At 34.3% G+C, this 72,089-nt stretch overlaps 3 protein-coding genes and 3 non-coding genes across 6 annotated transcripts; 3 read left to right on the top strand and 3 right to left on the bottom strand.

Moving 5' to 3' along the window:
• The first annotated feature begins 18,914 nt into the window (after window positions 1–18,914).
• Window positions 18,915–27,427, top strand: LOC131634971 (uncharacterized). Its single transcript, XM_058905594.1, has 14 exons — window positions 18,915–19,182; window positions 19,575–19,648; window positions 20,700–20,777; window positions 22,921–22,999; window positions 23,215–23,273; window positions 23,927–24,025; window positions 25,727–25,816; window positions 25,895–25,969; window positions 26,051–26,083; window positions 26,197–26,277; window positions 26,409–26,462; window positions 26,652–26,717; window positions 26,809–26,880; window positions 26,978–27,427. Exons 1-14 carry the CDS (start codon window positions 19,140–19,142, stop codon window positions 27,176–27,178), a joined length of 1,104 nt encoding a protein of 367 aa, XP_058761577.1. The 5' UTR covers window positions 18,915–19,139; the 3' UTR covers window positions 27,179–27,427.
• Window positions 27,428–34,163: 6,736 nt separating this feature from the next.
• On the top strand, window positions 34,164–40,375 carry LOC131634977 (fanconi-associated nuclease 1 homolog). The gene is made up of 14 exons (XM_058905607.1): window positions 34,164–34,521; window positions 34,610–35,004; window positions 35,891–35,995; window positions 36,534–36,789; window positions 36,879–36,941; window positions 37,048–37,122; window positions 37,250–37,371; window positions 37,968–38,035; window positions 38,135–38,222; window positions 38,312–38,452; window positions 38,522–38,742; window positions 38,913–39,186; window positions 39,311–39,538; window positions 39,617–40,375. Exons 1-14 carry the CDS (start codon window positions 34,296–34,298, stop codon window positions 40,049–40,051), a joined length of 2,697 nt encoding a protein of 898 aa, XP_058761590.1. The 5' UTR covers window positions 34,164–34,295; the 3' UTR covers window positions 40,052–40,375.
• A 6,729-nt stretch (window positions 40,376–47,104) lies between these two features.
• Window positions 47,105–52,293, top strand: LOC131634973 (uncharacterized WD repeat-containing protein C2A9.03-like). Its single transcript, XM_058905597.1, has 9 exons — window positions 47,105–47,366; window positions 47,476–47,643; window positions 48,148–48,234; window positions 49,229–49,363; window positions 49,667–49,777; window positions 50,907–50,998; window positions 51,074–51,179; window positions 51,291–51,377; window positions 51,691–52,293. The coding sequence occupies exons 1-9, from the start codon at window positions 47,235–47,237 to the stop codon at window positions 52,102–52,104; spliced, it is 1,332 nt and encodes a 443-aa protein (XP_058761580.1). The 5' UTR covers window positions 47,105–47,234; the 3' UTR covers window positions 52,105–52,293.
• Window positions 52,294–52,721: 428 nt separating this feature from the next.
• On the bottom strand, window positions 52,722–52,802 carry TRNAL-AAG (transfer RNA leucine (anticodon AAG)). The gene has a single exon. It is a non-coding gene; the product is annotated as a tRNA-Leu (tRNA).
• Window positions 52,803–54,697: 1,895 nt separating this feature from the next.
• TRNAL-AAG (transfer RNA leucine (anticodon AAG)) lies at window positions 54,698–54,778 on the bottom strand. Its single transcript has one exon. It is a non-coding gene; the product is annotated as a tRNA-Leu (tRNA).
• A 2,767-nt stretch (window positions 54,779–57,545) lies between these two features.
• TRNAL-AAG (transfer RNA leucine (anticodon AAG)) lies at window positions 57,546–57,626 on the bottom strand. Its single transcript has one exon. It is a non-coding gene; the product is annotated as a tRNA-Leu (tRNA).
• Between the last annotated feature and the right edge of the window lie 14,463 nt (window positions 57,627–72,089).

The raw sequence follows: 72,089 nt of genomic DNA, 5'->3' as shown, positions 1-72,089 counted from the left end.
GAGGAATAGAACCAAAAAAAAAGAGGAATAGAAGTCTGAACGTGAAAGAGCAGAGAAACGAGGAAGTGCGAAGAGAGAAAGAGCGAAGAATCAACCTTCAGGTAAGGGGAGACTCTTCCATTTATCTTATATTATGGGATGATAGATAGTAGGATGGATTGAACATGTTGTTTATATCAATTGAGTTATGTTTTAGGTTGTAGAATGTTGGGTTTTGGGAAATTGGTTAACATTGTTTGTATTGATCATGTATGGTGGTAATTGAACGTTTGAAATGTGTTATAAATGTGCCAAATTGTGTATGTTGTTGCTGTTTGATGTTATAATACGTTATGGTGCGAATGGTATGGATTCAGATTGATGCAGTGCTGTAAAAATGGAGTTTTTGGGGTTTCAGGTACGGAGTAACCGGTTACCTGGGGGTGGTAACCGATTACTTAGGTTACGTCACTGAAAATGGCCTATTCGTTGTGAAGTAACCGGTTACTTGGTTGAGGTAACCAGTTACCACTGTTAAAAACTGTGTTCTTTGGTTATGCTGGGAGGCAGTAACCGGTTACTGGTTTTGAAGTAACCAGTTACCGCTATTATGAATAGACTTCTTGGTTACTCCGTCAGGTAGTAACCGGTTACTTGAATTGTGGAAACCAGTTACCACTGATGACTTTTAAAAAAATTAATTATTTTCTAAAATCCGTATCTTTCAAACCGTAAATCAAATTTTGGTGCCGTTTTGAGCATAGCGAAGCTAATTAAATGATTTATACAATAAAATGGTGTTTTGAGTCGTGACTCGAATTTATTTTAAAACTCTCAATTTTAATTGGTGGTGATAGTTTATGCGTACAGGTAGAATAGTGAATGTTTTATCTGTTATAATGTCGTGGTTGTAACTGGTGGTTGATATACATATATTGTTGATGTAAAATATGTGTTTGTTATGGTTGAGGATAGCATAAACTGTGTGTGGCTATTGATTGTTGTGTTGGTTGATGATTATGACATTCGGTTGATTAATGTTGATGATTAGCATGCTATATGTGATGCATGCATTTCATAATCATGTTGTGGGTTGTATCCCTTATGGTGGTGGGACAGCGGTAGTTAATTCCCATCGTGTGGAATTAGTGAGAGAAGTAGCCGAATATTTATGGTGGTGGATCGGTGAAATGGGTTATCCCATATTTGGTACCACATGCATATAGTTGTATTGCATTAGGCTACTTGTGCTATTATAACATGAATGGATGATTGTCCAATGTTATAATACGTATTGATTGTGTATTTGTTGTGACTAATTGTGTTGTTGTGAATCTGATCGTAACTGTAATTGGGCGAATAATATGTGATTGATATTTTATTATTTATATCTTATAACATTGGTTAAGTGTGAATGAGACTCACCCTTACTGTTGTTATTTTTCAGATTGAGGAATAGCTTTTGTGCTTGGTGAGGATTAGCTCGTCGAGTAATCCGTTTGAGTCAGCTGGGTCTGTGTCATGCTCTAGTCGTGTAACACTGGGGACGTTATTTAGAGTTACTTGATAAACTCTTACTTTTGGCTGTGTTTTATGGTTGTATTATGAGTCTCCGACTCCAGATGTTTAATTATTTAGATGTTAAGAATATTCCGCTGTGTTAACATGTTATCTGGATAATTTTGGTTTAGCGTTCCTTTTTATGGCATGACAAGAATATTTGTTTATTTTGTTGGAATTGTAATGCCCTTTTCATGTTTTACTCTGATTATTGTTAAATTTTCCGCGGGGTTTTAGAAGGGTGTTACAAGACTTACAAGACAAGATGGACATGATTTACTTTAGCCAAAGGACTTACGAGGTAGATTGAAAATGAATTTTTCTCAACCAAGGGACTGACAAGACATGACGAACCTATTTTACCTCAATCATAGGACTTATAAGGTGAATAGGAAAGAAAATTGTACCGACTAATTGTAACACCCCGAATATTACAAGCGTTATTTAATTATTTTGTTGTGAATTATATGCACATAATTAAAGGGTATGCAGTAAGGGTGGGTGCGAGGACTTGGTTTGAATGGATTAACTTTAAATTTTAAAGCTTAGAATAATATTACAATAACAATATAATGAATAATAGTATATTATTGTTATTACTAATATTATTAGTATTAATATTATTAGGATTATTTTTAATATTAATATTATTAGTATTATTGAGATAATTAACTAATAAATAGAGTTATGAGAATTAGGGAATATAAGGAGAGAGCATGGGAAGTTAGAAAACACTTATACGTGAAAAGAGAAGGAGGAAAGTTAGGGCAAACAAGGGGAAACAACCAATTTCACCATTGTCAAAGAGAATCACGCTTGGAATTGAGGTAAGGGGTTGAATGGATTCAAATAAGGGTGATTAAGACATGAAAGGGCAGTGAGGGTTCCTTCCCCTCTTAGGACTTTTGGTTATTTTTCATGGACTGATCTGAATCTTTATGTGTTTGTATGATTTATGATGAAATTCTTAATATGTGCTTTGTGGGTATGAATTTGTTGATGATAAATTCCAGAATATATGCAATCTGTGATGAAAACTCTCGTGTGCTTGAAAACTATGAACAGATCAATGAAATTTCCTTTATTCTTGAGAATAGAAGTGTTAATTGTTGTTGTTGGTAGATAGATTCATGCAGTATAATCACAAGTTGATGGAGATGAATTGGAAACTAGTCTGGAACTGGGTTAGGAAGTGTGGAAGCGAATCAATTCAGAGGGATTCGTACTGATTCAGGAAAATTGGGCTTTAACAGTTTCTTCTGGCCAAACGCGTATGGGGAAGGGCGATACGCGTATGGGGTTCCCATAGGATTAATAGTTGAAAAATAAGTCCTGGTGGTACGCGTATGATAGGGGTATGGTGGGAGGCCATATGCGTATGGGGAGTGATACGCGTATGGGCCTGGGATGAAAACCTTGAGGGAAAACACCCTTTTGGTGATACGCGTATGGGTGGCTGCAGGCAAAGGCAATACACGTATGGGGAAGGATCATACGCGTATCAGCCTGCTGTGTGTAGTTTTGCAGTTTTGCGATTCTTTTCTTGATATCACAATGCATTGCAATTTGTAGTGTTTTTAGATGGTGTAAATGAATTAATTAATTAATAGGTTAATTAGGATGGGATGAGGTGAGGATAATCAGGTGAATTCTCGTGATTAAACTGTGAATTATGATTCATGGATTGTGACTATGATATATTGCATTATGTGAATATGCTTGGTTTAATGCAATGATTTCCAAGGGTGGAACATAGTGAGTACGTGACTCACTTGTGATCAATGAGGATCGTACTGTGTATAATGTTGAGATGAATTATGCATATTTGGTATGTCATGCATCATTGTGTCATGTCATGTGGATATGAGCCTAGGTGGGAATCCATGATGGGTGCCTAGTCTCGTCCGAACTCTTAGGGTAGAGTTGAGAGGAGATAAGTCGTAGTTCAATAGAATGTGAATGGCTTATCCAGATTCCGATGGGAATCAGGTTCATAATAAATGAACCGTATTGGTTATGTTTGTACCGCGTGCATAGAGTCGTGATAATGTGATTACTTTGCATACATAGTTGAAAATGTGATTAGTACATTGTGGGAGTGCTTGATGATTATATAAAATGTGTGTATATGTGTCTATATGATTATGTATGTGATGTTTGGTGTGTGAATTACTACTCCTTAGCATGTGATATTCACTATTACTTATTTGAATGTAATTCTCACCCCTTTTTTGTTGCTGCGTCTGTACTTCTTGTGGGACTTCAGATGATCTGGTACCTGAGTAGTTCCTGGAGCTTGTGTTTCTTTTGGATCGAGTCGTAGGATTCGCTCTGGTACATAACACTGGGATGATGGGGATTTTATTTCACATTCATTTTTAAACAATAACTAATTTTTTACGTATCATGTTTCGAATCTAATGTTGGACCACTGAGAGTGGACTTTTATTTGTGATTTGAGGTCGTGGTGCCATGATTCAATTTTGTTTCGTATTCCGCTGTTTAAATTCAAAAAGATTATTTTATGAAAAAAATCAACTTGTATGGTTTGAGATTATGGGATGTGGCATCCTGCTTGCTTTATTTTTGTTTTATCACTCTGATTTTTCTAATTAAATAATAAAGGGAAGTGGGGTGTTACACCAATGGACTTACAAGACAGGATAAATGTAAGAACAAAATTGGTCCTGCATATGGCCTTGAGTTTTGATGATAAGTTTACATGTTATCTTAAATAGCAATTATGTACTCTAATGGTTTATGTCTAGTTTGTAGCTTTTGCTAAATAGGTTCTGACTCTGGTAAGAAGACATGTGACGTCATCAAATTATGAAGTCAACACTCTGGAAGAATATCTACTTGTGTTACAAAGGAAGTCAATATTCTGGATGCTACTTCTACAACGGTTCTAAGGAATGTTAGTACAACAACTTTTGATTATGACTTTAGCAAGGAAGCTTTGGAGGTCTTATAAAGCTTTGCTTCTCTGTCGCATGTTTTGAAGATGATGAAGACAATGTTCTGCTGAAAAAGTTCTAAAGATCTAAATACATTGCTTTTGTATCTTATGTTATGAAGATGCTGGAGACAAGGTTATGCTGAAGAGATTCTGAAGACTCAAAGACTTAGGCTCTAAAGACTTAAGTTTTAATGCTTCTATAAGATGCTTCAATCAACATACAATCAAAAGCCTATGAAGAATTGGAAGATAAAAAATGGCTTGCGTGTGATGGTGAGCATTAAAGTACTAACGTAAATAGTGTCTTCTACTTTTATAGGGTGGCGTAAGAACAATCCTATTTGCACTTGTTATCTATCATTCCCACCATGACCATTGGGGACCTTACAACTATATTTATATTTCCTATTCTACCCTCCAACAGATCTATCATTCTCTATAAAGGAAGCCATTGGTAGAACTTGAGTGCAACTAATCAGTTCTACAAAACTACACCAAAGAGTTGCAAGAACTTTGTTATCGGTATTCTTTGTATAGTTGTATTTCTAGCAAGGAGTTTTTGTTCATATCTTGCTTTCAACACTTTTGTGTTGTTGTACTTAAATATCATGTAATTTGCTTATTAGAAGCATATTTCTATACATAACTTTGTAATCAACGATGGTTGATAGATGCCTCGGGGGACTAAGTGATAGTCAAAATTCTCAAGAAGACAGTGGTTGCGGTCATTGTGGTTTCACGATAAGTATTGGCTGGACTTGTTGGGGTTGTCAACAAGGTTGATCAGAAGCTTATTGCGGTTGTTTGTAATTGGTTGGATTATAGTGGATTAAGTTCTTGTTGATAAGAAAAATCACATTTGAAAAGGAGTAACTTTGTTAATAGTGAACCAGAATAAAAATATTTGTGTTCATTTATTTTTATTCACTTGTTAGCTTTGTAATTTGAGTTGCAAAAAGATTATATTTGGTGCAATCCAATTCAAACCCCCATCTGTTGTTTCTCTTACCTTCAATCGATACGTTTTACCTTAACCTAAGGATTTACAAGGTAGAATGAAAACATTTCACCCTAGAGAAGGGACTTACGAGGTAGACCGAAAAAGATTCGTTTCAGCCAGGGGACTTACGAGACGAGATGGATAAGGTTTGCCTCAACCAAGGATTTACGAGGTAGAATAAAAAGGTTTTGCCTTCGCCAATGGACTTACAGGGTACATAGGAAAGAGATTTATCTCTACCAAGGGACATACAAGATAGGATAAGGAGAGTTTACCATAACAAAGGGATTTATAAGATAAATAGGAAATGATTTGTGACATTTTAAGTGGGGATTGGACTTCTATGGGAGGTATCCTGACCCTTAGTCTATGTCATGTATGCATCTTTGTCTTGTTATGCATTTTGTTTTACTATGAATTATTTGTTGTGAATAATGTAACGCCTTGTGCTCATGGATATGTTATGTGTGTCATGATGCATGAATGAAACTTTTGATAGTGGTTCGTCTTTGAATTCTTAAACTTATGTTATGTAGACTTCCCGACACTCATATCTTTGTTGCAGTTGAAGAAATGTAGCCCATGCGAGTCATCTTTTTGTCTTCTATTTAGGCTATATCTTTGCAATCTACGTCGACCAGTGTCTATGTGATTAGGTCGAAGTGACCTTTGAACTGACATGACGTTTTGTTCCCCTAGCACAGTATTTAGGAAAACTATAAATGTCCCCTTGACTACTTTCATATCAAGTCCTTCTTACTGTTTTCAACGCTTATTATTATTATTATTATTATTATTATTATTATTATTATTATTATTATGACCATACAACTTTGATGCAATGTTTATCAGAAATAATCGTTATTATACAAACAAGCAGTAAAAAGAAAAACACAATGGAGAAAAGCTTTTTGTGGAAAATAAAATTTTATTGACGATAGTGGGGCCTGTAAATATGCAATCCTTAATATATTAAAACACAATACTATGTACCATTTTAAGCGCCTAAATGCAATCAATTCCCGCCTAAACCTATTTACTTAATATTTGCAATTTTTTTTATTTCAATCACATTTATTTATTGAAAAGAACAAGAACACGTTTGTTGTTCTAGTATTTCCTTTTTTTCTCAACCACTTATTCTTTTTTTTTTTTGAAATGAAAAAAAAAAAGAGCAACAACAAGAACACATTTGTCATTTCATTATTAATTATAATTATAAATTATAATAATCCTTTTATATTCTTTTTTATATCAACTACTTACACTCCGGTTCTATATTCCTTTTTTTATCTCAATCACTTATACTCATTTTCTTTAACCCACGTTCACCTCCTAAAAAAATTGACATACCAACTCATTATTATTAAATTGATTAATTGATTAGTAAGTAAATTTTTCATCCCATTAAATTATAATAATTAAAAATTTTATTTCATCAATTTAATTAATTAATTTTATTATTATTTTTTACTATTCCCTTTTTTATATCAATCTTTTATATTATTTCTCTTTTTTATCTCAACCATTTATATTTCATTTATATTTTATAAATAGCTCAATATTTAAAATCACTTAATTATTTTTAACAACATATTTAAAAAAACTTTAATAGTAAAAAATATTATATATTTAATGTAAGTAACAATTTAAAATTTTGGTATTCTTAACTTAATTATTTTTAACAACATACTTAAAAAAAAGTTTGATATTAAAAAATGTTATATATTTAATGTAAGTAACAATTTAAAATTTTGATATTCTAAAAAATGTTGTATTAAAAATATGAAAATTCTAAGACGTTATTTTATCAAAAAACTATATAAATTAATTTATTATTTAATGGAACCATTTTATATTCCATTTTTTATCTCAACTACTTACTCTCTCATTCTATATTCCATTTTTTTATCTCAACCACTTATAATCTTATACTCCTTTTCGTTAACCCACATTCACCTAAAAAAAATGACATATCAATTCATTATTATTAAATTTATTAATTGATTAGTAAATAAATTTGTCATCCCATTAAATTATAATAACTAAAAATCTATTTCATCTATTTATTATATTATTATTTTTTATTATTCCCTTTTTTTTTTTTTTGGTTTATCACCACCGGTTTAGTCCGGTTCGGGGGTCAGTTCTGGCATCAAGTGGTTCCAGCCCCCTCCCGATCGCAGTTGCGGGGGATCGAACCGTGGTTCTCCCTACCAAGTTCAGCGCCAATCACCACTGAACCAACTAACGATTGGTTATTATTCCCTTTTTTATCTCAATCATTTATATTCTTTCTCTTTTTTATATATCAACCATTTATATTCTATTTATTATATTATTATTTTTTATTATTCCCTTTTTTATCTCAATCATTTATATTTTTTCTCTTTCAATCAAATGTGATTTAATTTATAATCTATATTCTTTCTCTCAAATTATATTTTATAAATAGGTCAATGTTTAAAATCCCGATTTAATTTATATTCTATATTATTTCTCTCAAATTATATTTTATAAATAGCTGAATATTTAAAATCACTTAATTATTTTTAACAACATATTTAAAAAAACTTTGATATTACAAAATATTATATATTTAATGTAAGTAACAATTTAAAAAAGAGAAGGTCTTTATGTAACGACACGCGTCTCATTATTACTCAATTGGGAAATTTTGTGCTTGAGACGGAGGTCATTTCTGAAAATAATTTTGGCCAAAAAGTTTTTATTCCGAGGCTGTCATTGACTCCTTCTGACATGCGAATTCCATTCAAATTTCAACGCAGACAGTTTCCTATATTTGTTTCTTTTGCAATGACAATAAATAAGAGTCAAGGTCAATCTCTTAAACATGTTGGGATCTACCTTCCACAATCTGTTTTTACCCATGGTTAGTTATATGTTGCAGTTTCTAGAGTTACTTCACGAGCTGGTTTAAAACTTCTTATCATTGACGATGATGGTAATGCCACTAATAAGACTTCAGACGTTGTTTATAAGGAGGTCTTCCAAAATATGAATAACGTACGTTACCTATTCTATGCTACATTATTATCAAATTTGATTTCTATTTTTATTTAACAAATTATTTTATAGTGTTAATTTTCCTTCGCAGGTTTAGTTCATTGGTTGATTAAGCTATCGAATAATTTTCCGATGGTTAGAAAATTTTTTACTTCAATACTTTTATATCTCAATATATAAATATATAAATAAATATATGATTTCATTAATTTGTGTGATGTTTACTTTTTTTTTTTTAAATAGGTGGATAGTGCCAATTACAAATTAGAAAGGTTTTGGTGCACATTACATACATATTATGTAAGTTTGTTTAAATTTCTATTTTAATTCACTTTCAACATATGCATAATGAATTAAGTTATATGTCATTATCTGTGTTATAAAAAGTTTTACATTCTCTTTTATATTTATTCTTTTTGCTTTCAAGTTTCAAAAATTAATTTACTCTATTTTTGTTGAATTGCAGTGAATGTCAGAGAAGTATAATTTATATTTCATGTTCTTATTGTATCAGTGGAATCTACTTTTTTGTTTTGTAGTATAAAAAAAAATATATTTTTATTATTTTCATACATTTATATTTTTACATAAAAATACAATATATATCCACACTTTGTCCCGTGCATCGCACGGGTAGAAGTACTAGTACTATAATAAGAAGCAATTCCTTGAAGACATGATTTGGAAAGGTTGGGTTGATAAAACCTAAAGGTTGATCAACAAATACCCTCCAGGGTGTAACCATTCAAGAACACACTATTTACATCCATTTGGAATAACTTAGAATTCATGATACAAGAATAAGCTACAAGCATTCTTATGGGCTCTAATTGAGCCACATGAGCATATGTTTCTTCCAAATCTATACCATCGTATCGATTACATCCTTTATCAACAAGTCATGATTTATTTCTCAAAACATTTTCACTTTAATCAAGCTTGTGGCGAAAGATCCGACGGGTCCGAATCGCTTGAATAGGTTATACCCCAAAATTTGCCCGCATCTTTTTTCAAGAAAACTCCAATCTGAAAATTAAGAGTCTCATATAATTATGGGTTATTTCAACAAATATCCTAACATATGAAACACTTAGTTTTTAGAATTTTTCTTATACAGTAATTTGGCCTGCAGTTGAATTTATTCTTACGCAAACGCCAAATACTGTTTATTACTTCACACATGCTATTTATTTATTTACAGATAAATAGTACTGACACAATTGGTACAGAGTTAAATCTTTTTGCAGGCGCAGAATCAGGAAACTCAGACTGTACTGGTAACAAATAGATTATTATTATCTTTTGTTTCCCATTAATTTTTGTACTATATTCCATTATTTTCAAAAATCTTTTCAAATCTCTTTTTCAAAAATCAAATCTCTCTTTTTTCCAACACTATCATACTCTTTCTTTCAAATCTTACTTCCACTCAAAATTTCCTTTTGTACGGAATCACATCATTCCCCAACGTCTCTATCCTTCTTTCCATTCTATAAATACCTCTCATTTTCTTCCATAAAATCTCACATCAAATTCCAACTCATCTCTCAAATTCCTACCTCATATCTATTTTCTCTTCTTCCCTGACAAGAATGGCAAAGTGGATAGAGACACTGTTTCTTACAGTCATCACCATTGCTACGGTGATCATGACTTTCTTCTGCCTGCATAGTCCTGAAGAGTGTGGACCTGCAATGGTTGCACTCCCAATCATCTACATGTTATTGTTCATAGCATGGGTCATTAATCGTCATTCTTAAAATTTGCCGTATTTCTTATTTCTTAAATGTACCGTTTATTCGTCGTACTGTTCAATATAGTATGTAATATTTGTACTGTCAGTATTAAATGTTGTATTACTTGTCATAATATTGCTTAATTACTAAGATAATATTTTGTGTGTTTTCTGCCAGTCAAATATTCCTATTTCTGTGCATTAAATGATTTTCAGGGTTATTATCGGTAATTTTGCCCGCATACCGTAAATATTAGTTATTTATTATGTCTGTGTTTTTAACAAGTCATGTAAATAACTTTCATTTTTCACATAAAACAAAAACAACAAAAAAGAAAATTAACTTTGACTGTTGATTTTTCACTCTAACTGCTACGTCAATACCTGAACAGTCAGTCGACAGCCAAACTGCTGGCAGTACAATTCTCAGTGTTTGGTACCATCAATCAAATCAATCTTTCACAATTCAAAATTCCAAGATTTTTGTTCTAGAAGTCTTCTGAATATCACGCGATTAGCAGAGACTCAACACTGCACAAAAATCAGGTACGCTTAACTGTCTCCTACACAAACAGTCCCTGACTAGGGTTTTCTTGTTTTTACAGGAGAAACAAGTTTTTGAGAGCTCAAATGGATTTCATGCACATCCATATATCTCAAAGTACCATCATACAAATTTTCAAACTTCAATTCACTCAGACGCACCGTCAGCAGCTCAAACAGTCAACAGACGACCCGTTTGACCAAAAAAGTCAACTGACAGTCAAAAATGAAATTTTTTGTCAAAGTCCATATTTTGTCAAAGGATTCATCATTTGATCATTGGATGATCATAATTCATCAAGGAAAGATCAAAAATCAACAAAACCCTAAGATTCAAAATTAGGGTTTTTACCTGAAAAGTCAACTCAACTTTGACTGGTCATAACTCTCTCATCCTTCATCCAAAAAATTCAAACCAAAGCTTGTTTTGAAGGAAATTCAATTATCTTTCAAATGCCATTGATCCCATGGTCATTGGATTCACCGTTTGAAAAATATGATCAAAGACATTACAGGTCATTTTCAAAGTCAACAAAAAGACACTTTTTTCAAAAGGACACACAAGGAGCTTCAAAAATCATTTTGACATGAGACCAAAGGCATTGGTTAGAGGACTCTTTGAGGTTTCCAAAAAGTGCAAGATCTCCTTCATATGACAAAAATTGAAGGATTTACACCTTGTTGAAGTTGGCTATATTTTGGGAAAATACATGAAATCAACATTGCTCAAAAATGTATTTTTTCCAAATGGGGCCAAGTTTTCAGCATTCAAACATCATTTCCATGATGTTATGGGCCTCCCACGACCAAGACTAAGCCCATACCCTTTTTTATCCATTTTTGCATGATTTTATCTTATTTTAAGATTAAAATTAAAAGGAAAATGCATGGATAATGGTTAGCTTACAAATCAAGCATGACTCACCTCAAAGAATCTTCATCTTTCTGCAGAGAATTGAAGGGCAAGGCAGGTGCATTGAAGGCAAGATGACTTGGTCAAGAATTCAAGGTTTTTAATATTAAAAAAACCAAAGTTTCAACAAAGGCAACTAAAGACACTTCTTAGCTTCTATTGTAAGCACTCAATGCTTATAAATAAGCTATCATAGTTCAGTAACAAAAGGAGGCGAGTTCAGAAGTATACATAAGCTCATAACACTTGTAATCACTTGAAAAAAAATTCAAAGAAAACTCAAATTCGAATTTGTAATTTCAGTCCATTTCAATACAAACTAAGCATTCATACACCTTCCTTGAACATCACTGAAACTATCTCAATCAATTACAAGCCTTGAAGCTCACTGAATCGAGCTACACAGGTCAAAATTTGTTCAAACTAAAATCAATTCGTATCTGGTTATTCACACATGTTTAACAAGATGTAGACATACTATTGAGTTTGGTTTGAGGTGTAGATCATTTCTGGAAACTTAATTGAAGTTTGGACACGTACAAACGAAACCACCATTTTAGGGTTCATAGCTTCAAAAATAGGGCTTTCTAAATCAGGCAAAATTAGAGGTTCTAATTAGTACCATTGAATTCGCATGGACCAAACGAATTGAACTGATAGGTCGCGCCAAATTTATGTGTACGTTTGACCCTATTCGCTATTTTGCAGGTTTAGTAAGTAACCAATTACAGCGCTTTTGGTAAGAAAGCGCTATTAAAAGTCTTGTCTGAAGGTTGAAGACGAAGACGTGTCACCCCCCTATTGGTTCTGACGCGCGCGTTTTTTTGAATATAACCCTTGGTTTCAGTGTTTTGCAGGCGCGTCATAAGTGATGTTCCCTCACCATCTGGACCATCTGATCTCATTTATGACTCATCCAACACTCCAGATCACACGTGCACATCATACTCCCTCATAAATTTCCACACAGGATCAGTATCCTTTTATTTCTATTTTATTTTCTATTTTATTTTAATTTCTTTGTTAAATTAATTAAAAATAGTTTTAAAAATCCAAAAAATACACAAAAAATATTTTTAGACTTCTAAAATAATATATTATTTTCTGAAATAAAAATATTTTATTAATCTTTAAAATTTCAATATTTTGCATAATTAATTAGTATATATTTATATATTTGCTTTTTAATTATTCTAACCAATCAAAAAATCATAAAAAAAATTGTTCTTTATATAAAATATTGTTTATATATTATAAACTAATTTTGTACATATTTTGAATAATTTTCTTCTTAAGTTTTAATTATTTGTATAATTATTTGCATAATTATGTTTTAATTAACTTAAATCAATTTCAAATCAATTCCAAAAATTCCAAAAAAATTAGTTTTGTTTTAAAATTAATTAACAAATATTTTGTACATATTTTAAACTTAATTTTTAGGTTTAAATCTATTTTCATCTTTTTCTTCATTTTAATTTAATTAATCATGCATTAATTATAATTAAAATCAATCATAAAAAATCCAAAAACATGCCTTTTATTTTTCTTGCAATTTAAAATTCCTAGATAAATGTATAGGATGTCAAATTCATGTAAATAGGCTAGTTTACATTTCCTGCACAATCGATGTAATAGTGTAGATTTACTTTCCGCACTTTACATTTCCGCACTTTAATTTCCAGCAAATATAAACTGCGTGTATGTCAAAGATAAAATTGAACCGTTAGATCACTAACTTCAAAGATAAAATATCTGAATCCAAACACAGTCACACTTGCACCTTTTAAGGTAATCCCTTCTCATTCTTTTCAAAATCAAAGTCAAAATTTCACTGTTTTGAGTACAAAATCGAACCTTGCGTTTATATCCGGTGAAAGGATAGATTTTTAAAGGAAATAGGATAAAGACCTTACAACTCAGGGTAGACCTCCTAGTTTGCTTGCTCAAATCAAAACAAACAAAATTCTCATACACTGTTGTTTTTCAAAACAAAACTTTCCAAAAAGACAATACTTTGTATACATCCAAACACGGATTATTATAAAGTTAACGTTCTTTTCGAAACATCTTTCGAAAGATAAACAAGCATTTTGTATACATCCACACACGGATCATTACAAAATTCAAATTACAAAAGTATTTGAAACCACATATGAGCAATTTCAGAGCAATTGAAAAGTGATCGAAAAACAAGTGAGCTAAGCAAACTTAAGAGCCCATGGATAACCATGGATACAAAGGGTGCTAACACCTTCCCTTTGTATAACCTACCCCCTTACCCAGAATTTCTTAAAGGTCTTTTTTCTGTTTCTTTTATAAACCTTTCCTTAATTGGATAAAATAAAAGGTCGGTGGCGACTCTGTGAATTTTCAAAATGCGAAAGCATTAAGCGATAAAAAAGAGTCAGTTCACGTATCTCTACAGAACAGAGGTATGGCCCGGGATTAAAAAAATCGGAGGTCCACAGTGAAGTTGTAGGAACAAGTTCCCAAACACTATTTTTTCCAAATGGCTTTAACTCTTATTGCACAACAAGAGACCAATGTTCATCAATGATGGCCTCATCAATTTCCATTGGCTCAATATGGGAAATAAAGGTCATATGATAACATACCTTGCTAATGGAGTATTGAGTTGTAACTCCCTTAAAAATGTCTCCGATAATATTTTAAACGGGATGATTCTTAGTTATTCTCCATTCTTTGGGTAAACTTTGATTGTTTAAGTTTACTTTTTCATCTCGAGTTTCTTCATTTAGATTTTGATCTTCCTCTTAACCTTGACCTTGATCTTTATATTTTTCCTTGATTATCATCTTCCAAGGATATCTTCTCAAGAAAACTTGCACAATCAATAGCATTTACCTCAACAGGCGAAGGGTTAGACTCGTCAGAGGTAACATGAATTAATTATTCTATCACCAGGGTTCTCTTATTGAAAACTCTAAAAGCCTTGATAGAAGTGGAATATCCTAAGAATATGGCTTCATCATTTTTAGCGTCAAATTTTTTAAGATCATCCTTCCTATTGTTGAGGACAAAACATTAGAAGCACCATAATCCACGACCACTAATGGGGGAAATATCAGAAGGCATGACCAATAGTTCAAATACATCTTCGATCTCGTAACACCACTTGTGTGCAATTAATTACCCTAAGGGATTTTCCTCCCTACCATATGTACTTAGGTCCATGAGGAGGCCCTCCCCGAAATAAGTATTTTATGAAAGGACAAGCATTTAATGTGCACAAATTAACCAACTCTCAACCAACTCCTTAAGGGGCTATTCCTCTCCCCTAATAACCTTTCAACAAAGAATAAATATATAGGACATATTTCCATTGTGTTCGATCATAACATTTCTATTAAAAATCATTGCTTCATGTCTGATAACACGAACTTAAGGAGAAATTGTTCCCAACAACTCCATACCCATTTAACCTGACTAACAAGTGTGCTTTCCTAAAATTGTCCCTCATTAGAGCAAGGCACCACTTCATTTGAATCTTAAAGCCTATCAAATGATCCCTCACACTAGACTTCATACTCACCAAAGACGGTTCTAAATGGTTGTTTTAATATAAGTGTGACTTCACCTCACACCAAAGTACAATTTATAACACATTTGCAAGTGCCACCTCTTCGACTTTGCCAAATAGGGTGTTGGAGTACTAACCTTACAGGTACACTTTCTCCAATTTGCAGAAAATTCTATTTTCGTGTCGGAGACCTTCCACCGAAGACTTCACTAGTTCAATACTTATTTTTCCTATTTCGCTTTGTAATAGGAAGGGTTACACTTTGGAAATCGTCAATTTAAGCTTTTCCCATATATCATATGATGGCTTCAATTATTAAAAAACATTTGAATGTGATTCATAAAATGCAACTATATTTTATTTTGGGCGACAAAGAGCAAAAATAACAGACATACCTAATTGATAGGGAGGTTGTCGCTCGACCAATGGCTAATGCAGATCTTTTGAAAAAGGATGGTGGTTGGAATGTTAAAAATGTGCCTTCTTGAAATAATGATTAATATGATTTTGCATATTTTGCCTAAAACAAGTGCAAACGAGGTGGATGTATAGAACATTTAAAATAGGCTATCTCATATGCACTGGTCCAGGAAGTCTAATAAATTATAAGGTTTGAGCCTTAATATTAGAGCCTCAATTTTGTTAGAGCTTTTTTAGCCAAATCCTGAAAATCTTGTTACTCATTAGGGCTAACTCGTATGAGATGTAGGTAGCCTTTTTGACACGCTTAACTACATATTCTAAAAGTTATACTGATGTTTATGTTGTCTCAAAAACCACACATTGAGTTGCTACACTTCACTAAGTTTATCTTTTATATTATATTGAGTCTTTTTACATTAAATATTATACATTAACATAATCAAATTAATATTTAGTTTAGTTCACGTTTCAGTTCATAACTTTTTTGTATTATATTAATTTGTGTTATGTTGGATATTTGTCTACTATTTTGAACAATTTCAACTTGTATTATACAAAACATGTTATCTTAATTTTAAAAAAAAATAATATAGTACTTAAAAAGTATTATTATATTTAAAGTAATATTTTTATATGATAAATATTACGAATTTTTAATTTTATTTTGTTATCAAAATGATAAATAAATGATTAATTTAAGATTATATAGTCAACGATTCTTCTAAGGTCGGATTTAGGTAATAAAATTTGAACCTATATTATAACATAATTTGTAAGAGTCTGCACAAGTTTGATTAATTTGAGTTTGACTTAACCCATTACCAACCCGTTCAAATTTTAATAGGTTGAGTTCATCTTCACTGTCAAAACCGAATTAAACGAACCTGATCATTTACGGGTTGAATTGTATTCGCGAATTGTGTATAAAATAAAAATTATGCAGGGTTAACTTGTCCACATATTTAAAAACTCAAATCTAATACCTGAACCAAAAGTATGCAAGTTGTCGCTAGGGATGACAATTAGACTCATCCCCAATAGGTGCCTGCAAATGTACAAATTTGGTATGAGTATGGACACAGGTAATTTCCCACTAAAATAAGTGGATATGAGCGTGTGCTCGGGTATCTTAGTATCCATCTTGTCTCATACCCACACAGAATATATTTATATATTATTATTTTTATTATTATGTAGACATGTTATTTTATCTAATTTATTAAATACATTACTACTAAACTTGTATGACTTTTAATATAAATGTTTATTTGTTTTTTAATTTAACAATAGCATTCTTGATTTTTTTTTATGTTGTTGAAATTTTTTAAATGACATCATAAATTAAAATTGATCGTTTATTTTTTATTAAAAATGTGGATAAACTCATATGAGGATGGATACTTAGATACCCATAGCGTACGGGTATGAGTACAAATGTTAATTCCCACGTGGAAATGGACCCGCGGACATGTACTATAGTACCTTACCTATTGTCATCCTTAATGGCCGCAGATTGGGGCAAATGTATCCGTAAGTGAACAAATTCAGATGATTAGCGAATTGGTGGAATCGTGGATCAACTCGCATCCATGAACATCTCTAATAATTTTTATGATCCAACCCTATAAAATTCATATTCATAGGACCAACACGTTTAAGATCGAATAGTCCGTGTTGACAATTTTAAATGTTTGTCCATGGTCAAATTCAAAATATGAAAGTTTTATAATTTGTGAAAATTTCTCACCCCACCCCATAACATTTAGACGCACCACCGAAATGACAATTTTGCCCTCGTGCTTCCGTAGATGGATCTCCGGAAGCACCCCTTTTTTGTTTACGTTTACTTTGTTCTGTAGATATGCACCTACGGAAGCATTTTGTGGATCCATCTACGGAAGCAGACAAGAACATAAGCATTTTGAACCATAAAAGACCTATGCATTGATTCATTAATTAATTGATATTACAACGAATTTTCAAACAGAAAATTAAGAAAGCTAATAGATCTAAGAAATTACAACAGTTAAAATAATGTCATCTAACCCATGTATCATTTGAATGCAATCGATGTCCCATTTCACTTCAATCCACCAATGTTTCGTTTTTTCTGTCGCAAATGAGGTACTTGTTCTAAGCCTCTGGATCCTTTTGATTTCTTCTCCGGGTCCGTACTCCCCCTCTAAAAAAGACCTGATAGTCCTCTTGAGTTGGTAGAAGGAATGAATATTCCAAAACTTCACCGGCACTGGGGGTTTGACGGGAGAGAAAATGACATGCCCTTCCCTTAGCGGTATTCCGGTTCAATATCGGGACGCTTAATTGATGTTCGGTGACATCCATCCGGCCTAATGCGAGACATTTTTGTGTTTGTGTTTAGGGTTTGTGTTTGTGTGTAATACAAACCTAGAAACCCCAAATTTATAGAAGCCTTTGGAGACTATGGACCACACAATCTTTGCCACAGAATGTTCCATAGATATATCCACAGAAGGATTTTAAAATTCCCCTTTCCGTAGATGCATCTACGGTAAACACCCATAATTTTTCAAATTAACACCTTCCGTAGATGCATCTACGAAAGTTTCACTGTTTGTTTTTGCAGCAGAAGCAGTGCAGTAGCTAGCAGTAGATTGCAAATGGAAAAATGTATAAACACATAAAGACATAAAGTAAGACTTGACAAAAAATGATTATATTGCAATGTTATAGAGTGTATATATATTACACTTTGAAACTACATACATACATTAAAAGAGCTATCGCCGGCTAAATCTTTTCGGAGGTTTTAATCTTGACTTTTCGACATTTGATTCCTTCTCGGTGTTGTTCAACTTTTCAAAATCGTGCATCCTATCCACAAAACGGTCCGACCACGTATCGACAACGTCGGTGTGGCGCTATATCAGACACTTCCGTAGATGCATCTACGGAAGAATGTGGCGCTACGACCTTACCTTAGATGCATCTACAGAAAAATTCCTGAACTGATTTTATGTGTATTTTCTCCCCATATACACTAGTTTATTTCGGTTGAGAGGCACTTATATCGCAAATAAAAAATAAGTAGTATATTTTATTGTTTTCAATATTTATATTAACTCAAAACTACTTTTATTTCAATTTAAATATTTATAAACAAAACCATTTATTAAATTTTATATATTTTTCATCACAAGGAATATACTAATAATATCTCATTATTTCCTAAAAAAAAAAACTTATTTTTTCTTTGTAATAACTAGGGTAGAACGACATAGTAGCGACCCGAGCCTCCAAGGGTTTCATCAGGTGTGAAATTATCTTTTGGTTTTCTTGGTGATCATTCTTCACTAACCACCATCGTTCAACACCACAATCGCTCATCGCCGAACCCTAAAACGGTACCGTTTTCGCAGCATAAATCCTCTGCATCAGAGTGTTCCTCTAGTTCCGGAGGTTCACTGGCCACACACCATGGCTCTTTCACTCGGGAAGATCACCATTATCCTTGGTGCAGGTACGCACACTCTTCTCCACCTTCGATTTTCCTTCCTTCAATTTCATTGTTTCATTGATTCCTTGTTACGGTGTATAAATTCGTAAAAAATTTTTGGAATCTAGGTTATTATGATTGTGTTTAATTTTATATCAAGGTTTTAATTGCGTAAAGGCTTTCGCGATTTCGGTCGGTAACACTGATTGCAGTTGTGGCTGTGTGAATTAACCTTAAAAACGGTGAATAACTGTATCGGTATCGGCACCTGACAATACTGTTCTGTCGTTTTCGCGATCCCGGACTGGTTTTTAGAACCTTGTTTAATATTATGAAGTATTATTTGTAAAATTTTGATATGAAAATTGAAATGCGTTACTGGAATAGTCACTGAAATAGTATCGTTTGTGTTTTAGGTCTTGTTGGTTCAGTAATGGCTAAAGAAGGTCGATTGCCGGATGTATCTGGTCTTGTATCTGGTGCTTTCAAGGTTAGTTTTTGTAATTTTCTGGGAAGGTTATTAGAAACTAAGATAGAGACTATAGGCATGCTTGAATTGGCTTATTTGAGCTTTTTGGGAGAACTTGTGAAAATAGCTTATGACATTGTTGATGTCATAAGTTATTTTCAGCTGATTTTTGTGAGGTTATATAACTTGTAGGAAGACCATTTGACTTTAATTGTACCTTTTGTTATGGAAAATAGCTTACATACAAGTGCTTGTGCTATAAGCTACAAATAAACTGTTTATTCAAACGTGGTGTATGTTGTTTTAATACTATAGGGCATGCTTGAATTGGCTTATTTTAGCTTTTGGGGAGAACTTATGAAAATTGCTTATGACCGTTCATAAGTTATTTTCAGCTGATTTTTGTAATGTTATGAAAATAACTCATGACATTGTTAGAAAGATATTTTCAGCTGATTTTTGTGAGGTCATAACTTATACGAAAGCCATTTAACTTTAGTTGTACCTATTGCTATACAAAATAGCTTACACACAAGTGCTTGTGCTATAAGCTACAAATAATCTGTTTATTCAAACGAGGGTTATGTTGTTTTAATGCTGTAGGCATGCTTGAATTGGCTTATTTTAGCTTTTGGGGAGAACTTATGAAAATTGCTTATGACATCGTTCATAAGTTATTTTCAGCTGATTTTTGTAAGGTTACGTAAACCATTTAAGTTTAGTTGTACCTTTTGCTATACAAAATAGCTTACACACTAGTGCTTGTGCTATTAGCTACAAATAAATGGTTTATTCAAACGTGGCATATGCTGTTTTGATAGAACCCAACAACGTCTGCTGATTCATGCCTCAGGCTTCCGATTTCGGCTTTCACTATTGGATATTGTAAACATCGCTTCACTTTGTGCTCCATATCAAAAACCTTTAGTTTGGCAAAGTTCTTGGTGTTGTTATTGTTTGTTTGTTGCTAGCTCCAAATTCAATTCATATTTGTGAGTATGGGGAGTTGTCATTCATTGTTAAAAATTAATGTTGCATGCTCTATATTGATTTGAACTCTTTCTTTGACCAGGTTGTTTTAAGGCAACTTAAAAGCTCTGATCCTACTCCAACCGTTAAAAAACCACATAATGATGCTTTGCTTGCTCAGGTCCGTATGACGTTTTTCATTATTGATTAGATTTATTTTAATTATGAATATTTTTTAGTATTATTAAGTCTCATTTCATCTCATGCAATCCGCCACTCATCAGTTAGAGCATTTAAAATGTGACTTGAGTTTTGAGCATATGCCTATAATGTTGACTTGTTGTATAGTTGTATATGTTTTAAAAAAAAGGGGGGGGGGGGGGGAAGGGGGAAATTATAAATAATTAAAGTGACCTGAATAACCATTTTACAACTATCCCTAGGGGATTTTACAAAGTCAAGCTCTTACTGCTTAGCTGACACCTCATTTAGTTGTATTTCGAATATGTTATAAACTTATCCTAAGGTACCTACTGAGTGTTGTTTAACTTATTGAGCTGTACTTGTGTTGGAACTGTGTATAGTGTCATTTGCATGAATGAAAAAACTGACACAGGGCAAATCAATGTACTATGTGTATTTATATAGATTCTTAATTCCTCGGTTTCTCCATTTTTAAGTGGGTTTTGCAAAACATAGTCCAAGTCAAAATATAAAGCCCCATTTAAACTAGTGTTGTAGATTGCACAATTTAGTGGTGTAGCAGAGTCGCAACTATCGAACATGCATGGGTAAAATAACAGGCAACGGTGTTGTGATCTCGGCACTGCAGCTGCTGGATGCTACGATGATGCCAAATGCGTGTGTATCACTGCCTAAACCACCTCACATGCCCACGTGTAGAACAATACAGAGTTATCTATAGCGGCGCTATCCCGGGATAGCGGCCCGGAGCGGTGACCCTCCGTTATTTGATGTTTAGCGGGTAGCGGGGTGCTTCCCGTCCCTAGCGGGTTTGAACTGTTTTGAACTCGAAAACCCAAATTTACCCTTAAAATAAATAAATCTGGTCTGATTTACATCTAGTTTTTATTACCTCTGTTTTTTTGGAGTAATAGTCATTCAATAACTCTATTCCTCTTCTTTGTTTGGTATAACACTAAATATATGTTTTATAGATTATTCATATAGTTAGTTAAAAAAATAGTCAACTAGCAGTTATCCCGCTATCCGCTATTCCACTATCTCATTTTTGGGGTGATGCTATGCTCTGCTATCTGGGATTGATAACTCGAACAATAAGACATACAGTGGCCGTGACAGTGAAAAACAGAAAAGGCTAATCTGGACAGAGAAATAGTGAATCTTCACGTTAGAAGGAGGAGGAGGGAGGGTGAAGTAGAACTGGAGAATCACCATGTGAAGGGAGAAGACAATGTGGCGTGACAATGTATGTTTTGCTAAGTTAAAGCAGAAGGGAGAAGACAAGTGCCGGATCCTTAAAAGAAGTTAGGCCTTGAGTACCCCAGAGTCTTTAAAAAAAGAAATACTTGTTTATAATGATAAACAAATAATAAATAACAGTAACATGATCAAATAAAAATAATATTATTGAGTAGAAAAAATATAAACAATACTATTTACTAATAGCAAAATGGTTACTTGTATATATTTTGACTTTCGTATTTAGCATACAAATAAACGTATTTAAAGATATGTAGTATTAGCTATTTAGATTAATCAGATATGAACTTTTTAAATTTATATCATATAACTTATTTTGATATATATAGGACCTGTTTGTATAGATTAAAAAAGTGGTTTTATCGATATTTTCAAAAATGATTTTTATGAGTACTTCGTGAAAAATAGTAGAAGTTATTTAAAACTCGTTTGTTATAAATTAAAAGAATAATTTTGATATCTAGTAACTTTAATATTCATTATTAAAGTTTTTGTACGACGTGGAAAAATCTGATAATCTTGAAGAGGTTAAGAATTGTAAATTTACTTGTTGATATTGGAAATGGAAATAAATATACATTTGTGTATCTTACTATTCTTCCCTTTGTACTTGAGGCATGTTTTTTCGTATTAAACTTGATATGTATCATTTGGAAATGAGGTAAGATGGGGTATGCTAGTCACAGGTCTTCAGATATTAGCTGCATATTTTTTTTCTCACTTTTAATGGATGGTAAAAGCATGACCATGTTTCATAGTTTATGCAGAAGCCAGAAACTAAAGTTTTATTTGGTTACTATTACCAATGCTAGTTGTATTGTAGGGTAATTGAGATTTCTGCTTATACTTGTGATCTACAGGTTGATAGTCTTCGGCAGGAATTACAACTTCTAGCAAGAGATAGACAACCATTCATTATTTTAAATAATAGTGGAACAGGTTATGCTTATCTACTCCCTTTCTCATATTATAGGGCCCTTCTATTATTCTTCAGGAATTTAGTCAATGCTAACATGTTGCTTACTGACTTTTCAATCACTGGATTTTAAACTGTGCCTTGTTTGCAAGATTGTGTCCATATTTTTGTCTGAGCTATAAAATTTTTCCTTCTTATCTTTATGTAATTTTCTGACATTTTTGACAATGTACATCAGGAAGAAAATACGTAACAGTGGTCATTATTGGGGTAGGATGTGGATGCCTTTGGTGGAAGGTATTGCCTTTATCTTCTGTGAATTGTTGATTTGAGTAAAGGGATGCTGTAGCCATGCATCCCTGTAGGAAGTTTGTGTGGCCAAAATTTGAATTCAAATGTTGTTGCTTTTAACAGCGTTATGTGCTATATATCACATGATCATTGTTGTGTTTAAATGTTCATTAAATCATGCAAGATATCTGAACTTTTTTCCAGGGGTTTCTCTTTCAATTGTATTGAGATTTATTTAAATGTGATTTGTGGCTGTTTGAGTTGTTGTGGTATCTATCTGGTTGGATTAATTTGTCTATTATTCAATATGACTAGCCGGACTACATCGACCATTCTTTTTCAAGTGTAGGCTTTTCTTCTTGTCTAATGCAATTCATTTTAAGCTCAAGTCTAGTTGCAACTAATTTTTCATCGTGATTTGGAGCGTAATGATATTTTTGTTACTTGAAGTTGGATATTATTTAGTTAGCACAAGTCAATGAATTTATTTGTGGATAAACTTTTTAGTATAAAAAATAACTCTTAAAACTATGGTGGATAATCAACAAAATTACTGGCATAACAGTGCATGTTACATATATTATGATCATAACTTCTTTGAAGGTTGACCCCTCTCTCTATGAAGATGATCGAGTTATATTGCCTTGCTATATATACAGGGATGGATTCCTAATATGATGTTTGCAACAAGGCGCAGTTTAAATGATGCCTGTACAGGCATAGGTAATCAGCTTGGGAAGGTTTATGAATCAATCGAGGTAATTTTATTTTATTGTTGATTTTTTTTTCTTAGATTGCGATAAGCCTCACATATTGTCTTATTGTTGACCTTAAATGATAGCTTTTTGTTAGCTAGGACATCGATATATCAAGAAGTTTGATGGATTTACCCTGTCCACATAAAATAGTTTTGCACCGACATCCAATAGATGTTCATATTTTGGCCATGTCATATTAGTATTTTGAAATAATCCAAAGAAATTAAGATTAAGAAAACCTAAAGAAATTCCTAACCGCATCATTCTCTGCTGTCGTTTGTCAAACTCCATTTGACGCCAAGCCACTGTCTTGGTCACAGAGAAGCTGAGGGATGCTCACTAAATCAACATTCCTATCAAAATTTGTTCTATCCACATGATTTTCGCATTTGAAAGTCCAAATCTCTTCTAGTTTTGTTTTTCTCGTCCTATTTTAATTCATTTTTAGTCACGGTGGAACAAAGCTTTTTGACAGTTTTGTTGATATCCCAAATTTTGTTATAATTTTGTTCTCTCTCTCAAGCCCCTTTTGAAACAGATATTTAATCTTAATTTTTAGGCCTTTCTATACATTTGTAGCTTCTCTCAGGTTGGTTCAGATATTTTATTTTTTAAGTTGCGTTTTACATACCGAACAGACAGTCAAAGATAAAATTGTATATATCGAATGTATGAATATTGGCTTAAGAGAAAATAAACAAACAAAAATGATGTTGTAAAGCTGCTTCTGTTTTGGAGGAAACAAACCAAAGCAAGTGATTTGAAAATGGTGTGCAAAACTAACTGCCCGTGCGAAACTGAAGATGGACGAAAAATACCAAAAAAGTTGTGTTCTGGATTTCTGGCTCCAAATCTTGTGTTTGAAGGTGGGTTTTCTCTAAGTGAGTCAACGCCATTTTATGGCATAACTGGGAACTGAAAAAGAACGGATGTGAACAGTTCGATGAATTGGATGGCTTGTGTTTCCCCAACTTTGTCAATGAGGGATTCCCGGAATCTGCATCCTCCTTTGCTATCTAGGGAAAAGTCTTAACAATTTTTTCTTTTTAACTGTTTGCTTTCTTGTCTCTAAGCTTTAATGTAATATAGAATTTAGACAAGTCTATATGTATATGAATAAACAATTATTATTAAAAAATTAATAATATGTAAATTATTTGGTTTATAAAATATTGTAACAAATCTAATTGATAAAAATGAAATAGATAATAAAGTTATTTCTATGAAACAATATAAATTGCTTAAACTAAATAAGTTAATATAACATTTCGACGTATTTAACCATTTTATAAATATTAAATGTGTCATGGTAGTTGTTGGATATTTTTCAATGACAATGTGAATTATTTTTTAACCATTTAATAAATACTAAATAAAGTCTATTCAATTGAACTCTAATTTGACATACACAAGAAAAACCAGTTGACTTAATTTTTATTGTTTTTTATAACCACATCCAATTGACCTTCCATCTTGATTTATCTGCAAGCTTTTGTGTAATTCTAATTCTATTTGCATGAAAATTTTAGTGCTTTACTCATGTTGTCATTTACATTGTAAGATATAATTAATTTTGTGAGGAGCTGCTTTTAATCTCTGCATTCTGTTCAGTTCACTTTTCTTACTTCTTACTTTCTCAAGACTTGCTGAACAAAGTTACTGCTTAAGGATTTGTGATTTACTTATCTGTGATGATTGCAGCAAGCCAAGAAGAATGTATCTGCCAGAATTAATGGCGTGGAAAAGATAATTGATGAATCTGCAGTCATTGTAGAAGTTATCGAAGATGATGTGAGGAAAAATGTTTCAAAGCATTTTTGTTTTTGGCTTCTTTGTTATTCAATAATAATATTATAACTTCTGTTACAGATCAATAAAATACGAAACGAAACAGAAAAAATAAGTGGAGATATGACCGGTGTTGATACTTTTATTCGAGTTATTGTAAGTCATTTTCAGGAATTCAATTATTTCTTTGAAAAATTTGCTGGATATCCGACTTTAGCTGACTGATTTGCTTTTCAGGAGTCTAAAATCAGTGAAATAGAAGGAAATCAGGTATATTCAATCAAACTCTAGTCATTATTACATTTATTTAATCATAACCATTTTTGTTATTTGACGGGTCTGATATTGATCATACCAGTGGTTTACTTTTTCTGTTTGCTTAGATTGCCACAAATTTAAAAATCGAGGGAATATGTCGAATTACTGATGGTTTGCAGAATGGCACTGCACAGGCGTCTATTCAGGCATGGATGCTTATTTACAAATGCATTTTTGTTTGGTGTAGCTTGGCTTCATAATTTGAATATCAGATTTTTGTATCATGTTCTTTCTATTTACTTGCTATTCATTCATAATATATTTTTAAATTAAATAGGGACCCTCATCCAAGCCAGCCCTTGAGCTACCACCAGTTTCACCATCTTCCAGCGTAAGCGTTTTCCTTTTGCAGGCATTATTATGCCCTTTTAGAAAACTGTATTCCACTTTAGACATAATATTATTTAGATTTTATTTAATTATAAGTCAAATAATGATTACACATTCCGAAAGTTAGACTTCATACTTCAGTCCTCTTCATTTTTGTAACTTATTGCTATGTCATATCTTAATTATATAGGCTCTGCCGTCAGGTCCTTCCAGGCTATATCTTGAGCAGCCTTCTATTACACCAGTAATGTCAAGGGTAACTTTCAATTGAAAGCTTTTCCTGCATCCTATCCACCGTGCTTCGATTATGTGTTTCTAATTCCTTCTGTCATTTGTTCTCTTATCAGACCGGGTCCATGCCTCCAATTAGATCAGCTGATCCATCACCGTCACCATCAAATTCGGTTGTATCTGACCAGGTTTGCAATATTTCTGATTTACTTGATTCATATAAAACAGGGCTGGCCTCTCATAGTCATATATTTTAAACCATGATGAATTGTCATGTCTATTCAGGAGAGCAGTAAACTATCAGAGCAGAGAAATTTCTCCAGTAGTGATGTGAATTCTATGAAAACTCCTCCCACAGAAAACAAAACCAATGGATCTAGTGCTGGTGGCTTTTTTGGGATAAACTTGTCAAGCGTCTATGCTCCATTGCTGAGAACTCGCAGTGCGACCAACTCAGTAATACAACAAACTCGTCCAACTAGTTGATAACAGTACCAGACCTATTTTTTTCTTTTTTTGATTTCCAGAATATTATAAACGAATAGATATTTTTGGGGATGGTGTTCACTGATAAGCAGTGGCTATTCCAAGATTGTATGCACCATCATACAAGTATGTTATGTCAAAGCCAGTCTTAGTCTTATTAGAGAAACGACTGAGCAGTGAATTTTGCAGACTATTTTTTCGATTTCCTTAGATTGTTACTAAAATAAAAGTTTCTCTATTATTTAACAACTAGAAAGCCCAGAATTGTCGTAAACTCTTTATTCTCATTATTAAGAACGAAACACAAAATTGTTAAGAATTTTACATGTTTGAGGCTTTGAATTCTTTTGTTGAAAAATTACAGTATATTTAGTTTAATTTTTTTTTTTTTAAATTTGTTGAAAAATTACCTCACATTTGACGATTGTTATTCTTTTTGTAAAACTACATGACATTTGTGCTGATGGTTCTTTTTGTTTTTTTTCCCTAAGTACATGACATTTGTGCTGATGTTCAGTCTTTGTAATTTTCATCGAGGTTGATAAGAAACCATTCTTGCAACCCAAGAATGCATAACATGCCAAGTCTTTCAAATTTTCATTGGGGTTGTTTACAAACCGTCCTCGCAACTCAAGAATGCATAACATGCCAATAGTTGATGAAATAGCTGGATTATTTGTTGGTGATCTTGATCATTATGATATTGGAAGACACGGTGCAACTATGGTTGGAAAACATGTTATACTTTCAGGTTCAGTTACCGCTTCTCCAAATTACATGTTCAACAACTATTAAGATGCAATATGGATATGCAAGAGGTTTTAAAATTTTCCCCAAAAGAAACACCACAATAGATTATGATGACTATCTTTATATTAAAGAGTTAATGTTGAGGTTTAAGTCACTAAAAATAGTGTTCAACTAGACAATATAAGTGTTGTCACTTACAATCTTTAGATACCAATCTCATGTCAGTGTTAAATATTGCAACAAATTAATGCTAGCAAGTATTTATTCAAGTATGTTAACAAGAGACACGGTAGAGCAAATTTACATATTGTTAATGATTGTGAAAACATTCATAAGGTACCTTCAATTGATGAAATCAAAAGATATTATGATTGTATGCGTCTCCAAGTGAGGAGGTTTGGTCAATATTTGTCTTTGATATTCATCAAAAGTGGCTTTCGGCACTCAAGTTCACTATTCATTTGGAAAATCAACATGTTTTTTTTTTTTTTTGAAAGCCATAAGAGTGTTGTCGTAAATGTATCCCAATTGGGATACATTTACGACAACACTCTTATGGCGTTTCAAGCCAGAGTGGAGATCAATTTTACCGCTGGATGATGAAGAAGAGGAACCAATACAGGAATCAACGGAGTCTATAGATTCAAATACAGAACCTGTTGAGGAGGATATAGAAACAGAGTCAGTGAATGAGGACGCACCACCGCCGCCACCTCTCATCGACCCTCTACTTATTCACGTTGAAGCCATCGTTCAAACTAACCCTCTCTCCAACATTAACAAATCTTGTGATGAATCCACCACCAAAAAAATCACTGATGGTGAAAACCTAGACCAAATCTTCAAACTCATGTGAAAACTTAGCTTCTAAAAACCAGACTCATGAACCATTAAACCCTCCTTCTAACATAATCCAATCAGATCTTCCCCAACAACAAAAGGAATCCCTTGGATGTCTTTTCCACCAAAGTTCCAAGGATTTACAACTGTTTCGGAAAGAGAAGGATGACAGCTTCGTTCATGTGTTGACAACTTACCGAACCAACACACCGCAGGAGCCACTTTGGGGAGAAGATGAAGTCAATATTTTGATTCCACCAAAACCTCCAGATTTCCAAGTGACTACTAATAACTCGTGGGAATCGCCATATGTTTTGTTGATTGCATCTGCCATTCACGCCTCAGAACAACTACTTGGAATTTCTACAACTAAAACAGATAACCTCTCTTCACTGTTGGATCTTCATCAAAGTTCTTTGGATAAATCACTACCATTCAACGCCATCCCTTATGACCCAGGACCACCCGACCCTCTACTTATAGTCACAACAATGATTTTCACAAGGTATTCTTCTTATACCTTAATTGTAAATCTCGTTTTCACCGATTTGCCATTTCTCTTAAGGTTTGTGTTCAAGAAGCTTAATTCAAATTTCGTAAACCTGCCGTTAAGTAACACTATGATCTTCGATCCTGGACTGCACCATTCAAAGCTTACTGTTGTTGGAATTTTTCAAATTCCATTCTCAATTGTCGCCCTCCACCTGCTTGCTAAAATGCCTTCATCTGTTTTGCAAAGTCATGGAAATGAGTTATTTTCTTTATACTGTGAACAGAAGGGCAAGCTTGTTGTTTCTTCTTATAAGGTTCGATCTACTGTTGTGGCAGAGGTATGGATTTGGCAGCATGATTCGACGGAAGATCAAGTCTCAGACCTTGAACATGGTGATATTCTGGCTGCACATGTTGGATTCTTTAGAGCCTCAGAGGCCTCGAGAAACTTGCCAACAACATTTATTGGTCTCAGCTTCATGTTTGCAACATCATGGAAGTTCACATTGTTGGCTTTGGCTGTTGTACCCCTTATATCAGTTGTTGTTCGTCAGTTTGGCCGATTCTTGCGTGATCTTTCTCATAAAACTCAAGCAGTAGCTGCAGTAGCTTCTTCAATAGCTAAAGAATCCTTTGGTGAGATAAATGAAGTTCTTTCTATAGAACATATACATGAAGCTGTTGTTTCTTTGTTTCTAGCAACCGATTTTCTGTTTGGCTATTGGCCTACGAATATCCCTTTGATTCCACATAATGGGATTCACACTTATTCGATTGTGACCCTAGCTGCTCATTCCTTGATTAAAATTACGAGTGAAAATCTCCATTCACAAGTTGGAATTGTTGTTATACACGGCGGCTGTCCAAAGAAAAGTCATGATGATTTTCTAACTGAGTGTCTAATTCTTACAAGAAGATCGTTTGCGAATATGTATCGCGAAGCCGACTATTATTGGTTACGTCTACTTATTTATGGTGTTCCTAGTTATGCAGCTTTTGAATTTGAAAAGAATGTGTATTGCAACAAAGTGTTAACAGAACAGGGAGAGAATGGTGCTTTCCAATTTATATCACATAATGTCTTGTTACAAAATAATGTTCTGGTTTATAAGGTATTGCAGCAGCCAGGAGAATTTGTCCTCACCTTTCATAAATCATATCATGATGGATTTAGTCATGTCAAAGGTCTCGCGATGATCGTTGCAAATATGGTTCGAAATTTTCTGTTAATAAACTTTGGTTATAGGATCCTTGGAGTAATGATATCAGATGATGGGTCTTATGAGCTGTACTGGGGTGATATGCAAGAACAAAAAAAAAGGTCTTGGCGGATCAGCAGTCTTTGTGGCTTAGAACAGGTTTGCCGTGCTTGAACAAAAGCAGCAACCAAGTTCTTTTAAAAAAAAACTAAAGAATGAGCTTGTTGCTAACAAGTCCATTACTCAGCATATTGAAGTTTTGGAAAATGTTTGTTTGGCTTGGAAACAGTATCAGATGGCTATTTGGGAAGTGTTGTACTCTCCATTCAAACAATGGGATCCAGGAGTAATTTTAGAACCTTGAGGACAAGGTTCAAGTGAACCCGGCGGCAATGATAGAGAGTAGAATATTTAAGAGTATTAAGAATTTAGATAAGTAATAGTTTTATTTGTATTGTTATTTATTTGGGCCTTTATTAATAGTTGGGCTTTTTAATTTGTTATCCACTAGGAATATTATATATTGTAGTCTCATTGAGACATTATGGAATCAATCAATAAAAGAAATGAAGTTTAATTTTCTAGTTAGTTTTTATTATCCCTTTTATTTTACAGCTTTTATTAGCTTGTTAGGGTTCTTAGTTTAGCATCCTATCAATTTTTTTAGTAGAGATACTCAACATCCTTGACCCCACTTGTGCCTCCCCCTTTATGCATGAGGACACCAATTGAGCTAAACCTGAACAAAGATTGTATTTTAAACCAATTTCAAAAATATTTACTTTTAAGAATCAAATTAAAAGCGCGGAAGTAAAATGAAATAAGTGGAAGTAAAAGCTTAGCAGATAGATTTAAAAACTATATATTTCTTTGTCATCGTAGGAACAAATATTCAATCAATATTATCAATACTAGGAGATTTGAAGTTGCTTTGAAAAGTAATATAAATCCAACTACTTAGAGATCCTACAATCTTAATTTAAGAAATGAATGTTCAACGAGTTAAATGCATCATATATTTATACTTATATAATAAAACATTATAAGAAAGATATAATTTTAGATGACATTCTAATCTTGAACAATACTTGACATACATAATAATATGCAAAAATAAAATAAAAGAGATAAGGAGAGAAAAAGTTCATTGAATATATGGTGGTTTGACAATTCGTCCTCGCTATTCCTACTCCACTCTTTGATGATTTTCACTATCGAAAATGGTAACATCTTCCATTATTTTAAAGTTAAAAATACAAGTATTTTGGTACAACGAATTACTATCAACCCAAATACTAACAACCCAATGCTTTTGAAAACACAAATATAAAACAATAATCCCTTCTATTGATGTAGATTTCTCAATGGCTAACATTCAAGATCCTTAATGATCTCAATCTAACAAACTTGATAGCCACAATAATTCTTCTTCAAGCATCAATTTTGCAACACCTTTTACTCGAATCTGACGAAGACTTGTCTGAGCGATTGTTCTAACAACGAATGAAGATAACTCCCAACTTTGGTCTGCAATAATCTTTACTCGAATCCACCAAAATCTTCCTTGGAGTATTAAGACAAATATTCCCTTACTTGATAAGCATCAACCAACAATGTGAACAAGAAATTGTCCTTTATATAGATACAAACAATAAAACTTCACACAAAAACATTAGATTCCTAAATGTACCTTAATCTACCTCTCACGCTCAATCTTTAGAGTTGAGCGCCACAATAATAGTTTCTTGATATAAAGTTAAAGATGATGAAAATTATTTAAAGGATCTCACACAACAAAACTATAACTTCTTGCACTCTCAATATTCTAAAAAGATTTTCACAAGGTTGAATCATGGATATAATGTGTGAATGAAGACAATTTTTCATGATTTCTCTCAAGGTTCTTGACAAAGAAAGATTGGATTCTTGGTGAATTTTTGGGTTTTTTAGAACATAAGAATTCAAAAACTTATCAAAATAATTTATCTTTTCTAGATGTTACTTGATGTTTCATTATTTAACATGATATAAAAAATCCTTCACAATTACACCACTTAAAAAGAGACAAACTAAATGGTTTAAATATATACTATAGATAAGGGACAAAAAAGATAGAAAAAGAACAATGTGATTCGAGTCAAATCATGAGTTTTGTGAGTTGAATCAAAGAGAGAAAAATCCGAAAGGTAGCAAAGTGAAAAAGTTTGTTATTTGTAGGATGTGTGATTCGAATCAAGCAAAATGTGATTCGAATCACACACTTTTGTAAAGAAAATATGATGACATGATTCAAATCAACATTCATATGATTCGAGAAGTACCGTGATTCAAATCACATACTTCTCTAATTCGAATCAGACTGGCATAAACAAAATTTTCATTTTCAAGCAATTGCTTGATTCGAATCACAGCTTGTTTGATTCGAATCAAATTTTTACAAAAACCTTGATTTAAGACTTTTAACTTGAGATTCAAGCTACACTCACTATTTTGACTAATATGAAGATTTAAAAGGCTAAAAACAAATTTTTATGATCAAGTTCTAATATATTAAATGGAGACATGTCTCAAAGGTCGTGTCTAATCAATTGAAGGATAATATTATAAACAAATTATACAAGTGCGATAAATCAAATTACATACAACAATTATCAAATAATTAACATAACATCAAAATAAGCGATACTAACTACAATGCAATTTCATATTTGAGTTTCGTGTATGATTTAAATGATATTTTCGAGTTTAGTTTAGTGCAAAAATAAGACTTGGTTAATGGAAGATGAAGTTTGGAGGCGAACCCATGACTTGTTATGCTTTTCCCCTCGGTTGGGAGATGCAAACAAAGTGAAATGTTATGTATTTTCAATTTAAAAATAAAATAGAAAGGCGCTGGGAGTCCAACCCATAATTTGTTCAACTTTTTCTCTCGGTTTGGTCTTCCAACCGAGGTGAAATATACTTTATTTTTAATTTCCAAATAAAAAAAGGAAGGCGCTAACCCAGGTGAAATATAATTTATTTTTAATTTCAAAATAAAAAAGGAAGACGCCCAATTTTAAAGATTTCACTTCAAACATATGTATAATCGAGATAAAAAGTTTGTAAAAAAAATTTATATTTTATTTTAATGATCCATCTACCATTTGATATATTTTCGCGTCTCCAAATATCATTCATTATTGTTTGGGTAATCCAAATTTAGATAAATTAAAATGTTGGTTCCTCAAGTACTTCCATATTTAAAGTCTCTAAATTGCGAGTCATGCCAACTTGACAAACATGTAAAAGCATATTTTTTATCCAACTCCAACAAAAGATCCACATCCCCATTTGATATTGCTCATTCTAATGTTTGGGATCTTAATCGAGTGTTCTTTCCTTTAACATACATATATTATATCACTTAATTGATGGTTTTTTTAATGCACTTAGACCACTTTATTGAAAAATCGTTTACAATTATTTGATGCCTTTTAGACGTTTTGTTACAAGATAAAGAATTAAGTCGATTATCTACTATACTGTATAGTAATCATACAATTAAGAATTAGTTTTATTCTAGAGTTAGAGATATTATGGTTGATAAAATGTCTTGAACATTTTTAAGAGTGTTGCTTTACCTTGAATGAAATAAAAGATAATAGAATAAAAAAAAATACATTTTTTTCTCTTTTATTTTAAGACTGGAGGGAATATTAAATAACACAAACATGAAGGTGAAAGGTAAAAATATGAAGATGAAGGGTAACACCAATCTAACCTGTAAAACTTTTTGATATAAAAAGGAAGAATGAGGCGGGAAATGGAAGGGTTTCGTTTCTCAGCCTCCGAAAATGGTACTCACCGGCAGAGAAAGTTTGATCCGTTTAATCGGAAAACGCCGCCGTTTCCTTCCCAATCGTCTTTCCATTCTCTCCGATCCCATTCCAAACCCTAACCCCCAACCGGAACATCCGACCACACCCGATGACAATGACAACCCCCAAAACGACGCCGTACAGTGTCCCGTTTGTTCCCTCACACTTCCCTCCGATAACCACCGCATCAACTCTCATCTCGGTATGCATTTATCATCATCATCATCACCGTTTCATTTCAAATTTCATTTCAATTTCAATTTAATTTCAATTTCAATTTATGTTTTCAGATTCGTGTCTCTCTCAACCTAAACTAAGTGGAACAAACCGGAAACGAAAACTCACACAACAAACTCTACTTCAGTTAAACTTCACTCGCCCTGATCCACACGCGCCGGATTACACGCTCCCGAAAAAATTGCAGTTTACTGAAAGTCCCATTGCTGATAAGGATTCTGCAATTATTGCAACTGAATCTTCGCCATTGTCATCCGAATTCACCCCTATTGATACTAACCATCATGATATTGTTGATAATGTTGATGATGAATGTGATGTTTTTGAAGTAAAGCTTGAAACTTTGATTGTGGGTAGGAGATATGCTGATCAAGAGGAAATATGTGCTGGTGATACGGTCTCTCTTTTGAGAGATTCACAAAATGTTAAGGATCCAAATGCCATCAAGGTTATTGTTTTTTTTAGCTTCACTCATATGTCTATGTTGTATGTTGGTGTTTGACACTAGACACAACTTCAATGTGAAGTGTATGTATGTGCTACATAGGTTATTGTTTTTCTAGCGTCCCTCGAATGTCTATGGTGTATGTTGGTGTCTCACACTAGATACAACTTCAATGTGAAGTGTCTATGTTGTATGTCTGTGTCTTACACTAGACACAACTTCAATGTGAAGTGTCTGTGCTATAGGTTATTGTTTTTCTTGCGTCACTCATATGTCTATGTCGTATGTTGGTGTTTGACACTAGACACAACTTCAATGTGAAGTGTATGTGCTACATAGATTATTGTTTTTCTAGCGTGTCACTCGCATGTCTATGTCGTATGTTGGTGTGTGACACTAAACACAACCTCAATGTGAAGTGTCTATGTCGCATGTTGGTGTCTGACACTAGACACAACTTCAATGTGAAGTGTCTGTGCTATGTAGGTTATTGTTTTTCTAGTGGCACTCATATGTCTGTGATGTATGTTGGTGTCCGACGCTAGACACAACTTCAATGTGAAGTATCTGTGCTGCATAGGTTATTTTACCAAATAATCAAGTACATTTTTTTCCTTCAAGTATATTCTTTCTCACATTTATGAAATTAGTTTAAATACACTTTCCCTGATTAACCAATCACAAATTACACTTTGTATGATTTTTAAGATAGCTATGGTTGGACTCAAATATTTTTAGTGATCTAGCTATTGTTAACTAAAGAGTTAATTTAGGAACATGAACATCCATGCATAGATTGACACATCTAATACACTGCCATCTTTTTTATAATAAGTTGCAACAGACTGATTTTACATATGGAACTAATTGCCTCTATTGGTTGTTTCAGGTTGTTTCTGTAGATTCTGAGTATTCTAAATTTTTAGGGTATCTTCCACGCGAGCTGGCACAGTATCTATCTCCTCTAATTGACAACTATGACATTGTATTTCAGGTACAATAAAGTTTTGGCTTGAAAGTGAGTTGCTCTCCGCATTTGTGTACTCTTTGCTTTGCGATTCTCATTTGCTTTGTCACTTTTTACTTTTATAGAGTGAATTATTATTATCTATATAGAAAGCACGTGATAATTGAGTTGAGTTGCGCATGGTGTGATTGCGTTGCTTTACTTTAGAAACTTTATTTGGTAAATGAATTAAGCAGTGAAAATTGTTGGCTAAAGTTTCATTGGGTTCGTACGAGAGTAAAGGGAATTTGTGGGCAATAGGAAAAAGGTTTTAACTTTTAGCCTTTTAGGGTTAAATTTTTATGAGTACTTTAAGGGCAGTATTTTGAATTTGACGGGTTTTGAAGAAACTCAAGATTCCACTATTAGGTTTAAACAGTAAGGAGACTATCAGGTTTCAATATTTAAAGGTTCTGCTAGTGATTTATTCCGAATAAATTACTTGATCCCTGCAATTACCTCATAAAAATGGATTAAGCTACTTGATTCAAGTCCTCATTATTTTTTTCTTTGGAGTATATTCCAGGGACATGTCACTTCTGTTCCTAAACATTCTCGTGATGCAGTTCCAATTCGGATTATGTGCCACAGAACACCAGATGGTGAAAGAAAGTATGAAGATGAGACTTATAAATGTTTATGGAAAAATGCTCAGCATGTTGTTGAATCTGCTATCAAGAATCCTTCATCTGTAAAGTACCAGCTAAATTTTTGTCTTATGATACAAGAAGCCTTAAAAAATAATATTCACCTTCTAACAGAAGATGAAAAAACCTATATAGGTATTCATTTTAACGTAACACTTGTGAATTTTATTTTTTTTTACTTTTTTTTTATCAGATGATTTAGATAATGTCTCATCCATTGACAGAATCATTCACTTCACTTTCAAATGACAGTCAGAGACTTTTTATTCGGATATACACTAGAAAAGGTTATTGCAATACCTGAAACTTATCATTTTTTATATCAAGCGCTTGCAATATTTATAAAGGGGTTTGTTTTGGAGTTGACATATTTTTTGTATTGTGCTTATGTAGGACCTTGGTTTCGCATGTCTAGTATTTTGTATCCCGAAATATTGGATACTCAAAAGGCAGTCAAGGAACTTGCGGGTAATTTAATAAAATAGTAAGGTTTATTTTTATCTTTCCTTGCAAATATAATTGGTTTTCTCCTACTGTGGTAAATCTTCTTATTGCCTCCTCAATGATCTGTGTCTTTGGGGTGATCCTATTGCAGAGAAAGAATACATTTGCACTGTTGAAGATGGAAATCAACTATGTGAAAGAGACATGAATGATATATTAGATGTGCTCACTGTCTCTGAGCTACGTGAAGTTTTGTGTTTCTTGCTTAAAAAGGTTGGAATCTATTACATCAACCCTGGCCATTTTAGTTTGTATTGTCCTTAAGCTTATACTCTGTCTTCTGAGTAGGTTTTCAAAAAAACAATGAAAGGAGAAGGAACTTTCATATAGGTTTATCCAAATCTCAAATTGATTTATGCTGTTTCATGTTTCTTTAATTCTCTTCCATTCTTGCTCCACATTTGTGAACTGTGTCAATATTTCAGATGGTACATCTCAAATGCATTTTACCATTTTTTTATTAATATTACTTTTATTATCATTGTATAAGAGTGCAGTCTAAGCATGTATCTTTGTCATATTATAAGTGGATGGAGCATTTTGGATGGATCCTTCTAAATTTGATTGTATCCATAGTTCGTGCTCCTACATTGAAAGTGGCTTCTGATGACTACACAGTGAGAGACATACTATGTGGACAGATACGGGTCAAACAATTGAACAATATATTGTGTTTCTTTAATAGAATAGTCATAAGTTGGAGGTTATGCATTTCATACATGTTATTTATTTCCGCTTTCTTTTACTGTTGTTTCTTTAATGTATAAGCTTGCTATTCAGTTTTTTATTTTTTTATTTTGATGTTCCAGAGTTGCGGTCACGGGATGAAGAAGCAAGATCTCATTTCATCTATTCTTTCTACATATGCAGGATTATGGTATTAAAATTTTATTACTATTTTTACTATTTATGAAGAAGGCAGGATCAATTAATGTTTTATTTAATGCTTCGTTTCTCCTGCTGTTGCTGTATGCAGGCCACACCTATCAAATATGATTTTAGATAAAACTGGTTTCTGTATCAAGATTTCTTCAAAAGCTGAATCTCTCATCTGGCGTATCGAGGTGACAGATTTATATTGCTTTTATTAATTTCAGAATTAAGTTAAAGCAGCGCAGTAGTAGTTCTGATGTAAGTGATTTGTCTTTTGTAGAGACTTTTCTTCTTAAACGGAGAACAGGATCTTTCGTCCTTTCTACTAGTTGATATAGGAAAAATGAAATATCCAACTTATACCTGCACAATATTGGAACCAGTATTCTCGAATCACACGGATCTTCTTGCATTCGAAGAGGTAGATGTCTAATTTCGAAGATTCTTGCGGCCTTCTGTTCCCGCTTCCATGTATAACTTTAGTTTTCAGGCCATTGAAGTGGCACAAGTTATGGATGAAGCCCTTGATGCAAACAAAAGTGATATCGTATTGAGGTGCATAAAGATCGCTGAATCCCGTGTATCCGCTGTGTTGCCCATCCAGTGCTCGACTTCTAAATCAGTATCTACATTCCATCACTTATTTACAGCATCATGGGTATATTCCAAAGTGGTTACGTTAGGGATTTCCTTTCTTGAGCAGGAGCGCAGGTATCCGTTTGTGGTTTAATATACAAAACTCTTACACATTTTTACACAAAGCCTTTAAAAGTTATAGTAGAAACATCTGAAGAAAATCACTAGATTCAGTGTTATCATTGCAATTTTTTTATCGTGTTGTGCACTATAGATGATGAAGAAAATCAACTTCTGTTTCTCAGGTACAGCGATGCAATTGACCTACTTAAGTTGCTGCAAAATGTTTTCACTTGTGATGTAAAAAGAGGATATTGGGCACTGAGATTATCTGTTGATCTGGAGCATCTGGGTTACATAGATGAGAGCCTTCAAGTGGCTGAAAACGCGTTGCTGGATCCATGGGTACGAGCTGGTGCAAGAATGGCATTACAAAGACGTGTTATTCGCTTAGGAAAACCACCAAGACGGTGGAAAGTTCCTAGTTTTTCTAAATCTGTACTGCGAAAGATCCCTGAGGTAACTGCTTTATTGTTTTAAGATTCTCGTTTCTGTTCTGCTCCCTTACGATTCTAATGAAATCAACATTACAGATTTCCTGTAATATTATGACTTTCTCATAGTGACTCGTGTGATTATTCAGGTTTATGTTCAAGGCAGACCTTTGAATTCTGAACTGGGAGCAAAAAACAGGTTTTACAATGAAGAAGGGATGCAATGCGGGGTCGAAGAGCTTGCTTTGGATTATTACGCCGCAGAGGGATGGCAAGGTGTTCATACAGAGAGCGGCATATGGTTAACTATTTTTGGGCTTCTTATGTGGGATGTAATATATGCCGATGTGCCTAATGTCTTCCATACTAGATTTCAGGTTCATCTTATTCAAGAGTAATTATTCGACTTGTAGCTTCATTTGATTATGAACACTTATTAGCCTTTGAATTTACAGAATGCTCCTTTGGATTTGGGTACCGATAGTTTTTACATGGCGAGAGCGAGTATAATAGAATCCCATTTACAGCAAATTCGCGATGGCATGGCTGAGGAGTTTCTTATCAAGTCATGGGAAACACATAACGGGACATCTTGTAGAGGAGTTAACTGGGAACACCATTCTTTAGACGAGCTTCGTGCTGCTGTTACTTGTGTTAGGGGCTCTTGTTTGGCATCTTTCTGCAAGCTTCTTTGCGAAGACTACAAAAGCTGGTCTAGCGGAATGCCTGATTTGCTGCTATGGCGATTCTGTGGAGAATACAGTGGAGAAGCTAAGCTTGTTGAAGTAAAAGGTCCTAAGGATCGACTCTCGGAACAGCAGCGAGCATGGCTATTGATGCTTATGGATTGTGGATTCGAGATCGAGGTTTGTAAAGTGAAATCTTTGTAGATCAACATAAAATCATTACAGTCTCTGCTTAAAATTATACAGTAGAAGCACACAGAAGATTACAGCAAACCAGAAATATTGTAAATTGAATTATTGATCATAAATGAAGTGTAAAATAATGATGTCTTATTCAAAATTTAAAAATGGAAGTAGGGGTTAGATTCAAAGTTTTTGGATTTCATGTTTGATGCTAACAGGATTGGAAGGTTTTAAGTTTTAACTGTCGAATGTGACGTGTATTTCAGTAACCATTTGTTACTATGACAAAAAGATGTATATATTTTACTACAAAAGGTTCTAGGCGGTGTAATTGGTCTTGTAGCTATCTCATTATCTTGGCGTCTAATACCTTTTTAATAACAATTAGAATAAATTCTTATTTTAAAACTTGAGTTTGATTAGAAAAGAATATTATAATAATATTAAAATAATAACTACTTTTCATTTGTGACACTTGAAAAAGAATGATGTAATAAATTATTAACTAATCTAAAGTTATTAGTATTAATTATAGGATACACCCTTTTTTTCTCCTTTATAAATAAGTTTAATTTTTTACATTTATTCTATAAATGATATATTTAGATAGAAACATTATATTTATACCTATTCAATAAATCTAAAAAGTTAAATTTTGTTTATATCAAATGAGAAGAAAAAAGAAAATTTAGATTAGATGCCACCAGTTTTTTAAATTTGACCAAAGTTTTATATTTTAACACGAATTTGGAATTCTTCACCAATATTTTTCTCGTTGATTTTAATATATTTCTTTTTTCCTATGTTTCAATATACCCCATTTTCAAATAAAACAGGAAGCGTCGTCTGACCTCTTTCGTACGATACGATCTAAATCGCTTGAGGTCTTCGAAGCATCAACCTTACATTCTTCGGCAGACTCACCACTGCATCAACCTTTTTAGGTATGTTAGCTTTCTTCCTAGAATCAACATTCTTCAAGATCTCTCCTTTCTTTCCAGTACCATCTTCCTTCCGGGATGATAATGCTTACTCTCACAAAAGCCTCTTACTTCCGGCGTATGTGGAAATGGTGTCAGCAAACGTTATTATTAACATAAATGTGCTTTCAGAATTTCACAATTAGGGGTGAAAATAGGTTAGATCAGACCAGACCTTAGAAAGTTTGAATTTGACCTATGATAAATTTAAAAGGTCTGAGTTTGGTCTATGACCTATTATATGTTTTTTTAACCTGATCTAGTCTTTTAAAAAGTCTGACCTGAAGCCTACTTAAAAACCTATTTTACATTACGACTTTCAAATATTCCATTTTATCCATGAAGTCTTATAAGCCAGCCTATATATGCATATATTGTCTAACATATTTAGCCTATTTTCTAATATATATGTATATATAGGCTTACCTATTTAACCTATTTTTAATATATATGAATATATAGGTCGGCCTATAACATTTCATAAGATTTTTTAATAATATACACCTATTTTACTTAATTAAATAGGCTTTTAGAAAAGTCTAAGTCTAAACTTTTTATTTAATAGGCCTGGGCTGACATAACATTAAATAGACTAGGTTATAAGTCCCTATAGATCTGCCCTATTTCCATTCCTACTCATAAGGGATCTCTTTAACCTATATTTCTCTTTAGAGAGACCGACCTCTTTGTAAGTGTACGTCTCTGAATGAAAGACAAAGTGGTTTTGAGACTACCACTTTATGAACTTGTCCACGTACCTTACCCGCGGACGAGGTACTCTTGTGCTCAACATATTACTCTACCTCCTCCTCCGAACTCATTTGGACCTTGAAGGCATTATCATCTAGTGGCTTCGAAATTATCTCTTTGCTTCTATACATGGCACCCCCACCTTCTTCATCAACCGACTATGCTGGAGTCTCACTAAGACTTTCATGTAGAGTAAGGTTAAGGATGCGACGAAGTAATACTTATCCTTGAAGTTCTTGAAGCTATCCACACGTAAACTTCAAAATTTTGTGACATTGCTTCAATGAGATCAACCCTTGAGGATGACCATGATGAATATGTCTCCTTAACACTGGAACAAATGAAAGATAAGACCAGTGTAGGCAAGTTTTTCTTGTACTCACACCAGTACCGAAAAACTTCCAAGATGCATTTATCATTTTCGGGGAGCGTCACCTGCCAGTATGATGACGTTCCAACCAGTGTTTTAAAAATCGGACCGGACCGGCCGGTCGGACCGGTCGAACCGGCCAGGTAACCGGTCTGGTTCAATAGTCAGATCGGGTATGCCATCAAACCGGTGGGAACCGGGAAAACCGGCGGTTTAATTGCTTTTTTTTTAAAACTTTTTTTTTACATTTTTTTTAAACTTTTTTTTTTTTAACATTTCCTTTAAACTTTTTTTTTTTAACTTTTTTTTTAATATATTTAGTAGTGTATTACTTAAATAGCATTCTCACATAGTTTTTTTCCTTAGTGACAAATTAAAAACTTTATTGTCTATTTGTTATCTTTGCTAATAAATTTTCTTAAATAGCATAAACATATTGAATTTTATTTGATTTTCTTTTTAGGAGGATCCTATTTTGAATTAAATTTGGTAAACATTGGAATTATTTTGTTATAAACTATTCAATTAGATTATGTTGTAATTAGACTTTGTTTGCAATTAGACTTTGTAATTTTTTACTATTTTGTTATATGTGATACCTTTGTTTAAAATTTGAATTTAAGTTATGAAATTGTGAATTTATGATATGATATTTTTAAAAAATTTAAAAGCTAGTTATATTTTTTTAGAGACTGAATCATCCGGTTCGACCGGTTTTATACCTATATAATGACAGGTCTATTCAACCAAGTTATCCGGTTTAATCCGGTTTGATCGTGCGGTTCGACCAGTGACCCAGTGGTTCGACCGATAAACCAGTGACCCAGTATCCTCACCGGTTCGATGACCGGTCCAGTTTTTAAAACACTGGTTCCAACATCCCAGTATGAAAGTTCCATTCTATTTTCATTTGAGTAAAATGTTCAGGTTCCCAGAACCTCGTCATCTCCCCAAGATTAATCCTCATTGTCAAAAGGCAGTTCTAGAGTTGGTAGTTACACTTTTTTCACCTTGTCTTCTTAACAGTTTAGACACAAAAAATGGTTATGGTAACTCTAACATCTGGACTTGCACTTGAAGTGAATTTCTAAACCCTTAAAAACTTTATGCGTAAGGGTTTTCCATCATATTGTAAACAACAATAGGGTTAGTCATTTTGACTTTTCTAAAACTAAAACTACTTTCCTCATTTGAATACGGACGGAATAAGGCTCCTTATCACTAATATTAACCACCATTGTTTCAGTTATAAATTCGACATCATTAATTTCTACATCAGTAAGACCTACAAACTTAAGTAGGATACCTAAATCTAGGTTTAATGAATTTGCAATATTTGAATACAATTGAAAACTATTAAATTAAAAAGGAAAGAAAAAGTGAATACATTGTGTTTAAATGCAGGTTCCTAAGAATTTAAGTGAAACTCCAAATTGGTTGAGTCCGTGAAGACCGCCTCATTCCATTGGAAAAATCCAATAAGGGGGCACGAATCACTAATAACTACGTAGACCTCTGTCTACAAACTACGTACACGAGCACACCTCTCATTGTATCTGTACCCTCGATGTACATTCAATGGTTCTCCACACTCTACACCACATCAACCATAAGACATTTATAACAAACTTCACGAGTGTGACTCTAAGAACACCTCCAATGGTGCTACTCACCAATGATTATCTGTGGGTCCCAATGTGCTACATCTTCTTTAAAATAACTCATGTAATATTTGCTCAAATGATGCAGCTTAGAAAAATCTCATAATAGGCCCCACAATAATTTAACAAACGGGTAACTAAAGAAGAAAAGATGTTATTTAATTGAGAGACATTACAAAAGTACATTGCATTGTAATGCAAGGGCCGTGCCACTTGTTAAAATTATTTCCCTCCTCCAGTGATGAACCTATGGATTTTGTAATTTCAGGCTGGCGAACCAAGCCAAAAATCTCCCACTAGAGATGGTCTAATTCACTTCTAAATATCTTCACATTCATACTTGCAAAGTTCCACCTCACTTATAATTGATTCGAGCGTCTGAATGCTAACAATTTTATAAGACCCCCTTTGATTATAAAAAAACCATAGCCATTACGTAAAAAGCTTATGGTGGTCATCTTCAAAGTAACATCCATTTTAATTTTAGTACGGAATAATTTTTGCATTGGAGTGATACTATATTTAAAATGGCTTAGTATTTATGCCTATTTAGCAGGGGAGTTATATTACTTTTGAATTGCACTAAATGAATTAGTGTTTATAACTATTTTACAGAAATGGAATTTAGGAACAACCGTCAAAATGAGTTAGCTCATGTTGGTCAGTTCGGCATGTCCGATAAAAAAATAGGACTTAGTCCTTACAATTAGAATCTAAATTTTGTATAGCTCAATCAAAAAAAGTCTGTCATTTATTAAATCTAGAAATTTCTTTGTAGACCCACATATAGGGAGAACCTCCAACGAAAATCCCATAATACCCTTACTCTCTATTAAATGAAAATGCTTAATGTAAACAGTGCTTGATATAAACTAAATATAACACGCAAATTGGAATAAAATACTAATATTATATATATAAAAAAAACAGTGTACGGAAATGTCAAAATATCTGGGCCATTGGTTGTCATAATATATGTAATTGACATATTAAGGAAGTCCATGTGGACAATTATGCAGGACCTTTCAATAGAGGTGCTAATATTGAAGATAGAATGCATGGACATTCCATGGCAATGAGTATGCACAAAACTGTCATGGAGAGAAACCACTCAATTAATATGATACAATGGTTACCTCATAGAGAGAACTTTGTTAAGCTTAATGTTGATGGAGCTTGTGGTAATGGTGGTATTAGCGGTTGCGGGGGAGTTATTCGCGATGCTTATGGTAAATGGATCTGTGGCTTCTCCAAGCTCATTGGCAAGTGTATTGCATTAATGATTGAGATTTAGGAATGTTTGAGGGCCTCAAACTTACAACTTCTTATGGTTATTCAAATGTAAAGATTAACGTCGATTTCAAGAAAGTGATTGACGCAATTAATATGGCTGCAACGAATATGAAAGCGACATTGACTTTGATTAATCATATTAAACTTTTAATGGCGAAGCATGATGTAGTGGACTTGGTCTATACTTTTAGGGAGACGAACCGTTGCGCGGACGAGTTAGTAAAAGTTGAAGGAAGGAATCCAGATTTTTCAAGATGCTCCTGATTTTATTTCAAGTCTTTAGAGGATGATTTAAGTGGTTTTTCCACACCTAGGGTGGTGTTGTTGTAGCTTTCTTTTTCTTAGGCTTGGGCCCTCCTTATTACAAAATTTTTTTTTTTTTATAAATAACGACTCTCTAGAAATAGAAAAGCACAACAAAATTCATGTTTTAACGAGTAAATTTTCTATCGAAATATTTCTAAGTCATTCTTTTATTTTTTTAGTCTGTGAGAAAAATTGACGTTGTTTACCATTTAAATAAAAAAAGACTTTTTTTTTAATAAATTTTTTGTACATCTTTTCATTAGAGAACTAATTTTAAAATTATATTATAATTTCTAAATTATTTGAGACGATCCTGATTGCAATAAGTGTCTTGATTCAAACAATTCAAAAGATATGTGGATTTTTTAATCAAAAAGTCATTGCAAAAATTGAAAGAGAATAAAATCATATGCAATTTATTTTATAGAAGGTTATAATAAAGAAGACATACAAATCCTTTTACAAAGTTATATGGAATCAAAACTTTTCAAGAATATATTGTTGTCTGAGATTGTTTTCTTAGAAGAGAAACAAATACAAACTTCAATTTTTGTTCCTTTATCGTGGGTTTTTTCCATCATATTTTCTTGATAAACTTTTCAATATGATAGTTCTAACAAAAGAATATTGTACTTTTTTATTTACTTTATTTCTTTCTATTAAATTTTTATTTCTTTCAATTAAATTTTTATTTCTTTCAATTAAATTTTTTTAAGAAGGTTTTAATGAGAAATATTTCGAAAAACATCCAAATAAAGGAGAATGTTATGAAAATTAATTTTTTAATCTAAGAAAAAAATTTATTTTTTGAATTATTAAATAATTAATGTATCTGACCTATTATATCGATTAGATACATTGACTATTTATTAAATCTAAAAAAGACAATTTTGTTTTATATTAAGAAGTAAAAGAAGTACTATATAAGCATGTACGTCATTAATTAATTATCGTTAAGTGACTTTTAGGTATGACAGAAAAATTCGAACCCAATCAAATTAGGTCACCTTAACCCAATTCTAACAAAAAACAAATATAATTAGGTGCGGAGGCGGATGTGGAAAAAACTCAATTTTTAATTACAATTTACGTGAATGATACAAGAGAAAACTCAATCACTGATACGTGAAGATGAGTTAAACCCGTCCCATTATCACGGCAAGTGACTTTGCTTATTCTTATAGATATTTTTTCATCTCTATCATTTTTTTTTAAAGTTAAACCCTTGTAGAGTTTATTTATAAAAACCAAAAAAAAGGAACTTTCTAATGAGTAAACATAATTGAGTTTAGTGTGAGTCAAAGCAACACTACTTAGAGCATCTTCAATGGTGGTATTTTCTTTTGAGTTCTCCACCTAGACATGCCACATCATAGTACCATTGCATTGCAATGCAACTATGAAAAAATTGTGGTACCCAATCAAATTAGTTTATGAGGTAAAGTTGTGGGCCCAATAATAACTTTTTAGAATTATACAATTAAAATAAAAATTAGAAAAATTATTTTAAGATGATGTGGCTAGTGGGACCCATAAAGAACCCAAAAATGGGTTACACCATTGGAGATGCTCTTAGGTACTTAAAAAAAATTCAAGCCCAAGAAATAAGAAAAAACAAGATTACATCTCCACGTGGCCATATTATCATTTTGTGGGCCATAGAGAATTCACACACACTAATCATCATTAATTTCATCTTTTCCATTAATTAATCATAATTAACAAGAGTGTGTGTGTGAGAGAGTGAGAGAGGTTCTTTTCTTTACCTTTCTTCCAAAATTCACACTCAAAACCAAACCAAGTTTCGAACTTGAGCTTCAATTCACGCTCACACACCAAAACCCATGTCCTATCACCATGATTTTCATTCGGCTGAAGATGAATTTCTTGATGATGTAGATAATCATGAACAACTTGATGGTGTTGATGCTGGTGCTGGTGCTGATGATGATGTTGCTCTTGATGAATATGAAATGGTTTTTTTTTTTTTTTAATTTTGATTTTTCCCCTTTTGAATTTCATGATTTTTGTGTCAATTTTGGTTTTTGTTTTTGGTTTTGAAATTGATGATTTTGATTGGAACAGCTTACTAAGGTGACTGATACATCAGCTGCACAAGCAAGGAAGGGGAAGGATATTCAAGGGATTCCATGGGAGATGTTGAATATTACTAGAGAGAGTTATAGGTTGACTAGGCTTGAACAGTATAGGAATTTTGAGAACATTCTCACATCTGGAGAGACAGCAGACAAGGTTTTGTTTGTTTTTTTTGTTTTGTGTATTGTTTGTGTTTGAGGCAGTGTTGTTAATAGTGGATATATTATAGCTAAACTGAATTTGAACAAATCGGTATTGTTCCGTGATAATCACGTTATTTAGTACAAAGTGTAGGGCAGAGACGTCTCAAATTTTTAAGAGGCCCTGTGTAAGAAACTGATGTTAGCTTTAGTTGAGTCGTGAATTTTTTTAAGAGACCATATTTAACCGAAGAATATGTGTATGAAGGCCCTTTTTAACATAGCTTAATCATGAAAAAGTTTGAGGCTCTGTGTTGTAGGCTGCCTTGTATACCCTCAAAGACGACCCTGGTGTAGGGTTGTAAAATTGCTGCTATTGCGGTGTTATATTGTTTGTAGCATAAGATGATTCAGACAAACTTATATTTTCCGTGATTTGCGAATGGCAAAACTGGGTTGAGTTTGTTTGATAAATGTTTTGATACTGAAAAAGTTTGTGTTTCTTTGTTTGGTGTTCTAGGATTGCAAGCAAGTGGAGAAGGAGGACAAATACTATGAGTTCTTCTACAATACAAGGGTGGTTAAGCCTACCATCCTTCATTTTCAGGTTTGTTGATTTTATTTTTTATTTTTTTTTATGCAGCTTGCACTGAATGATTTCCTAGGTTACTATGTTGTCTAATATAATAGTGACAATAGTGTAGCAGTTTTTGTTGAATTGGCTATGAAAATTGCGATGCCATCATAATTTGCCTAATTGGGCAATAGCGGCTACTATAATAGTGTAGCGGTTTTTGTTGAATTGGCTATGAAAATTGCGATGCTATCATAATTTGCCTAATTGGGCAATAGCGGCTACTATAATAGTGTAGCGGTTTTTGTTGAATTGGCTATGAAAATTGCGATGCTATTGTAATTTTCCTATTCGGGCAATAGTGGCTGCTATACAAGTTTTAGTTAGCAGATGTAGAAGGTTTTAAATAATGGTCGCAATCGTGTAAAGGCTTTCGTGATTTCGGTCTCCACAAGTGTTGCAAAACTGATTGCGGTCGTTGTGGTGTGAATTAACCACAATTTATTTTTCATCCTAAAAATGATGAATAACGGTATCGGTATTTGGTACCGTTGTCGCGGCCATTTTCACGGTAACGGATCATTTAATAAAACCTGCGGGAAAATTATAATTTTAGGGTTTTTAATTAATAAAACTGAAGAGTCAACGTGTATGCTGTGCATGAACTATTTTTAAAATAGAAAAACTGAAGAGTCGGTGAGTTGATAAATATGCAAGTTATGCTTTGTCTCCGTTCCCTTTTTAATTTATATGCAGCATGCATTATTTTATATATTATTGACTTATTTTAATTGGTATGTATGACTTTCGCTATTTTCCCGCAATGCTGTCCAGTATTTCACATAGCGGATTTTCTGCATTCCTCTTTTTTTTTCCATAATTTGGTATTGATAACACAGGTTATTAGTCTTTTTTGAATGACGAGCATTTAGTATTGTTTTGTTTACTATAAAGACAATCATTATCTTTCCGTTTATATAATTTTCAAGCCCGATGACTTACTATTTTATTTTTTTGCGGAATGCAGCTGAGAAACTTGGTATGGGCTACTTCAAAACATGATGTATACCTTGTCTCTAACTACTCGATTATGCACTGGTCATCATTAAGTGGCAACTTGTCCGAGATTATAAACTTTTCCGGGCATATAGCTCCTACCGAGGTAATGGTCGAGTCTCTTGCAAAATCTTGTCCATCTATAAAGAAAGAGGTATTAAATAGAGGCACTGTAGCAATTTGACGTAGCCGAATTTTAACAAACCATTATTGTTTCACGATATGAAATTTAGTACGAAGTGTTGTCAAATAGCGGCTATAGCTCTGATAGACGCAAGACTTGTTTAGAAGTCCAGAATTTCTGAAGTTGTTCAATATACATGTGATTAATGAAAACGGAAAAGTTAACATGGTTCATTTGAGAAAATACGCAAGTTAGAATTAATGTTATATTTGTTTGGTCTTATAGAGATGTGCAGGAAATCAGCTGGAAGGATTTTCCCAGACACAGATTAGCACGTTGGCTGTTAAGGATAATTTTCTTGTTGCTGGTGGCTTCCAAGGAGAGCTTACTTGTAAGGTAAGTCCACAAGATTTGTGCCTTATCACGTTATTGCATGTTTTTTTGTTCGGCTTCTGATACTTCATAAGATTGCTTTTATTTGTTTGTCGAAAATTGCCCGTTTTGTATGTTTTCCATTAAAACAAAATCTGACAATTAAAACAATTGGTACAAAATAGTTTCAAACTTCATATATTTAATTAGTACTAAACCTATTTACTCAATATTTATGAGAAACATAAGAAAAAAGAAGCTATTTCAAAGCTCGTAATTGATTTTTTTTTCTTTCCATTTTCTCTTTCTCGAATTTAGCTTTTAATCCAACCAGTTTATTCGGCAAGGTAAGCGGAAATGTTGCTAATTTTATTATTTTTAATCTGATTGTTACAATGCTTCTCATATCTCGCAATAACAAAATATTTTCCCTTGTGATGAGTTATATTAAGAAAATATTGTGATTGACGTGTCGTCCTTTGCATTTATCTAATAGTATGTTTGAGTCTGGACCTGTAGTCTCGCACTCATGAAAACATACTTCTTAAAAATATGGCCAAAACAATCTTAACAAGGAATGAATTAAAATTCTACGATGGTAACAAAAACTATCTTAGAACTTTTATTGGCCCAAGTTCTAAGTTATTCGTACCACCCCCGTTAGAACTACGGTAACCTTTAGTGCCACTAAAAATTTGAGCGAAGCTCAAATTAGCCGTACAGCGGCGCTAAACTGCTATAGCTTAGCAGAAATTGCAGAATTTGGACAAACTGCTGTTGTTTTGCTATACACACTTTTTAGTACCAAATGTTGTCAAATAGCCGTTATAAGATTATTTCACAACGGTGTTTTAATAATCCTCTATTTCCGCTATTCACAATTAATAAAACTGAGTTAAATAGGCGTGGATTATCTAAGCCTTATGAAGACCACTTCGACTATATCTCTACTCGATGTGGGATCTCGAGATCTATATTATTTATTACATTCACTGTTACTAATAAGGGGCACATTTTTGTCAGAACTTATATTATAGGTCGTCAAGGTTGGATATTTGTGAGTAGTATTTTTTAGAGAGGTAGTGTTGAATGTTAGGAACAAATCTTGTAGAATATTATCGATTGCAGCTTATAATATCTATGTTGAATGCAGCGTCTGGATAAGGAAGGAGTAAGCTTTTGCACGCGGACTACACATGATGATAATGCTATAACAAACGCAGTTGATATATACGAAAGCCTGAGGTATTTCTCATACTATCTGTATCTGACTTTATTTTTCTTAATTTGGAATGATGTCTGACATGGAAACTTTTGTAGTGGTGCAACTCATTTTATAGCTGCTAATAACGATTCCGGCGTTAGAGAATATGATATCGAAAAGTTTCAGCTTTTGAATCACCTGCAATTCCCTTGGCCCGTGAATGTAAACACTCTCTAACCATTGATTTGATATTTCACGTGGCTTTTAAAAAATAGTTCTGATTTCAATTTCACATATGCCGTCTTGATTCCGAAATATTTGCTCTTGACGCAGCACACATCGATCAGCCCTGACCGTAAACTAATGACTGTTGTGGGGGACAACTTAGATGGACTGCTGGTGGATCCTCAAAATGGGAAGGTACATGGTTCCTCTCTCTTCCATTTATTGTAATTTTTTTTATTGAGGTTTAGTCAATAGCGGCGCTATCTCGCTATAGCGGAGCGGAGCCAAGGCCGGCCGCTATTGGAAGAGCCTTAGCGATATAGAACACTATAGCGGCCGCTATTATCTAAGTAACGGGTAGCCGCTATAGAAAATAACTTATGGACTTGTCAGCTGTAAGTTCTCCCAAACAGTTGTTTAGGTCGGTAGATAAATTTCAATAAGTGAATCCAAATATGCATAAGAAGCTTCTTATTAACATTTTTGAAATTTGTTTAATATTTTTTAGACCGTCGCAACTCTAACCGGCCATCAAGATTACTCGTTTGCATCTGCATGGCATCCCAACGGCTACGCATTTGCAACCGGGAATCAAGACAAAACTTGCAGAGTATGGGACGCCAGAAACGTGTCATCACCAATCGCCATTCTCAAGAACAACCTCGGTGCGAGCCGGTCGATCCGGTTTTCTTCAGACGGACAGTACATGGCCGTTGCTGAACCTGCTGATTTCGTGCATGTCTATAACACTAAGTCGAATTACGAGAAGAGTCAAGAGATCGATTTCTTTGGCGAAATCTCCGGAGTTTCGATAAGTCCTGATGATGAGTGTATGTATATTGGAATATGGGACAGGACTTATGCTAGCTTGCTACAGTATAATAAGAGACACCCATATCATTATCTAGATTCTTGCTTTTGATTTTGGTTACTTTTTCTTACTTTTGGATTGATGTTAATTTTATAGAGGATAATGTGGGATTATAGATACTTTACATTTTGGTTTTGGTAGTATTTTTTGTGTGTAGGTCATGTAAATCAGGCCTCATGTTGTATTTCTAAACTTTTGATGTAAATGGCACCAGAAAAAAAATTGGGAATTGTTTGGTTATGCTGTGTAATCATTTAATAAAATAGTTTGATATTATAGTAAAATAGAGAACTATGATTGAACAAATAAAATATTGTTTATAGACATTAAGACGACATTCCAACACTAATACTTTCATAACTGAAACCGAAAGTTTTAATGTAGAAATTTCTAATATACATAATTTTCAAAACTACTATGAACAAATTTCTGAGTTGAATGTTCATATTAAAATGTTTAAAACTAAAATGTTAAGAATAAAAGTTGCGATGAAAAGAATTGTAATGTGAAAGGAGTGAAACTTTTTGGGTGAAAGTTAACCTACAAAAAGGATAATTATCTGTTTGAACTTGGAGCAAAGTCATGGAAGGGTGGAGTTGGATGTTTGAATAAGGTAATATTTGGACTTCACAACCATAAGATATATCATATATAAAAAAGAAAAATAATGTTGAGAGTGGGATTTGAACCCACGCCCTTTCGGACCAGAACCTTAATCTGGCGCCTTAGACCAACTCGGCCATCTCAACTTGTTGTCAAAATTCTAATTTGATATAATAAATTATATAAAACACTTTTGTTAAAAAACAATAGTTATAGGAAGAATCCAAATACCTCAATCATTTAATTTTTACTTCTTTAGAATAATATTTGTTTGATTTTGTAGTGATATATTTTAAAAGATTTATTAGGGGGACTACAACTGCCAATAATGGGTGACACCTATCTACCGCTTACAATTGGGGGACAACCTCACCCTAAATGCTCTCTGCTCGCCTAGTCATGAGAAACATGAGAAAATACGTGTTTCGGTCAGAGAGAAGTTAGGGTCAACAAGCTCATTCGCATCTTCGTATATAGTATAAGAATTATCATTTAAGCAACTATGTATAAGATATTTTATTTCCCTAACATAAAAAAAAGTGAATTTGTTTTATAAATGATCTTGGAGAGCTTATAGAAATAAGTCGTAAACAACTTATGGACTTATCAGTTGTAATTTTTCTAAACAGTCTCACAAGTGCTTTAGTCACTAGATAAATTTCAATAAGTGAATCCAAATATGTTTAACATTTCTAAATACAAATGAAACGTCCTATGCGGAAGAGAAAAGGCTTCTGATAAACATGTTTGAGACTTGTTTAATATTTTACAGATCGTCGCAACTTTGACCGACCATCAAGATTACTCGTTCGCATCTACATGGCATCCTAACGGCCACACATTCATAATCAGGAATCAAGACAAGACATGCAAAGTATGGGGTTCCAGAAACGTGTCATCTCCAATCGCCATTCTCAAGAACAACCTCGGGGCAAGCAAGTCAATTCAGTTTTCTTCAGAAGTACAGTACATGACCGTTGCCGAACTTGTTGATTTCGTGCATGTCTATAACTTAAGTCGAATTACAAGAAAATTCAAGAGATTAATTTCTTTGGCAAAATCTCCGGAGTTTCGATAAGTCATGGTGATGAGCGTTTGTATATTGGAATATGGGACAAGACTTAGGCTAGCTTACTACAGTATAATAAGAGACATCCATATCATTACCTGGATTCTTGCTTTTGATTTTGGTTACTTTTTCTTACTTCTAGATTGATGTTAATTTTATAGAGCATAATGTGGGATTATAGATACTTTACATTTTGGTTTTGGTAGTATTTTTTGTGTGTAGGTCATGTAAATCAGGCCTCATATTGTATTTCTAAACTTTTGATGTAAATGCCACGAGAAAAAAATTGGGAACTGTTTGATTATGTTGTTGTATTATTTCTTTAACTAGTTTTACATTATAGCAAAGTAGAGAACTGTGATTGAACAAATAAAAATATATTTTATCTATGAAGTACAAACTCTACACAGACATCGGAATACGACATGATCCGGCTTGGATAATTTCATAATTGTAAGCGAATTCAAAACTATTATGGATAAATTTCTGATTTGAATATTCATATTAAATATTTTTAAAACTAAAATGTTAAGAACAAAAAGTCGAGATGAAAAGAATTATAATGTGAAAGGAGTGCAACTTTTTGGGTGAAAGTTAACCTATAACCACCTTTAAAAAGGATAACTATCTGTTTGAACTTGGAGCAAAGTCATGGAAGGTTGGAGTTGGATGTTTGAATAAGGTAATACTTGGACTTCACAATCATAAGATATCTCATATATTGGTTGATCACTCATCTTCGAATCACGTAAATAAAGAAGAGAAGAACAAAATAAGGACTAAAAATGATTAGAATCATTTAAATAAAGAAGAGAAGAACAAAATATGGACTACAAATAATTAGATTTGGATTTGAAATAATATTATCTTTGAGAAGTATAGGGACAACAAATGAAGTTGACTGAAGCTAGAAAAAACATGTTGAAATCATATTAGCCTTTGAAATGGAATACATAAAAAAAAGAAAAATAATGTTGAGAGTGGGATTTGAACCCACGCCCTTTCGGACCAGAACCTTAATCTGGCGCCTTAGACTAACTCGGCCATCTCAACTTGTTTTCAAAATACTCATTTGATTTAATAAATTATTTAAAATTATTTGGTTAAAAAACAATAGTGATAGGAAAAATCCAAATACCTCAATCATTTAATATTTACTTCTTTAGAATAATATTTTGTTTGATTTTGTAGTGATATATTTTTAAATGCCTATTAGGGGGATTGCAACGCCAATAAGGAATGACATCCATCTACCGCTCGCAATTGGGAACAACCTCGCCTTAAGCACTCCCTACTCGTCTAGTCACGAAAAACGTGAGAAAATACGTGTCTTGGTAAGTGAGAAATAACTGTAAATAGGATAATTCATGTCTCCATAGGAAGTAGGGATTCAATGTTCCATCTCTGTAACTAAGTGGACAATTATCACTTCCAAAAAAACCCTAACTCCAGGACCAATAGCCTATATAAACATCTCATCCCTAGCTTAAGAAGGGACTAATCGTAATACACACGATATTCCTCCAAAAGCTCCAAAGCTTTTCACCTTACACGAACTTACTCTCTCATCACCATAAACACCACCACACTGGGTCTCTCACCACAATGAGCAACCCCTAACCACTGAAAAATACCTAAAGCCTCTAGCCACTACTACCCACATAGGGGTTCCATACATTATGTTTTTTTTACAAGTACAATGACGCCCACCGCGGGACTCCAATAAAATTAACCGAAGCTACACCTTCCGTCATCACTTCCATTTTCACCACCTTCCCTCGAAAATGGATAATAGAGATCCAGACTTCGTGGTTATCACCATGGTTAGTGGATTCACCGATAAAAAAAATGTTCCAGCTTCTCCCAGAGGAAATATGTCAAGAAGGTGCTGACTATGAACATAATATCCACATAATTCTCCAAAGCCGAGCAAAGAGAACCTGGGGTCATCATCACTTTATCTAGAAGTGACACCATCAGTATCCCCCCTCACGATAACTACGCCATGATCATCACTGTGCAACACAGTAACTGGGGTATCAAGCGAGTCTAGATAGACCCCGGAAGCTAACGTGACACCTTATTTTAGAACACCTTATAGAAACTCCAGCTCGACCCCAACAGCTTCAAGGCATTCCAACATCAGTAATGGCAGAGGTTTGCATATGAATGTATCGACGTTTGCTGACAATGCGGCGACTGCATATTTGCCACTAAAAGGATCGTGACTGAACGTAAATAATTCTGGTCGAAACTTCCAACCCTTGGGAATGAGTTTCTCTTTCCAAGCAATGCCAACTTTCACCACAAATTCAGCAACCGTGTTAAGACAACAAATTAATAAAAGTAGCCATGATATGGTTAACTTGCTTACCCAACACATAGGCACAATATTTAACTCTTTGAATCAAAACACGAATCATAATTATCAACAACTAGAAACTCAAATGACTGACTTCAGGCGCAAGTTCGACCAACCATACAATCCTAGTGACTAGGTATATTCAAAATGAAGTAATAATTCTTGGGGAAAACACGGTTAACCAGGGCCAACAATTTGTGCCCCATGAACAATCGAGGCCTATGGAAGTCGAATACCTGTCAATTGTTGTAGTTAATAGAAATCAAGATGCCAACCAAGTGATCAATCAAGTTCGACCAGACAATCTGATGGGTGAAAATAATCTTGCAACCCTGGTTAAAAAGATAATGGCGCGAAATTGTGTGAATGTTGGCTTGCAAAGGCCAAACTACGTATTTCCACAATCAGAGTACGTATAGCAGACGGAACTCCCAAGGGGTTGGAAAGTCTCCAAGTTCACTAAATTTGCTAGTGAACTAGTGAATTCACAGTCGAACACATCGCTCGATATTTGATTGAAGCGGGAGATATTGCAAACAATGAAAATTTGAGGATGAAATATTTTTCCAATTCTTTTACAAAAAAAATGCTTTTACATGGTTCACTATACTCCATGCACATTCCATTAATGATTAGACTCGTTTAGAAAGGTTGTTCCATGAACATTTTTATATGGAACAATCCAATATTAGCCTGAAAAAATTGGTTAGTGTGAAGCGAAAATTCGCAGAATCTATCGACAATTATTTAAATAGGTTCTGACTTTGTATATTTTACTAGTTCTAAATCTATGAACACAATATTTAATGAGAAACATAAGAATAAAGAAGCTATTTGAAACCTCGTAGATGATTTTTCATTCTCTCTTTCTTGATTTTTAGCTTTTAACTCAACCTGTTTATTCGGCAAGGTAGGTGACAATGTTGTTAATTTTTATAGATATTCGTGAGTTAGTGCTTTTAGAGATGTAGCATTGAACGTTAGAAACAAATTTTCTTGCAGAATATTATCAATTGAGGCTTATAATATCTCTATTGAATGCAGCCTTTGGATAAGGAAGGAGTAAGCTTTTGTACACGGACTACACATGATGATAACGCAAATAACAAATGCAGCTGGAATATATGAAAGCCTGAGGTATTTGAATTTCTCATACTATCTTTAATTAGTTTTATAGCATAGCAAAATAGAGAACTATGATTGAACAAATAAAAATGTTATTTATCTATGAAATGCAGACTTTGACACAGACATCAGGATGCGGCACGAAAACTCCAACACCGATAATTTTATATATGAAACACAAAATTTTAATGGAAAAATTTCTAGTATACATAATTTCCAAAAATATTATGGAAAAATTTCTGATTTAAATGGTCATATTAAAATTTTTATAATCAAAATGTTAAGAGCAAAAGTCGAGATGAAAAAGTTGTGTAAAAATTGGAAGAAAAATAATGTTGAGAGTGGGATTTGAACCCACGCCCTTTCGGACCAGAACCTTAATCTGGCGCCTTAGACCAACTCGGCCATCTCAACTTGTTGACATATTTCTAAATTTATTTAATAAATCATATTAAACTATTTGGTTAAAAAACAAAAGTGATACGAAGAATCCCAATACCTCAATCATTTAATTTTTACCGCTTTAGAATAATATTTTATTTGATTTTGTAGTGATATATTTGTAAAGATTTATTAGGGGGGATTACAACCGCCAATAATGGGTGACACCCATTTATCGCTCGTAATTGTGGGACAACCTCGCCCTAAACGCTTTATGCTCACCTAGTCATGAGAAATGGGAGAAAATACGTGTTTCAGATAGAGAGAAGTTAGGGTCAACAAGCTCATTCGCGTTTCCTTAGGATGTAGGAATTCAACGTTCCACCATTGTAACTAAGTGGACGATTATCACTCCCAATAAAATCATAACTCCAGGCCCAAGAGCCTCGATAAATATTTCACCCCCAACATGAGAATGAACAAATTGTAATACACATGATATATCCCTAAAAGCTACAAAGCTTTCCACCTCACGTGAATTTGCTCTTTCATCACTGTAAACACTATCACACAAGTTCTCTCATCACCGTAAACACCATCACACAAGGCCTCTCACCACCGAGAGCAATCCGAAACCACAAAAATATACCTAAAGTCTCTGGCCACCCCTACCTACATAGGGGTGCCACGCATCATGTACTTTTTGACAAGTATAGTGGCGGCCACCACGGCCCCCTATAAAATTAACCTAGGCTACACCTTTCACCATCATTTCCATTTTCACCACCTTCCCTAAAAAATGGCTAACAAAGATCCAGACTTTGTGGTTAACACCATAGCTGAAGGTTTCACCGACGGAGGAGCTTCTAACTCCTCCTAGAGAAAATATGTCCGACAAGTGATGACTGCAAACGTAATATCCCTAAGATTCCCCAAAGCCGAGCAGAGAGAACCAGAGTTATCATCACTTTATCTAGAAGTGACTCCATCACAACCATCCCTCACGATAGCGACATAGTAACTAGGGTGTCAAGTTAGTCTTGATAGATCCTAGAAGGTCAACCGACATCCCATTCTAGAATACCTTCCAAAAACTCCAACTCGATCCTAGAAACATCAAGGCATTCCAAGGTTCCCTAGTAGGTTTGTTAGGCGGACATGTGCATGTAAAGGGCCACGTAACCCTAGAGACAACTTGCGTCTTGTGATCAGAATCCAAGGCAGTTGGGGTCAAATAACTCATAATGGACGCTTTATCGCCCTGTAAATTGATATTTGGCATACTAAACATCATTGTGTCAGGGACGATTATATCAACCCAATACTTGATCGTGAAATACCCGATACCCAATGGGAGATTCGAGACAGTTCAAGGAAACTAGAAAAGCGCCCAAGAATGTTATCGGAGCAACCTGGCGATGTGAAGGCAAGAAATTGCTCTTGGGGCAGTCCCACTCCCTGAAACGTTAGATGCAAACACCGATAGTTGAGATCCCAGACTAGGCGTCGATAATGAGTGGCTCACTCCCATAGAGGACCCGAAGGAAGTTCGAATAAGTCTTTTTGGATCACCAAGTGATAAAGATAGGCACCTCGTTTTCCAAAGAAGAAAAGCGGGATCTAGTCGACCAACTCATTAGGAACGTCGACTTGTTCTCTTGGGATCCATCCGACATGCCTCCCTTATCATTTAACTATTGGTCTTATACATTTAATCCCTTATCAATACAATGTTAAATGTGTTAAAAACCTTGATGGGTTCAGGTTTGTCCAAAATATATATTGAATAGATTTTCCATCCTCACACTCTATACCTAGAAACATAATGTAATACGGTGAACTGACTTTATCGATCGAAATGTCGCGGTAAGCAAGAGTCGCCACCGACTTTTATTTTATCCAAACTAAATCAGAAAGGCAAAAAGAAACAGAAAAAAACCTTTTAAGAAATCTAAGTTCGGGGGGTAATTTATGCAAAGGGAAGGTGTAAGGCACCCTTTGCATCCATGGTTTTCCATGGGCTCTTAATTGCTTTGCTTGCTCGTTTGTTTAGAAAAAAGGTAGATGAAAGAGATAGGGACTTTAGCTTGTGAATAAGCGTTGCCCTTTTGAAAAATTATGAGAAAGAATATAATAAAAAGGTTTGAGCATTGCAAGGCAATTAGGGGCAATTACCTTAAACTCAGATGATAGGTCTCTTTTTAGCCTTTCAGAATGAAAGGGTCTATCCTTGCCATAAGAGGGCAGGAAGCCTTTCGTTTGGAGGTTGAAGGGTCGTCGAAGCATCCTTTGCCATAAGACTGTCCCATGCCATAGAAGGGCAGGTAGTCTGAGGCAAGGATCAGAATAAGCCATTTTTCGTTAGGCAACCAGAAGATACCTCAACCTTTTTCCGTAGGCAACATCCGAGGGTCGAGGTCATTTGTGTATCGAAGGCAGCATCATTAGGGTCGTGTGACCTTTAGTATTCGAGGCAACATGGCTGAGGTATCCTCATATTCGAGGGACGTGGCTTATTCTGCAAAAACACAAGGCAACAGGCAACAGGCAACAAGGCAACATAGAGGTTACCCCAAAAGAGTGCGTGGGTGCAGCAATCACGTGATTATATTCAATTATATTATCTTGTAATTAGGTGATTCTAATTCAATTCAGAGTTGCACTCCCTAAAATTACTAACCACAGCAACTAATATTAGTAATTAATTCAATTCAGAGTTGCACTCCCTAAAATTACTAACCACAACAACTAATATTAGCAATTAAAGTAACAGTAACGGGGAAGGGAAATTGCAACCAGCGGAGGAGAGGGGAATTGAAACCAGCGGGATGATTAAGCAATAGGTCTGACACAAGTAATAATTAAAAGAAAATAAAGAAGATGAATTTCAGGGTTACCGAACATTCGAGCTTTGACTGATTGGATGACCCTGAAAATTGGAAAAGGAAGAACAAACAGAAAGGGGTGAGTGCATTATCAGGTTCGAAGGCGAACTTTATTAATCATAAAAAATAGACTAATGAAATTAAAAGTAAAATAGAGAAAGGGCACTTAGCTTGGCATTTACTCTGACAGGGTTAATGGGCAAAGGTTTGCCTAAAGCATTGACTCTGACCATTGAGAACTGAAAGAAGAAATAACCAGGCGTGAGTGTATAGGCAGTTCATTGACATTTAATAATAAACCCTAATTATAAAAATAGGGAAGATAAACAAAAAGAATCAAAATAATAAGGGTTGAATCGGGACTTAGCTTTTGAATTCGACGTGGCGCGTTATCGGGAGAAACCCTGTTGGTAACCCTGAAAAAGGCATAGCAAAAGAATTCTTCAGTGTAGAATCAATCCTGATTAAAATTCAAATGAGATATAATGATAAATCGATTTAATTAATTATTGGTCTTGCGACCTAATTAATTAAACCGAGGCAAAAATTGAGTGAAAAATAATTTTTAGGAATTTTTTAGAGTTTTGAATAAATAAAATATAATTAATCAAATATAATTAAATAAATAAATAAGAAAATTAAATAAAATAAATAAATAAATAAATATTTATAATAAAAATATAATAGCTTTTATTTTATTAGAGGACAAAAAAGAATTTAAAACAATAAATATATATATATTATAAATTAAATAAATAGGCTGTATAATTAAAAATAAAAAAAATTCTGGAAATCTTAACTTATGATCCAGTGTGGTGGGAGCCCGATGGTCTACGGTGAGCTTGCGTTGAGAGACGTTGGATCTACAATGGGAGAAATCCTAGGGCTGTTGGCTGATGGCGCACCATGCGCGTGTATACTCTCGTCACACTGGATCTGCAAGTGATATCAACCAAAGAAATAGTGTGCAAAAATAATGTCACAGGGAGGGATCGAACCTACTCACTGCTGATACATATCCATGCGCTTCAGCCAACTGCACCACTAATGTTAGTTGAAAATAAACTGAAACAAGAATAACATATAGGAAAAACGACTTTTTTAAATATACCAAACGCGCGCTTCCCAACTCGTCTTCCTCGTTGGATTTTCTGAAAAAATCAAAGACCTTTTGCCTACGGTTTTTCCGGTGTGGCTGTAAGTCCTGCAACATCAAAATCATGGTATATGCCATATAAACTCAAGGCGAAGCCATGGTTCATCACGGTTCGACCTCGCGAGTTCGACCACGGTTCTAATTCGGCCCAATTTAACCTGCATCGAAAAAACCTAAAACGAAACCCTAGCCCTCATCAATGGTGATTTGCTTATACAGTCATGAAAACACAATTAATTCTCCAGGATCATTCACAGCATTATGATAAACAATAATATGTATTTAAAAATCATCCATGATGCATGAAATCGCGGAATCAAAAATTGAAAAAAAGGTCCAAACCGTGAGCGACAGGGCTCTGTTCTTGGTTTGTTAATCGAATATGATGATCGATGTAGCTCCAGGAACGTTAAGGGAACACGTTTGAAGCCTCAGAAAGCTTCGAATCTACTCCAATCTCTCCCACCGAATTCAAGGTTTTCTTGAATTTCTTTGAGTTTTGAGTTGGTCTCCTATTCTGCCCCCTAGGGTCTGATCGTGTCCTCCCTTTTATAGTGGTGTGAATTAGGTTTATAAACATGGATCAAATCTTTGATTGGATTGAGATGGAGATTTGATTTGGAATTGATTCAAAACTTACCATTCTTAGTTCCATTCTATTTCCTGCCCTTTTTTCACGTTCTAGACATTCATGTACAATTCTTGGGGCCTTTGGATGATAGAGACTAAAACCATAAAATTTTATTTACTTATCTCATTTTTCATTTAATTTATTTTGCCATTTAATTGAACAAAATTTAAATGAATGTAAATAAAAGAGTAAAAATGTGAACATGGGTTTAGAGGTCCTTATTGGGCTTTACATAAGAATAGATAATGGACCTTGAAAATTCTTTTTGGCATTTGCACCTCACCTAAAAAAAAAAAATATAACAAAACTAGATAACATGAGTTAGTAATACTATCTTTTTAAAATTCGATTCAAATCGAATAAAAGAATGAAAACAAAATTTTTTTTTTAGAAAAATAGGCATAAATCAATATTAACTGAATAAAAATGCGCATGATGAACACATATACTTTTTGAATGAATGCAAAGATATGTTAATGTCTTAATGGAAATGTGCGCATGAATGCAAAGTTTCAGTCAATAGAAATAAAATTAGGAGGGAAAATTTTGGGGTATGACACATAATAATATTCATCCAACAATTTTAACAATATTTGAGACATTATCAAAACTTTTTTGTTTCAAATTTGGGAATATAGTTTTGGGTTAAACTATGTTCATTGTCATCTTATAAACAATTTTCTTCTCTTCAAAATTTAAAAGACTCTCAATAATATGACTGACTGACTTGCAATCCAATCCATGGTTATGTACACCGCATAACATATTAAATGTCTAACTTTTAGATAGGTTCTTCATATTGACCACTTCTTTCACTTCTCATCTTAGTAAATATCAATCTTTTATTAGAATCAGTCCTCTTGATGATTATCCTAAAACCTAATTTAGCAGCTTCCGCACAAACCTATTTAAGCATATGTTCACGTAACATAAACTCTTATTTTGTCTCAAATTCTTTTCCAACATCATTGTGTACAATATAGGGTTAGGGAAATCCCAACACATCATCCTCTGAAGAAAGTGAATGGCAAGTTATTTACAAACCAAAAACTGAAGGGACAAAACATAAAAACAAGAAAGTATGGTATGATTAGAAGACACATAATATTTGTTATCTTAATTGGGAATTGATGAATATTTCTGCACATCTCATTACTAATATTACAAAGAAATATGGGATATATTAAAAGTCACCCACAAGAGGACAACTAATGTAAAACATTCCAAAAATCAAAACTCTCATACAAGAGTATGAATATTTTTGCAAATATGATTCATACACATTGTGAAAAAATAAAAATATTGAGTAAGATTATTCTAAATGAGAGTTTAAAAAAGAAAGTTCTTAGATGTTTGATTACGAAATGGAAATCGAAACTAAAAGTCATAAAATAATCTACTAACATGAATACTTTGTTGATTATGTCCCAGTTTGGAAATCATAAAGAGTTTGAACAATACATCCCTCTTTGGAAAGCTTAATGAGCATGAACATGAATTATAAGGTTAAGCAAGCATAAAAAAGTTAACAAGACATAAGAAAACGAATGGTAAGATGCAAGAAGAAAATTCACATATTACTCACGACCCACAAATGATTAAGATTACATTATAGGACTAGGAACATACTCTGTGGCCCAAAACTATCAAAATTACAAGTAAATGAAAATTAGTTACATTCATTGTATTCTTTAGCACGCGATGTCAGTCTAGATGCACTTCCTTCTTTCAAAATTTTCATCCTAAGGTTAAGAACGATACATTTTTTAGATCTGCTAAGATTTGACAACAATTTTTCTCATCAGTTACAAACTCTTCACCGCCTATAAACATATAACAATCGAGAGAATTGAGCCTGGCCACATAAACACATTAAGGCATAAAATTTTGATGGTTAAATGGTTGTAGGTCATCTACCTTAGACATATCTACTTTCAATCATATTTAAGTTGAGACTCAAGCCTATCCTTTCTTCACCGATGTTTTTGCCTTCTGCACTTTGTTTGAAATTCTTGTATTTAGATCTCAGATGTTCTAAGTGATGTCGAGACACTAATATCTGAACAACATACAATGGCAAGTTAAATACAATTTAAAGGTGCTGAAAAGTAATTGAACACACACAATTATTTACCTAGTTCGATATACAACAATACCTACTCTGGGGGCTACCAAGATAGGAAGGAAATCCACTATCAACAGTATTAATTCGAAGTCCTATGTAAACAACCTCTGATTTACTGCCTTCTCACTTAATACCTACCAAGTGCAACTTCAACCTAGGAACTTCCTAGATATGAGAAACCCCCTTACTCCCAATCACCGCACTGATGTCTCACAGTCTCAGTCCAAGTTACTGATATTGACAACCTTTCACCTAAGTCTTCAAATACAAAATAATACTTGATTAAGAAACCCCTCAATCAAGAACAATACTTGATCTTGCTTAAAAGCTTCGATCAAGAATAATATCTTGATAAACAAGCAACACACAGTCAACTCAATGCATCAAAAGATACTTGAGTGGCACACAATCATTTAATGCTTAAAAACTTATGAATGAATGACAAAACTTACAACTCAAAAGAGACAGTCCTACTCTTCTATCAAGATGATATTATATAGGCTCACAATTGACAAGAATGCTCAAAACCTGAAACAATGAAAAACTAACACACTCTCCGTTCCACACTAAAACTAGGTTAGTGACAATCTATTTAAAGCACACATCTGGACTGAATTTGGGCTTCAAAAACGCAGCAAGGAGGCTGCTAAAAGTCGGCACAATCTTCTCCATAAAAACAGGTCTTCAATCTAGAGTTTCTTAAAATGTCTCAACATTCCTAAAATGTCTCAACCTTTAGAAAACAGAATAAACCAACAAAGTCTCTGATTCATCAGTCTTGGACATCACATATGATCTATTAATATTCATAGAATGTTCAATAAAATGTAAGTAAGCAACTGCATCCAAACTGTAAACAATGACAGACCAGATGTCTTATACTTCTGGTTAGGACATCGCGTTCGACATGTTGAGTCTGTAAGTTGAAACATCTTTTTCAACATGTTGCTGCCAAGTTAGTTTTACCAAAATCCATGTCAATCATAATTTTAGAGAAATAACATTGCTCTTCCTTATGCACTTCAAATGTTTATAGTTATTATTCAAGTAATATATCCAAAAAAAATCAAATAACTGTCATCCGACTAACCCATTTTTTAGGGTCGGTCGGTTCGTGGCGCTATCCGAGATTGACTACTCTGTGTAGTCATTGAGTTAACATTCATAGTAGTAGTGAGTGCTTAAATTTATCGAGAGATTCAGTTTATATAAAAACAATTAATTAAGCGACTATGTATAACATAAACACTGTGGCACCATCCTTGATAGCTTCATCCACTTGTCTAACCGTCATCTCCAGATCATCAGAATGAACTTCTCCAGGAAAGATTACTGTCTTCGAAAAACAGTTGATGTGAATACGGTTAAATTCTAACCTGTTCATCCCCAGGATTACATCGAGTTGTTTCAACGGAAGGCACACTAAGTCCATTCCGAATTCCCTACCAAAAATATCAACCGGACAATTCAAGCATGCAGACGAAGTAGTTACTGAACCCGACGCCGGAGTATCAATAACCATGCTTCCATTTATTTCAGATATTTCCAAATTCAACCTCTTAGCACAATCCAAAGAAATAAAAGAATGAGTTGCTCCAGTATCAATAATCGCAACTAAAGGTGTGCCATGAATAAAACACGTACCTTTAATTAATCTATCCTCCGGAGTGGTTTCTGATCCAGACAAAGCAAAGACCTTTCCTCCAGCTTGGTTCTTCTTCGGTTTAGGACACTGTGGGCTAATGTGACCCTCTTCACCACAATTGTAACAAGTCACAATCTTCTTCTTACAATCAGCGGCAACATGACCCACTTCTTCACACTTGAAGCACTTCTTCTGATTCAGCTTGCACTCATTCCTACGGTGCCCGACTTCACCACAGTTATAGCACCTGACAAAAGCACTGGAGTCTCCCCCACTAGGCTTCTTCCAACCACCAGTCTTTGGATTACCTCTACCATATGGCTTACCCTTATCCATAGGCTTCTTCCCTTTTCTGTCAACTAACTCGTGAGAGTGAGATGACTTCAGCTTGAGATTATCTTCCTCGAAGATCCTACTACAGTACACCAAGTCTACAAATCTCCGGATTCTCTGATATCTGATACCCTGCTTAATCTCATCACGGAGACCGTTCTCGAACTTGATGCATTTCGAGAATTCACTAGCTTCATCGTTGTTGTAGTGAACGTAGTACTTTGCCAACTCAACGAACTTCGAAGCATACTCTGGCACTGTCATGCTTCCTTGAACCAATTCCAAAAATTCAATTTCCTTTCGACCTCTTACGTCTTCAGGAAAGTACCTTCTCAAAAATTCCCTCTTGAACACAGCCCAAGAAATTGCCACACCATCAGCTTCCAGTTCAGTCCTGGTAGTCATCCACCAGTCGTCAGCTTCTTTAGACAGCATGTGAGTACCATATCTCACCTTCAGATCCTCAGCACAATTGATGACTCTGAAGATTCTCTCGACTTCCTTAAGCCACTTATGAGCACCTTCAGGATCATGCGTTCCCTTGAACAATGGAGGATTGTTCCTCTGAAAACTGTTCAACTGCCTGTCAGCACCAATCACAGCTCCATTGGCATTTCCTCCCAGCACACCAGCAATCATGCCCAGGGCCTTAGCGATAGCATCATCGTTTCATCCTCCTCTTCCAGCCATTGTTCTGCTTAAATCACAACCAATTTAATCAGAGCAGAAGTATCGACAGTTAACTCTTACTAGTCGCATACACAGGAAAGCAAAACTGACACTAAGACTCTGGTCATAACGACCAACTATGCTCTCATACCACTATTGTAACACCCCTTACTAACCCCGCGGAAATTTAAAACAATTATTCATAGTACATGAAATAAGGGTGCCACAATTGATAATAAATAAACATCATTCAGTCAGGTCATGCATTCACTGAGGTAATCATCATAAATTAAAACGTTTCATGTTAACACAGCAGAAATTTATCAAAAACGGACTAAGTTTAACATCTTTAAAACTTATCCTTCAAAACATCAAAACATAACTAGAGTCATAATCATAAACTCTAAACAATCGCGTCCCCAGTGTTACAACTATCAGAGCATGACACCTGACGCTACTAAAACACTGACTCATGAGCTAATCCTCACCGAGTCGAACAGCCGCTATCCTCAATCTGAAAATGACAACATGTAAGGGTGAGTCTCATCATAATTAACAAATGTTATAAGGTTATAAAGCAATAACACATCACAGTTGCATCATTCACCCAATTGTTTCATAAACAGACAATCAAACAAGTCAAACAACAATCAACACATCATCAACATTTACAACACTGGAATACATCCAATCATGTTATAAATTATGCATATGTATGAACTGACACTATGCATGTGGTACCAACATCATCATATCGGAATAACCCATGACCGATCCAACATCATCCAAGATACGGCCCTGCCAGCACAAATTCCACACAATGGGAATCATGCCCTTTACTGATCCAGCACACCCTTATGGATACAGTATCATCAATGAAAATGAATGAATGCAACATATACAACATACTTATACCATCATCATCACCATCATCAACATCATCATCATCATTCGAGTATGTTCATATATATTAACATCATTCAATCACAATTCCATCATCATCATATACAAAACATACACGTATTTGCATCAATCATCATACTCAATAAGAATAGCATACATGTATTTTCATCATTCTAAAAACCAATCAATCATCACCATATAGACTATTCTATAAGGTTCGTTTAGCTCGAAACGGCGCATCAAACGGACCAACAGTTAAAAAGTTATGCATCTTTGAACTTTTAAAAATATCTCAAAACACCAACAGCACGCGGCGCCATCATCAGTTCGCGGCGCGAACTGAGCGTTCCAAGAATTCCTTGGCTCTCTGCTAAGCTGTTCGCGGCGCAAACATCTGCACGCGGCGCGAAACGAGAAAAAGTTACGCCTTTGCGGCGCGAACACAGGTACGCGGTGCGACCTGAGCGTATCATAACTTCCTGGCATTCTGCCCACCTGTTCGCGGCGCCAACCCTATGCACGCGGCACGATCCGGCGATTTCAGGAACCCCAACCTGCAGAAAACAGCATTCCATACATTCCAAACTCATCCAATTCATACCAGTACGAACCTAGGGAAATAAAATGCACAAACAACACGAAAAACACCTCATAATACATCAATTACACATCAATTGAGATCATAACAACACAGATATCATGGATTCAATTATAGGATCAAACATCACACAATTGGACTCAATCCCTAAACCTATCATATGACTCAATCGACCTGAATTCTACATCTATTCAGCATTATCAACCCCTAACCCGATAATAGATGATAATTAGACAAGTCCCCCTTACCTTAGCCAAATCCTTGGATGGGTCTTCTTCCTCTTTGGTCCTCTTTCACGTTCTTCAGCTCCTCTTCTCACAACTTCCTGTTTTTCACGTTCTAACCCTTTCTCCTCTGGTTTTTCCTTATTTTATGAAAACATAAAATTAGAAATGGGCTCCGTCACACTTACACCCCCATATTACTTATTCCGCCATAAGGCCCAACAACTTAACATTTTATTTTTCTTTCCACATAACTCCAATAAAATGCTAATTCAAATTAATTAATTTAAAATTAAATTAAACTAATTAAATTAGAAATTTTGGGATGTTACAACTCTCACCCACTAAAAGAGTTTTCGTCCTCGAAAACATACCTCAAGCAAAGAGTTCCGGATATGAGTCTTTCATCTGGCTCTCTAACTCCCAGGTGACGTTTCCATCAGCTGGTCCTCCCCAAGCTACTCTGACTAAAGCTATTTCCTTGCCCCACAATTGCTTCAGTCTTCTATCTTCAATCCTCACAGGCAACGTTTCAACCGTTAAGTTGTCTTTAACCTGCACATCATCCACTTGGATCACGTGGGATGGATCTGAAATGTATTTCCTCAGTTGCGACACATGGAATACATCATGCAAGTTGGCAAGCATCGGCGGTAACGCAATACGATATGCCACTTCTCCCACTCTTTCCGAAATTTGGAATGGTCCAATAAATCGCGGAGTCAACTTCTTTGACTTCAAAGCTCGACCAATACCCGTCATAGGGGTAACCTTCATAAACACATGATCTCCCTCTTGAAACTCAAGTGTCTTCCTCCTTTTATCATAATAACTCTTTTGACGACTCTGAGAAGCTTTCATCTTCTCTTGAATCATCTTAATCTTTTCCGTAGTCTGTTGTACAATTTCTGATCCAATTACAGCACTCTCACCAGCTTCGTACCAACACAATGGAGTCCTACATCTCCTACCATACAATGCCTCAAACGGAGCCATACCTATACTCGAATGAAAACTGTTGTTGTAGGTAAATTCAATCAAAGGCAGATAACTATCCCAAGCACCTCCTTTTTCTAGCACACAAGCACGTAACAAATCTTCTAATGACTGAATCGTCCTCTCGGTCTGTCCATCTGTCTGCGGATGATAAGAAGAACTCAACCTCAGCTTAGTACCCAAAGCCTTCTGCAAACCTTCCCAGAACTTAGACGTAAATCTCGGATCTCTGTCTGACACGATACTCGAAGGAATACCATGTAGACTAACTATCTTATCAATATACAATTGAGCCAGCTTTTCCATCGGATAATCCATCCTCACTGGTATGAAGTGTGCAGACTTCGTCAACCTGTCCACCACAACCCAGATAGCTTCACAATTCTTAACAGTTCTCGACAATCCCGAAACAAAATCCATCGATATGCTATCCCATTTCCACTCAGGAATAAACATCGGTTGCATAAATCCAGATGGCTTCTGATGTTCAACCTTTGACTTCTGACAAGTCAAACAAGAATACACAAACTCAGCAATTTCTTTCTTCATTCCAGGCCACCAAAATAGCTTTCTCAAATCATGATACATCTTGGTAGCACCAGGATGAATACTCAATCCACTACCGTGTCCTTCTTCTAAAATATTTCTTCGAAGTTCAGCAACATCAGGAACACAAACTCTGTCTCCGAACCTCAGTATACCATTCACGTCAACTCTGAATTCACCACTCTTGCCTTGGTTAATCAAAGTCAACTTGTCGACTAATTCGACATCAGCCTTCTGGCCCTCTCTGATCTCTTCAAGAATACCACTGGTCAGCTTCAGCATTCCCAACTTAACACTAGTAGGAGTACCTTCACATACCAAACTTAAGTCTCTGAATTGTTCAATCAAATCCAATTCCTTCACCATTAGCATAGACATATGCAAAGTTTTCCTACTTAAAGCATCAGCAACTACGTTTGCCTTACCCGGATGGTAATTCAAACTAAAATCATAGTCTTTAAGGAATTCCAACCACCTTCTCTGCCTCATATTCAGTTCTTTCTGGTCAAAGAGATATTTCAGACTCTTATGATCACTGAACACCTCAAATCTCGAACCATACAGATAATGTCGCCACAATTTCAAAACAAACACTACTGCTGCCAACTCTAAATCGTGAGTCGGATAATTCCTTTCATGCACTTTGAGTTGTCTCGACGCATACGCGACCACTTGTTGATTCTGCATCAGTACGCCACCTAAACCCATCAACGAAGCATCACAATAAACCACAAATGATTCTGTCGGATTCGGCAAAATCAAAATAGGAGCACTAGTCAACCTCTTCTTCAGCTCTTGGAATCCTTCCTCGCATTTTACATCCCAAATAAAAGCCTGACCTTTTCTGGTTAATTTAGTTAACGACAATGCTAACTTTGAAAATCCTTCAATGAACTTCCTATAATAACCTGCCAGACCAAGAAAACTACGAATCTCTGACACTGAATTCGGCGCTTCCTACTGAGATATAGCCTCTATCTTAGTAGGATCGACAGCAATACCATTCTTAGAAATTACATGTCCAAGAAAACTAACCTCTTCTAACCAAAATTCACACTTCGACAGTTTGGCAAAAAGTTGCTTCTCTTTTAACAACGCCAACACAATTCTGAGATGTTCCCCATGTCCTTCCTCACTCTTAGAATATATTAGGATATCATCTATAAACACCACTACGAACTTATCGAGATAAGGATGAAATATCCTATTCATGTACTCCATAAATACACCAGGTGCGTTAGTAACTCCAAACGGCATTACCGAATACTTATAATGTCCATACCTTGTTCTGAAAGCGGTCTTCTGAATATCATCGTCTTTCACACGAATCTGGTGATACCCAGACCTCAGATCAATCTTACTAAACACACATGCTCCAACCAGTTGATCCATCAAATCATCAATCCTCGGCAAGGGATACTGATCCTTGATAGTAACCTTGTTCAGTTGTCTGTAATCCACACACAACCTCAATGAACCCTCCTTCTTCTTCACTAGCAACACAAGTGCACCCCACGGAGAAACACTAGGACGAATGAACTTCTTCTCAAGTAATTCTTCCAACTGCTTCTTCAGTTCGGTCAGCTCAGACGGTGACATACGATACGGTGCCATTGACACTGGACTAGTTCCTGGAATCAATTCAATGGAAAACTCTACCTCTCTCTCTGGTGGTAATTCATTCACTTCTTCCGGAAAAACTTCTGGAAACTCACATACCACTGGTAGTTCGCTACTTACTACTCTTTCATTCGAATTTGTTAATGCAAATAACATAAACACTGT

The sequence above is a fragment of the Vicia villosa genome, unplaced genomic scaffold (assembly GCF_029867415.1).
Source record: "Vicia villosa cultivar HV-30 ecotype Madison, WI unplaced genomic scaffold, Vvil1.0 ctg.001404F_1_1, whole genome shotgun sequence".
NCBI classification, from domain to species: domain Eukaryota; kingdom Viridiplantae; phylum Streptophyta; class Magnoliopsida; order Fabales; family Fabaceae; genus Vicia; species Vicia villosa.
This window is presented reverse-complemented; position numbering and strand designations above follow the sequence as displayed.

Excerpts from the sequence above, each read along its gene's own strand:
- LOC131634971 (XM_058905594.1), top strand. The coding sequence starts at position 19,140 with ATGGCTCTTTCACTCGGGAAGATCACCATTATCCTTGGTGCAG. Across the intron at positions 20,778-22,920 it reads ATGATGCTTTGCTTGCTCAG|GTTGATAGTCTTCGGCAGGA; the intron begins GTCCGTATGACG and ends TGTGATCTACAG. Across the intron at positions 25,970-26,050 it reads ATACTTTTATTCGAGTTATT|GAGTCTAAAATCAGTGAAAT; the intron begins GTAAGTCATTTT and ends TTTGCTTTTCAG.
- LOC131634977 (XM_058905607.1), top strand. The coding sequence starts at position 34,296 with ATGGTACTCACCGGCAGAGAAAGTTTGATCCGTTTAATCGGAAAACGC. Across the intron at positions 37,372-37,967 it reads TGTGTTTCTTGCTTAAAAAG|AGTTGCGGTCACGGGATGAA; the intron begins GTTGGAATCTAT and ends TTGATGTTCCAG. Across the intron at positions 39,187-39,310 it reads TACTGCGAAAGATCCCTGAG|GTTTATGTTCAAGGCAGACC; the intron begins GTAACTGCTTTA and ends GTGATTATTCAG.
- LOC131634973 (XM_058905597.1), top strand. The coding sequence starts at position 47,235 with ATGTCCTATCACCATGATTTTCATTCGGCTGAAGATGAATTTCTTGAT. Across the intron at positions 47,367-47,475 it reads CTCTTGATGAATATGAAATG|CTTACTAAGGTGACTGATAC; the intron begins GTTTTTTTTTTT and ends TGATTGGAACAG. Across the intron at positions 48,235-49,228 it reads CTACCATCCTTCATTTTCAG|CTGAGAAACTTGGTATGGGC; the intron begins GTTTGTTGATTT and ends TGCGGAATGCAG.